At 36.9% G+C, this 62,156-nt stretch overlaps 3 protein-coding genes, 1 long non-coding RNA gene and 1 pseudogene across 6 annotated transcripts in view; 4 read left to right on the top strand and 1 right to left on the bottom strand.

Moving 5' to 3' along the window:
* The window catches only part of LOC140979034 (uncharacterized), a 13,890-nt gene extending 10,320 nt beyond the window's left edge, over positions 1–3,570 (top strand). Inside the window, exons 2-6 of the mRNA XM_073444389.1 lie at positions 301–1,127; positions 1,244–1,566; positions 1,647–1,780; positions 1,871–2,385; positions 2,476–3,570. Of these exons, the coding sequence (XP_073300490.1) occupies positions 301–1,127; positions 1,244–1,566; positions 1,647–1,780; positions 1,871–2,385; positions 2,476–3,570 (2,894 nt within the window). The remainder of the gene's footprint in view (positions 1–300; positions 1,128–1,243; positions 1,567–1,646; positions 1,781–1,870; positions 2,386–2,475) is intronic.
* A 23,869-nt stretch (positions 3,571–27,439) lies between these two features.
* LOC140979008 (putative E3 ubiquitin-protein ligase RF298) lies at positions 27,440–31,838 on the top strand. 2 transcript variants are annotated; one of them, XM_073444357.1, is made up of 3 exons: positions 27,440–27,606; positions 28,209–30,388; positions 31,104–31,838. In XM_073444357.1, exons 2-3 carry the CDS (start codon positions 28,211–28,213, stop codon positions 31,647–31,649), a joined length of 2,724 nt encoding a protein of 907 aa, XP_073300458.1. In that variant the 5' UTR covers positions 27,440–27,606; positions 28,209–28,210; the 3' UTR covers positions 31,650–31,838. The 2 variants fall into 2 exon arrangements, with proteins under 2 accessions (XP_073300458.1, XP_073300459.1); XM_073444358.1 differs by lacking the exon at positions 27,440–27,606 and adding an exon at positions 27,649–28,027.
* A 10,648-nt stretch (positions 31,839–42,486) lies between these two features.
* Positions 42,487–44,004, top strand: LOC140978785 (uncharacterized). The gene is made up of 2 exons (XR_012175621.1): positions 42,487–42,725; positions 42,820–44,004. It is a non-coding gene; the product is annotated as an uncharacterized lncRNA (long non-coding RNA).
* Positions 44,005–45,518: 1,514 nt separating this feature from the next.
* LOC140979007 (pyruvate, phosphate dikinase 2-like) lies at positions 45,519–52,489 on the top strand. Of its 2 annotated transcripts, none has more exons than XM_073444355.1 (21): positions 45,519–45,690; positions 46,093–46,374; positions 47,266–47,322; positions 47,670–47,903; positions 48,147–48,284; positions 48,363–48,525; positions 48,645–48,880; positions 48,952–49,080; positions 49,167–49,346; positions 49,439–49,576; positions 49,709–49,873; positions 49,949–50,110; positions 50,222–50,311; positions 50,429–50,567; positions 50,712–50,889; positions 50,989–51,118; positions 51,265–51,393; positions 51,485–51,622; positions 51,833–51,910; positions 51,995–52,086; positions 52,255–52,489. In XM_073444355.1, the coding sequence occupies exons 2-21, from the start codon at positions 46,135–46,137 to the stop codon at positions 52,295–52,297; spliced, it is 2,859 nt and encodes a 952-aa protein (XP_073300456.1). In that variant the 5' UTR covers positions 45,519–45,690; positions 46,093–46,134; the 3' UTR covers positions 52,298–52,489. The 2 variants fall into 2 exon arrangements, with proteins under 2 accessions (XP_073300456.1, XP_073300457.1); XM_073444356.1 differs by lacking the exon at positions 45,519–45,690 and adding an exon at positions 45,759–45,906.
* Positions 52,490–52,560: 71 nt separating this feature from the next.
* On the bottom strand, positions 52,561–59,524 carry LOC140979010 (phosphomethylpyrimidine synthase, chloroplastic-like; annotated as a pseudogene).
* Positions 59,525–62,156: the final 2,632 nt, after the last annotated feature.

Raw genomic sequence — 62,156 nt, forward strand, 5'->3', positions numbered from 1 at the left:
AATATTTTTATTTTCTTGGAACCATTATTTATTGTGGTTTCTTTTGTTTTGCTTTTAGTTAAACAATATTGCATAAACCAAGAATAAATCCTCGAACATTGACCAAATTTATAATTTGTATACTTCGCTCTTGCATTTGATAATCTATAAATTAATAAATTTAAACTTAAAATAACCTCTCTGTGGATCGATCTCGTACTTACGAAATATATTACTTGCAGACAACCTACACTTGGGTGAATTATAATTTAAGTAGTAGCAGTAAGAACAATTCTCTTAACAAGACCACAAAAGGTTTAGGTGATTTGGGTAATAGGAAGTTCCGAGCTTCTTATGTGAACTTATTCAAGAACAATAGAATGGATAAGGTCAACTATAAATTTGATTATATGGAAACCGGCACAAATAAACTGAAAATTTGCTTGGATGAGATTGATTCTATAGAACAAACGTATGGTATTTGCTTGTTGGGATATGTAATTAGTGGGAAACCATCTACTGCTACTCTGTTTGATTTAATTAAACGGTGGGGAAATGATATCAAGTTTCAAACCCATGATAGTGCATGGATTGTTTTTAATTTCCCGAACATTGAAGCTAAAGAACGAGTTCTGGAAGGAGGCCCCTACATGGTGTTTGGGTTCCATATTTTCCTTAAAGAAATGCCGCGCTGTTTTAGATTTAGGGAGGAAGACATGAACTCTGTGCCATCTTGGGTTCAGATTCATGGACTTTCACCCGATTGTTGGAATTATAGCATTCTTAGCAAATTGGCTTCTAAAGTTGGTAAACTCATTCACATGGATATGCTCACTCATGAAAGGAAGAGAGTCAAATATGCGTGTGTCTTGATTGAGATGGAGGTCTCGAAACAAAGAATTGGTGAATTAGATGTTGAATTACCTTTTGGTGATATCAAAATTAGATTTGAATACGAGCAAGATTTCAAAGTTTGTGAGATATGTCACCATGCAGGCCATAATTTGGCGCATTGCAAACGTAAAGTGATGCATGATGGTGATGTTGATGAAGATATGGTAACAAACTCGAATTATTCAATGGCAAGCGCCGGAGATCCGCTAGTGTATTGTGGAGGAAGAGTAACTCGAGGGGCAGATCAAGACTCGGTATGAACTACAATCATGCACCTCCTCGACATAACCCCACTACTATGAAACATGCTACTAAAATTCCAGTGGTCATCCATGATAATGATAAGAATGCAGACGAAATGGTATAACAGACCGTTGATGCTTCGGGCAGTGGTGGATGTGCTACTACTACTGGCAGTGATTGTGCGAATAAATTGGCAGATAAGGGCAAGCATACAACTCAAACAGCAGCTAATTCGATGAAGGGTATGTGTGATATCAAAGATATTGATGATGAGGGATTCAAGGAAGTTACAAATACAAAGAAGAATAAAAATAAGAAAAAAGGGAAACAATCGGTGAGCAATCAACAACAAGCTAGTAAGCAAAGTGCAGTATTTTTTGAGGATATGGAAGATTCTAACCCATATGATACGGAATATGTTAATGTGGAAGATCAAAATGAGAAAAAGAGGTATTTTGGAAATCAAGAAAAGGGGCGGCAACCCGAAATTGCCTCCGGTTCTCAATGAAAGTTGCTTCTTGGAACATCAGAGGTTTTCACAAACCTCTAAAACAAAAGAGTGTTCAATCTCTTGTGAACACTCATAAGATTGATGTCTTTGGAATTTTGGAATCTAAGATGGATGAAAACGCTTTGCATAATCTTCTTCGAAGCCGTTTTCCAGGTATGTATGTTATCCCCAATTTTGACATTATTAATAAGGGTCGGATTTTTGTTTTGTAGAATCCGAGTAAAGTTGGTGTGAATGTGCTAGGTATCAACGAGCAAGCGATCCATGTTAGCATACAGTGCTTGCTTACTAATAATATGATTTATGCATCTTTTATTTATGGCTTTAATATTATTGTTCAACGGAGATCTTTGTGGGATGACTTGAAATTGATAGGGGCTAATTGCACATTGTCGTGGCTTGTTTTGGGAGACTTTAACAGTGTGCTCTCTCCGGATGAGAAGCGGGGTCTCAATGTTAAGAATTATGAAACTCATGATTTTATTGATTGTGTTGCTACTCTTGATTTGTATGACTTGCAGTTCACCGGTTGTTTCTTCACTTGGAGTAGTCCTAAAGTCTGCAGTAAATTGGATTGTGCACTTGTTAATAATTACTGGTTATCATCGAGTATGGAAGGTTTTGCTGAATTCTTAACCCCGAGGTGCATTTCGGACCATGCTACTTGCGTTGTAACTATGTTTGAACAACGAAAGAGGAAGATGAAACCATTCAAATTTCAGAACATGTGGACTCTCTGTGATGATTTTGAAGAGATTGTTAGGGATAAATGGTTGTTCCATGGGCACGGCACCTCCCAGTTTTGACTTAAACATCTGTTCAATGCCCTTAAGAGACCTCTTTAACAGTTGAACATCAAGAAGTTTAGTAATATTTCTTCTCGTGCTCATGCTGCAAAAGTCAATCTTGATAATTTGCAATTGGACATGCTGACCTATGGGGTAATTGCAGATAATTACGGAGATGTTAAAAGGAACACAGAAATGTTATTAGAAGCGAAGCGGTTGTTCATTGCTCAAAAAACGAAGATCAGGTACTTGCGGGATGGAGATAGGTGTACAAAGTTCTTCAATGATTTGATCAAAAGAAACAACAAGAAAAATGCTATTGTGGCCATTCAAAAGGGTGATGGACTTACAACGATTGATCCGAAAGAAATAGCTCAATGCTTTCTTGATTATTATACGGGGATATTGGGATGCAAAGTGGATAGACTTCATATCGATCATGATATTATTGATGAAGGGCCGTGTATACAGGAGCAGCAGTGGAGTGTCCTCACTGCACCGATAACGGTTGAGGAGATCGAAATGGCACTGCGTGGTATAGATAATGACAAGTCTTCAGGGGCTGATGGGTTTGGTGCTTCTTTCTTAAAAAGTGCTTGGAATACCATTAAAAGCGATGTTTGTGCAGCGGTGATTGAATTTTTCTCATCAAGGCGGTTGCTTAGACAGTGGAAGCATTCGGTGATTGCTTTTGTACCAAAGAAAACAGTGGCTTCGAGTGTTCATGAATATCGTCCTATTTCTTGTTGCACGATGTTTTATAAGCTGATTTCGAAAATCCTTGTTGACAGGTTGAGAGGTTTGTTGGGAGATATAGTCGATGAGGCACAAGCGGCCTTCTTACAAGGCCGTTCCATTGTGGATAACATTCATTTGGCTCATGAACTGATGAGGAAATATGGCAGACTAAGAGGAACACCTAGGTGCATTTTACAAGTGGATATCCACGAGGCCTATGACACGGTCGATTGGGATTTTTTGCATGAGATACTCAATTTCTTGAACTTTCCTCCTCGTTTTATTCAGTGGATTATGGAATGTGTTACTACAACATCCTATTCCATCGCCATTAATGGCCATTATCATGGGAATTTTGATGGGAAAAGAGGCTTAAGAAAGGGAGATCCTGAAACGTCTGGCCTTTTTATTGCTTAAAAAGTACTAGAAAAAAAAAAAAATTTACCCTCAATTTTCGGTCATGTCCATTTACCACATGAAAATATTTTTATAAAATATTTTGCACCACTTTAAAAATAAACTTCAACCACTAAAATTTGAAATACCAAAGGGGAACGTCAAAACATGAAATCGCCAATTGTTTTACCAACCTAAAAAGCAATAAATTTGAAAAATATATTCCATACTAAACCTCTCAAAAATCTCTCTAAAGAATAAATAAATTGTCTTAAATTCTTTAACGTAAATCATGAATCATAAATGCGGAAAAGTAGAAGCGCTGGTCCTCGGGTTGTGTGCGCCTTCAGTGAAGTCCAATCACCCATCAAGACCTCCCTCAACCTCACCTCATCCATCACACCTAGTGAGTCTAAAAACTCAACACACCATAATCTTTATAACAAATAATACGTATAAAATCACATGCAACAGTGAAAATACTTTTACGTAAAACTAACTTTTTCATGACATGCAAACATAAACTTTAACTTTTTCCTTATTCCTCAACATGACATAAACCTTTAATATTATCAAAAACATTTTTTCCTTTTCCTTTTCCTTAGTTGAATTCAGATCGTTAATTGTGACTTTCCTCAAACCTCAAAAGTCGATGGATCCATCTACATGTAACCATAGTACAGGGTGGCGGGGACATCTGCGACACTCTCACCAGTCAACCGAGCCTTGGCCTATCCTTTTTTGAATAGAAATACGATCGTCGGGGTTCCCTCTGGGCCTTTTCCCATAAATGGGTTCCCTCTGGGGCCTTTTCCCCTCACGATATTATCATTTTACCGTTACCTCATACCGTTACCTCATATCCTCATATTCGTAATAATGGAAATACGATCGTCGGGCTCCCACTGGGACCATCACCCTCACGATATCTCCAAAATTATCGAATTAGTCACAATTACTTCACTTCCTTCAACGTTTACATTCTCATCACTTTATAAAAATCATGTATATAATTTTGTTTTTGAAATCAAGCATGCAACATGTCTTTTAAATGTCCTCTTTAAATCATAAAAATCCCATAGACATTTAAAAATAATAATTTAATCATGAAAATTTCATAAATATTTAAAAATAATCATAATATCATAAAAATAGCATTCAGAGCATTGCCATGACGTTTACTAATTTTTAGGTGTTAAAAAGACCGTTTTACCCCTAGATGTAAAATTCCTCGATTTGGAATTTTTCTTAAATTCGTTGACTCTAACATGTCCCAAATAATTATTTAAGCTTACATCAATTTTCTCATATTTTTATTTAGCTTAAATCGAGGACTTCTAAATAAATCTTTAAATGTGACGTATTAATGCGTTTTAATCCCGAATTAAACCAAACCTTAATATAAAACTCCCAAATTAAAAACTTAGACTTTTAATAATTATTTGATATTAAATATAATTTTTCATAATTTTATTAATCTTGAATCTAGGCGTTTCCCGATTCGTTTTTAAACTTAGACGTACTTCTCGGTTTTGACACGTATGGACTCGGAACTTAACCAAAACTTACCAAACTTGGACCAAAGCTTAATAACACATAACTAACCCATATACAACCAAATTCCAGCCCATTAAGTCCATTGAACATGTCTAGGAAGCTAGTGAATTTTTCTGCACAAGAGTCCTAGCCCTAATATGATTCGAACCTAGGCTAGCTTCGCCTCCAGCCCTTAACCACCATGTCCAGCCTCTACCCATCCCTCCTATGCAGCCCACTTAAGTCTAGTGGACCCTCCATAACCGCAGCTAGCAGCAGTGACCCTCAAAGACTCCTAGTCGAAGAGTCCTTTCTCTTAAGGAGTCTATTTTCGTTTTTATTCCTTCTCTATTTTTTTAAGCCTTTAAACATACACCTAGGGACCATTAAACATGTGGAAAAAAATCCCTTCAAGTACCCCTACCATGGCAGCCCCTTTGTGCATCATTACGAGGAGTTTTAAAAGATGAAAACACTAGTTTTGTGCATGTATAGCCATAAAAACGAAAATATAAAAGTTGCATCATGTTTTTCATGCACTCATGTATCAAACAAATAATATGGTGTGAAAGATGAGAAAAAAGGAGATTAAGGCGTGCGGCGATTAAATCCCGAATAAATCCAAAACTCGTTATTTTGATCCCAAATTTTAAAAATAACATTTTTTAGATTTATTCTACCCTTCCAAGTCATGAGCCACCCCCGTGGACCCATGGATTAAATTTTAGTCTAATTAAATTCGAAATTGACATCTTATCAAACACACCGAGCCATCTCTTAATTTACTCGAGCCACGCCCGAGCCACCTTGAGCCAAAACCTAGCCAACCCACCTAGGGACCCTACTGACCAAGCCCAGCCCAAAAACCCGGCCCATGCTCGCTCAAAAACCTGCTGGACAACAGACCAGATTGCATGTATATGTGCGTGAGTGCTTTCTAGCTTATCTAGGACTCCTAGTTGCCTTAGGACCTTCCAGCCCTTAACCACTTGACCCCTCATGACCCTAACCTCCCTGGACCACGCACAGCCCAAGCTCAGACCAACCCACTCCCTAGAACCCAGCAGCGAAGCTGTAAGGTCCAAAATAAAGACGACGTAATCCAACTGCATGCGAATCTAGGAAACATGAAAAATGGCTAATTAACTGATTTTATTTGCTAATTGATTATGTGACATACATGTTTATATGAAAAATATTATTTTATTATCATCATTCATAAAATTGTATTTTTAAGGAATATTCAAATGGCGATCGAGGAACGGAGAAGGTAAAATGTTTTTATTAAATAATTATTTTCAATTATTTAAAATATTGTTGATAATTTTCCATATTTTTGAAAATAAGGGGTTTTGATGTGATTTTATACGCCGAGACGAAATTTTTATCTGTGTCAGTTTTTCAACTAAAATGCAAACTTTTTGGCAACCCGGCTAATAAATTCATAAATTTATTTAAACAAAAACAATTATTATAATTTAATTAAATCCTAATTAAGACTAATGGGCTAATTTTATTGGCTTAATAGGCCTAAGCCTAGTTAGTAGTTTAATTAGTATTTAATATGTTAAAACCCTACACTTTACAAGAAAAACTCACGGCCACACACTCCATACAATATCAAACTCTCCCCACCACCCCTTACACGATACCCACTTACACACCACAAAGTTGAAGGATTTTCGTGAGGTTCAAGAGAATTCAAAGCCAAGGTTCTTGCCCGTTCTTCGTCGTTAACGGTTTTTCTTGCGTTTAAAACGCAAAGGCACGCCATATTTCTTTCCTTCGAACATCTATCACACCATAATATTTATTTGAATATGTTTTGAAAGAAAACAAGGCACACAACTTGAATATTTTCGTACATGCATATTAGATGATTTTTAACACTTGTGTTTAGATTTAAAAACATGATTATTGTGTTTTTAAAGGGGCTGTCATGTATTAAGATGTTAAGGGGTGGTTTTACACGAGATTTGGGTCCTAATAACACGCCAAAAACGTTGGGCAAACTGAAAAAAATAAGCTGGAAACCATCGGGTGTCATGTGGATTGTAGGGGTCGGTTGATTTGCATGGTTCCTTGGGGCTTGGCCAGGACGGGCAGGGGCTCGAGAAGGGTCAGGGGAGAGGGTTTAGTAGAGTCCTAGCATGTGTAGGACTCGAGGAAAATGCTAGAGAAGAGTCCACGGCGGTAGGGACTCCTCCCCATGCGCGAACAGGTGGGTCTCGAGCTGGGGGGCTCTCGGCTCGATATGGGGCTGCGTTGAGTGGTCTATTCGGTACCCTAGGATGGTCCAGGGAGGGTTAGGAAGGTCTGGGTTCAGAGGTGTGTCTTGGTTCAGTGAGGGCCGAGCAGAACGTGAAGAAACCCAAGCACGCTGTTGTCTTCTACTTCAGGTTGTTCGCTACATGGGTTAAGGGCTTGGGCTAGACTGGGCTCAGGTCTGGGCATGGTCCAGGGTTGGTGAGGGTCCGAGGTGATCGATGGTTAAGTGGCTAGAGGAGTCCTAGGGTGGCTAGGAGACTTAAAGAGCAGGCATGCTGGTGCGCAGCTGGAGTTTCTGATTCAGGTGCTACGTGCGCGCAGTCAAGGGCTGGGCTAGGTATGGGCTGGGTTTAGGCGTGGTACAGAGAAGGTTAGGGTCAGGTGGACTCGGTGGTGGCTCAGCTGGAGGTGTCCTAGTTGGCTAGGAGTCCTAAGATAGGCTAGGAGGCACTCACGCCCACATGCAGAAATCGGGGTCAAGTTTAAGGTGGGTTTGAGCAAGTTAGGGGCTTTTTCTTTGGGCTGGGCTTGGTCAGGAGGGTCCCTAGGTGGGTTGGCTAGGTTTTGGCTCAAGGTGGCTAGGGCGTGGCTCGAGTAAATTAGGAGATGGCTCGGTGAGTTCGATAAGGTGTCAAAAACAAAAATAATAAAGCTAAAATTAAATCCAAGGGTCCACGGGGATGTCTCATGAATTAGAAGGGTAGAATAAATCATAAAAAGGTTATGTTCAGAATTTGGGATCAAAATAACGAGTTTTGGATTTATCCGAGATTTAATCGACTCACGAAACGTTAATTAAAGAATTAATTGAAACGCCTAGATTTAAGCTTAATAAAATTATGAAAAATTATATTTAAGCTCAAATAATTTTTAAAAGTCTAATTTTTTAATTTGGGAATTTCTATTAAGGTTTGGGTTAATTCGGGGTTGAAACGCAGTAATACACCTTATTTAAAGAATAAATTAAAAGTCATCGAATTAAGCTAAATAAAAATATGAGAAAATTTATTTAAGCTTAAATAATTATTTGGGACATGTTAGAGTCAATGAAATTAAGAGAATGTCAAAAACGGGAAATTTTACGTCCAGGGGTAAAACAGTCATTTTACACCTAGAAATTTAGTAAACGTCATGGCAGTGCCCTGAATGCTGTTTTATGTGCTAATACGATTATTTTCTATAGTTATGGATGTTTATGTAATTTTATATGTTAAAATTATATTTTAAACATTTATGGGATTTTATAGGTTAAAATGATATTTTAAATGTTTAGGGAATTTTATATGTTTATGATTGAATAAGTCAAAATGTTATTTTAAATGTTTTGAGGTTAAAATGATTATTTTTAAATGTTTATGAAATGTTCATTATTAAATAATGATTTTTAAATGTCAATGGATTTTTTATGATTTAAAGGTTGATATTTAAAAGACATGTTGCATGCTTGGTTTCAAAAACAAAATTATAAGTTATGCATGATTTTTATAAAGTAATGAGAATGTAAACGTTGAAGGAAGTGAAGTAATTGTGACTATAATGATGTTATGTGGAGATATCGTGAGGGTTACGGTCCCAGTGGGAGCCCGATGATCGTATTTCTCGTGACACCATTGAGGATTTGAGGTTATGAGGTTTGAGGTAAGAATGGGAATATTGTGAGGGGAGAAAGCCCCAGAGGGAGCCCATTTATGGGAAAAGGCTCCAGAGAGAGCCCCGACGATCGTATTTCTATTCGATGAGGATAGGCCAGAGCCCAGTTGACCAGCGAGAGTGTTTCTAGTGTCCTCCGCCGCCCAGTACTGTGGTTTCATGAAGATGGATCCATCGACTTTTGAGGTTTGAGTAAAGTCACAATTAACGATCTGAATTCAACAAAGGAAAAGGAAAAAGAAAAATTTTTATGATCATGTTAAAGGTTTTATGTCATGTTGAGGAATAAGGAAAAAGATAAAGTTTATGTTTGCATGTCATGAAAATGTTATTTTTACGTAAAAGTATTTTAACTGTTGCATGTTGTTTTATACGTATTATTTGTTATAATGATTATGGTGTGTTGAGTCTTTAGACTCACTAGGTGTGATGGATGCAGGTGAGGTTGAGGGAGGGCTTGATGGGTGATTGGACTGGACTGAAGGCGCACACAACCCGAGGACCAGCGCTTCTACTTTTCCGCATTTATGATTCATGATTTACGTTAAAGATTTTAAGACAATTTATTTATGCTTTAGAGAGATTTTTGAGAGGTTTAGTATGAACTATACTTTTCAAATTTATTGCTTTTAGGTTGGTAAAACAGACGACGATTTCATTTTATGACTATCTCATTGATTTTTGAAATACTAGTGGTTGAGGTTTTATTTTAGCGGGTAAAATATTTCATGTGTTAAATGTCATGGCCGAAAATTGAGTGTAAAGAAAAAAATAATTTATAGTACTTTTTAAGCAAAAGAAAGGCAGACGTTTCAGTTGGTATCAGAGCAAAGGTCCTGTAAAGGGTTGTGCCACCATCAGTTCCAGGAAGATCAGTCATCAAGCTTCAAGTCGTAAGTTTTACATGCTTTATGTGATTTAATATGTTGTTATCTGCATGACGATATGAATAGTATGTTTACGTTACATGTTTATTAGCTCTTTGAGTACTTATGCCTTGCATGCTTAAATTGCTAAAACGAGTGAGGATATGTCACATGATTAGAGAACTTAGACTTAAATGCATGTTGGTTACGTTCGAATTTGGAAAACGTTCAGATAAAATGCCTCCTAGACGTGCTCCCGTTAATGGAAACCAAGCAGAGAACAGTGTGAATCATCAAGGAAATGCACCACCACCCGGGGATCCTGCTACTCGTGCATTAGAGGGGATGGCTCGTCTCTTCGAGCAACAATTACAGCAGCAGCAGTTACAATAGCAACAGTTTCAGCTGCAGTTACAACAGCTACAGCAGCCACCTAGGCCACAGAATGATATTTATGAACAATTCCGAAGGCTAGGGCCGAAGGAATTTTCTGGCACTTCTGATCCCTTTGCTGCTGAGAGTTGGATTCGTTCACTTGAGGTACACTTTCGCTATCTGGACATGGGAGATGCTGACCGTGTGAGGTGTACTACTTATCTGTTTAGGGATGACGCTTCTTTATGGTGGGAAGGAGCCGAGCATGGTGTAGACCTTGCTACACTCACTTGGGCATAAATCAAGAAAAAATTCTATGGGAAATACTTTACTGCTGATGTCAGAGGACGAATAAAGAGGGAATTTATGACTCTCCGTCAGGGAGAGGTATCTGTTGCTGATTTTGTGAAGAAATTTGAGAGGGGTTGTCACTTTGTAACCCTTATTGCCAGGGATGCGGAATAAAAGCTTAGACATTTCATGGATGGCCTTCGACCTACCATTCGGGATAAAGTTATGATGATGTGTCCTGTGGATCATGCTACAACAGTTACCTACGCATACCAGGCTGAGCAATCCTTGAAGGACATTGACTTTGAGTTACAGCGCAAGAGGCAACTACACCAAAGTAACAATCAGCCGAATAAGAAACCATATACGGGTCCTCCTAGACCTCAAGGGCCTCAAAAGCCCCAGGGTCCAGTCAAGAAGCCAGCACCACCTAAGCCACAAAATCCTGGAGCACCGAAGCCTGCCGAGAGGCAACCATGCAAAGTGTGCAACCGTCTACATCTTGGCAAATGTGAATGGGGATCATTTAAATGTTTCTACTGCAAGGAGGATGGACACAAAACTAACGATTGCCCAAAGAGGAAAGCAGCTACTACGGCACGAGCTTATGTTATGAATGCCGAAGAAGTTGAGGAAGAGGCAGACACTACACTCATCACGGGTAACCTAGTCATTTAACATTTTTTTTATATTGCTTATTTTTGCATGAAATGTTAAATTGGTTATTAGAAGATTTGGAAACAAGATCTAAACTAGTTGAATTTAGGTTGCATGTTCTACCCTAGTTGGATGTAAGTTATGATTTTAGGAACAATGGGAAATGATATTGATTTTGTGCCTTATTTTATGTAAAGGATGACTTAATTCCAAATAAAAAGTTTAGGGTCAAAATTTAAAAGAAGATCATAATAAAGGGGATTTGGGAGAATTTCGAAATTTTGGGATTTAAATTGTAATTTTCAAAAAAAAAAGTCAAGGGACCAAAATGCAATTACCGAATTCTTAAGGGCCATGAATGTAATTTTTGAAATCTTCAAGGGCTAAAATGAAAAAATTCGAGGAAAAAAAATTTGGAGGGCTAAAATGCAATTTTCAAGAAATGTCTAAGTTCAACACGCAATCTACGTATAATTTTGGGAATTAATAATATTAAAATCCTTAAGTTTCAACACGAAAAAGATTTAAAAGACATCTTTCACCGCAGGGAGGATCATCATTCTAGGTGTAGCTACCTATGCATTGCTAGACTCAGGAGCTACACATTCTTTTATATCTTAAACCTTCATCAAAAGACTGAAAATTACTCCTCAAGATATGGGTTTGGGTTTCAAAGTTTCTATCCCATCCGGTGACCAAATGCTCACGTTTAAGATTGTTAAGAATCTGGAGCTTCGTTTATTCAAGGATGTGGTTCGGCAGATCTTATAGTGCTTCCTATGCCCGAATTCGATATTATACTTGGGATGGATTGGCTATCAGCGAATGGAGCTTCGATTGATTTCCGTCAGCGATCGGTATCTATTAGGCCACCTAGTGATAAATATTTTGTCTTCGAGGTGGCAAGAAACAAGCAAATGCCGCACATTATCTCTTGTCTATGTGCGAGGAAGCTTATTAAGCGTGGATGCCAAGCTTATCTAGCATGTGTCACTACTACACATGAATCCATCAGTCAGAAGTTAGAAGATGTTGATATTGTGAGAGATTTTCCTAGCGTCTTTCCCGAGGACGTTTCTGGTATTCCGCCCAATCGTGAAGTGGAATTCTCTATTGATCTAATGCCGGCACATTTCCTATATCAAATGCACCTTATCGTCTAGCACCTGCCGAAATGAAAGAGCTAAAAGATCAAATCCAAGAATTGCTAGACAAGGGTTTCATTCCCCTAGTTATTCTCCATGGGGCGCACCGGTGTTATTTGTGAAAAAAAAGATGGTAGTATGCGTCTTTGCATCGATTACCGAGAGCTTAATAAGGTCACTATCAAAAACAAGTATCCACTGCCAAGAATTGAAGATTTATTTGATCAGTTGCATGGAGCATCGATATTTTCTAAGATTGATCTTCGATCGGGGTACCATCAGTTGAAAGTAAAAGAGTCAGATGTCCACAAGACAGCATTTCGCACGAGATATGGGCACTATGAGTTTATGGTCATGCCATTTGGGTTGACCAATGCGCCAGCGATCTTCATGGATCTCATGAATCGCGTATTTCAGCCGTATCTGGATCAGTTAATTATTGTCTTCATTGACGACATATTGATCTATTCCAAGAGCAGAGAGGAGCATAGCCGTCACTTGAGGATTGCACTGCAGATACTGCAAGACAGGAAGCTATATGCAAAGTTCAGCAAGTGCGAGTTTTGGCTTGATAGAGTGGCGTTCTTAGGCCACATCATTTCTAATGATGGTGTGGAAGTTGACCCGAGTAAAGTTGAGGCAGTGAAGGAGTGGCCAGGACCGAAGAGTGTTACTGAGATTCGCAGTTTCTTGGGACTAGCTGGCTATTATCGCAAGTTTATTCAGGGGTTCTCATCTATAGTGGTACCTATGACCGCTTTGACAAAGAAGAATGCAAAGTTTGTTTGGGAATCCGAGTGTCAAGACAGTTTTGACAAGTTAAAGCAAGCCTTGATTTCAGCACCTGTGTTATCTATGCCATTGGGGCAAGGGCAGTACATTCTGTATACCGACGCTTCTAAACTTGGATTGGGCGCAGTTCTAATGCAAAATGACCGAGTTATAACCTATGCGTCGAGACAGTTGAAGATTCACGAGAAAAACTACCCTACTCATGATCTTGAGCTTGCAGCAGTAGTCTTTGCACTAAAGATTTGGAGACACTACCTCTATGGGGAGAAGTGCAAGATATTCACCGACCATAAAAGTTTGAAATACTTCTTCACCCAAAAGGAGATGAATATGAGACAGCGCAGATGGCTTGAGTTAGTAAAGGATTATGATTGTGACATTAGCTACCATTCGGGAAAAGCTAATGTAGTGGCAGATGCATTGAGTAGAAAAGCAGCAGTTATCACTCATCTATCACTCCAAACACCGTTGCAGTTCGAGATACAGCGGTTTAAGCTTACAGTGTATGCTAGGGGCGAGGCCCCTAATCTTGCCACATTATCAGTACAGTCAACCTTGAGAGATAGAATTCGTGATGGGCAGTCCACTGATGAACAGTTGCAAAAGTGGAGAGCTAGAGATGAAGCCGAGGGTCGGAAATTATATTCAGAGGTGGATGATATAGTTCGTTATCGAGATCGGTTATGGGTTCCTAGTGATGATTCTTTGAGAGATCTTATTATGAAAGAAGCTCGTGACACACCTCATTCCATTCACTCGGGTAGCACGAAAATGTAAAAAGATTTGCAGTTGCTATATTGGTGGCCAAGCATGAAGAGAGACATTCTGAAGTTTGTATACGAGTGTTTGACTTGCCAACAAGTTAAAGCAGAGCATCAAAGACCAGCGGGGAAATTGAAGCCACTCCCTATTACCTAGTGGAAATGGGAAAATGTCACCATGGACTTTGTTGTGGGATTGCCAAAGACAGTTAAGGGATTCAATGCTATATTGGTGATAGTTGATCGTCTTACTAAATCAGCGCATTTTCTACCTATCAAGACAACTTTCACCATGATGCAGTACGCCGACTTGTATATTCGAGAGATAGTTCATCTGCATGGGATTCCTGTATCCATTGTCTCTGACAGAGACCCGAGATTCACGTCATCTTTCTGGAAAAGTCTACATGCAGCGATGGGGACCAAGTTATTATTCAGTACAGCATTTCATCCTCAAACCGATGGACAGTCAGAAAGAGTTATACAGATTTTGGAAGATCTACTTCGAGCATGTGTTATTGATTTCCAAGGCAGTTGGGAACCAAAATTACCTCTAGTGAAGTTCACCTAAAATAATAGCTATCAATCATCAATCGTGATGGCTCCTTTTGAAGCACTTTATGGAAAAAAATGTAGATCTCCTATTCATTGTGACGAAGTTGGTGAAAGAAGAGAGATTGGTCCAGACGTGATTGAAGAGACTACCGAACTTATAGTCAAAATTCGCGATAGAATGAATACGGCGCAAAGCCGACAAAAGAGTTATGCGGACAAACGACGGAAAGACTTAGAGTTTGCAGTGGGAAATCATGTATTTGTGAAAGTAGCACACATGAAGGGTGTTATGCGCTTTGGCAAAATGGGGAAGCTAAGCCCAAGATTTATTGGTCCATTTGAGATTTTGGAGAGGATTGGGACACTAGCTTATATAGTGGCATTGCCACCAACACTTTCAGGAGTTCATAATGTGTTCCATATTTCGATGCTGCGGAAGTACATGTCGAACCCCGCACATGTACTAAATTATGAACCTCTTCAATTAACTCCAAATATGACATAAGAAGAAAGACCCGTTTAGATCTTAGCAAGGCAAGAAAGATGATTGCGAAACAAAGTCATTCCAATGGTCAAGGTCAAGTGGCTGAATCACTCGGAAGAGGAAGCTACTTGGGAAACCGAGAGGGACTTGAAGAGTCTCCATCCTGATCTATTCGTTAAGTTCTAATTTCGAGGACGAAATTTTATTTAAGGGGGAGAGGAATTGTAAGGTCCAAAATAAAGACGACGTAATCCAACTGCATGCGAATCTAGGAAACATGAAAAATGGCTAATTAACTGATTTTATTTGCTAATTGCTTATGTGACATACATGTTTATATGAAAAATATGATTTCATTATCATCATTCATAAAATTTTATTTTTAAGGAATATTAAAGTGGCGATCGAGGAACGGAGAACGTAAAATGTTTTTATTAAATTATTATTTTCAATTATTTAAAATATTTTTGATGGTTTTTCATATTTTTGAAAATAAGGGGTTTTGATGTGATTTTATACGCCGGGACGAAATTTTTATCGGTGTCGGTTTTTCAACTAAAATGCGAACTTTTTGGCAAACCGGTTAATAAATTCACAAATTTATTTAAACAAAAACAATTATTATAATTTAATTAAATCCTAATTAAGACTAATGGGCTAATTTGATTGGCTTAATAGGCCTAAACCTAGTTAGTAATTTAATTAGTATTTACTATGTTAAATCCTTACACTTTACAAGAAAAACTCACGGCCACACTCTCCATACAATATCAAACTCTCCCCACCACCCCTTACACGATACCCACTTACACACCACAAAGTTGAAGGATTTTCGTGAGGTTCAAGGGAATTCAAGCCAAGGTTCTTGCCCGTTCTTCCTCGTCAACGGTTTTTCTTGCGTTTAAAATGCAAAGGCACGCCATATTTCTTTCATTCAAACATCTATCACACCATAATATTTATTTGAATATGTTTTGAAAGAAAACAAGGCACACAACTTGAAGATTTTCGTACATGCATATTAGATGATTTTTAACACTTGTGTTTTGATTTAAAAACATGATTATTGTGTTGTTAAAGGGGATGTCATGTATTAGGATGTTAAGAGGTGGTTTTACACGAGATTTAGGGTCCTAATAACACACCAAAAATGTTGGGCAAACTGAAAAAAATAAGCTGGAAACCATCGGGTATCATGTGGATTGTAGGGGTCGGTTGATTTGCATGGTTCTTTGGGGCTTGGCCAGGACGGGCAGGGGCTCGAGAAGGGTCAAGGGAGAGGGTCTAGTAGAGTCCTAGCACGGCTAGGACTCGAGGAAAATGCTAGGGAAGAGTCCACGGAGGTAGGGACTCCTCCCCATGCGCGAACAGGTGGGTCTCGAGCTGGGGGGCTCTCGGCTCGGTATGGGGTTGAGCTGGGTGGTCTATTCGGAACCCTAGGATGGTCCAGGGAGGGTTAGGAAGGTCTGGGTTCAGAGGTGTGTCTTGGTTCAGTGAGGGCCGAGCAGAACGTGAAGAAGCCCAAGCGCGCTGCTGTCTTCTACTTCAGGTTGTTCGCTACATGGGTTAAGGGCTTGGGCTAGACTGGGCTCAGGTCTGGGCCTGGTCCAGGGTTGGTGAGGGTCCGAGGTGATCGCTGGTTAAGTGGCTAGAGGAGTCCTAGGGTGGCTAGGAGACTTAAAGCGCGGGCATGCTGGTGCGCAGCTGGAGTTTCTGATTCAGGTGCTACGTGCACGCGGTCAGGGTCTGGGCTAGGTTTAGGCATGGTCCAGGGAAGGTTAGGGTCAGGTGGGCTTGGTGGTGGCTCAGCTGGAGGTGTCCTAGTTGGCTAGGAGTCCTAAGATAGGCTAGGAAGCACTCACGCCCACATGCAGAAATTGGGGTCAAGTTTAAGGTGGGTTTGAGCATGTTAGGGGCTTGTTCTTTTGGCTGGGCTTTGTCAATAGGGTCCCTAGGTGGGTTGGCTAGGGTTTGGCTCAAGGTGGCTCGGGCGTGGCTCGAGCAAATTAGGAGATGGCTCGGTGTGTTTGATAAGGTGTCAAAAACGAAAATAATAAAGCTAAAATTAAATCCAAGGGTCCACGGGGTTGTCTAATGAATTGGAAGGGTAGAATAAATCATAAAAAGGTTATGTTCAGAATTTGGGATCAAAATAACGAGTTTTGGATTTATCCGGGATTTAATCGACTCACGAAACGTTAATTAAAGAATTAATTGAAACGCTTAGATTTAAACTTAATAAAATTATGAAAAATTATATTTAAGCTCAAATAATTATTAAAAGTCTAAGTTTTTAATTTGGGAATTTTATATTAAGGTTTGGGTTAATTCGGGGTTGAAACGCAGTAATACACCTTATTTAAAGAATAAATTAAAAGTCATAGAATTAAGCTAAATAAAAATATGAGAAAATTCATGTAAGCTTAAATAATTATTTGGGACATGTTAGAGTCAATGAAATTAAGAGAATGTCAAAAACGGGAAATTTTACGTCCAGAGGTAAAACGGTCATTTTACACCTAGAAATTTAGTAAACGTCATGGCAGTGCCCTGAATGCTGTTTTATGTGCTAATATGATTATTTTCTATAGTTATGGATGTTTATGGAATTTTATATGTTAAAATTATATTTTAAACATTTATGGGATTTTATATGTTAAAATGATATTTAAATGTTTAGGGAATTTTATATGTTTATGATTTAATAAGTCAAAATGTTATTTTAAATGTTTTGAGGTTAAAATATTTATTTTTGAATGTTTATGAAATGTTCATAATTAAATAATGATTTTTTAATGTCCATGGATTTTTTATGATTTAAAGGTTGACATTTAAAAGACATGTTGCATGCTTGGTTTCAAAAACAAAATTATACGTTATGCGTGATTTTTATAAAGTAATGAGAATGAAAACATTGAAGGAAGTGAACTAATTGTGACTATAATGATGTTATGTTGAGATATCGTGAGGGTTACGGTCCCAGTGAGAGCCCGACGATCGTATTTCCCGTGACACCATTGAGGATTTGAGGTTATGAGGTTTGAGGTAAGAATGGGAATATCGAGAGGGGAGAAGGCCCCAGAGGGAGCCCATTTATGGGAAAAGGCCCCAGAGGGAGCCCGACGATCGTATTTCTATTCGATGAGGATAGGTCAGGGCCCAGTTGACCGGTGAGAGTGTTGCTGGTGTCTCCCGCCGCCCAGTACTGCGGTTTCATGAAGATGGATCCATCGACTTTTGAGGTTTGAGGAAAGTCACAATTAAGGATCTGAATTCAACAAAGGAAAAGGAAAAAGAAAAATTTTTATGATCATGTTATATGTCATGTTGAGGAATAAGGAAAAAGTTAAAGTTTATGTTTGCATGTCATGAAAATGTTATTTTTACGTAAAAGTATTTTAACTGTTGCATGTGGTTTTATACGTATTATTTGTTATAATGATTATGGTGTGTTGAGTCTTTAGACTCACTAGGTGTGATGGATGCAGGTGACGTTGAGGGAGCTCTTGATGGGTGATTGGACTGGACTGAAGGCGCACACAACCCGAGGACCCGTGCTTCTACTTTTTCCGCATTTACGTTTATGATTCATGATTTATGTTAAAGATTTTAAGACTATTTATGCTTTTGAGAGATTTTTGAGAGGTTTAGTATGGGCTATACTTTTCAAATTTAATGCTTTTCAGGTTTGGTAAAACAGACGACGATTTCATTTTTATGACTATCTCATTGATTTTTGAAATACTAGTGGTTGAGGTTTTATTTTAGCGGGTAAAATATTTTCATGTGTTAAATGTCATGGCTGAAAATTGAGTGTAAAGGAAAAAATAATTTCTATTACTTTTTAAGCAAAAAAAAAGGCAGACGCTTCAGAAGCCCCTGAACCAGAAGCACAAACCTGCGCAGCTTCCTTGCTCACTCACGGTTTTCTATCTCCTCTCGAGCCAGCAGCCACCCAAGCTGCACCAGCCCCTGCCCAGCCCTTCTAGGACCCTAATGACTCGTCTTGGCCCAGCCCAACGACCCCCCAAGCCGAGCCATCACTCTCTGTCCCTCTGCAATCCCTGCGCTCCTTCCCCTTAAAGCTCACGGGTTGGAGTCCTAGCTTGCTAGGACTCCTTCCCAACCTTGGTGTTTGAGTCTTAGCGTGGCTAGGACTCTACCTTTGACCCAAGCATGTCCCTAGCTTAGCCCGGTCCAGCCAAACCGAGCCATGCAACGAATTCCCCCCTTAACCGATTCACCTTGACCACTAAACACCAAATTCTGTCCAGCTTATGTTAGCTTCAGGATGTGCACGTTTTGGTGGAGTTTTATGATCCTAAAGCTTCGTGTAAACACCCTTAAATATACTCCTAACATGGAAGCCCCTTTACCACATACAAAACATGATTTTTGGATCAAAACCCATGTTTTAAAAACTCATGTTTGAACAAAAACGAAAATAATTTAAAAGTGTCACTTGATCTTCATGCAATTCATAGTTAAATACATAATATGGTGTGATGATGAGTAAAGGAAAGAATATGACGTGCCTTTGCATTTTAAACGCAAGAAAAACCGTTGACGACTAAGAACGGGCAAGAACCATGGCTTTGAATTCCCTTGAACCTCACGAAAATCCTTCAACTTTGTGGTGTGTAAGTGGGTATCGTGTAAGGGGTGGTGAGGAGAGTTTGATATTGTATGGAGTGTGTGGACGTGAGTTTTTGTTGTAAAGTGTAGGGTTTTAACATATTAAATACTAATTAAATTACTAACTAGGCTTAGGCCTATTAAGCCAATCAAATTAGCCCATTAGTCTTAATTAGGATTTAATTAAATTATAAAAATGGTTTTTTTTTTAAATAAATTTTTGAATTTATTAGCTGGGTTGCCAAAAATTTCGTATTTTAGTTGAAAAACCGACACCGATAAAATTTCGTCCCCGCGTATAAAATCACCTCAAAACCCCTTATTTTCAAAAATATGAAAAACCATCAAAAATATTTTAAATAATTGAAAATAATTATTTAATAAAAATATTTTATGTTTTTCAGCCCTCGTTCTCCGTTCCTCGATCGCCACTTGAATATTCCTTAAAATACAATTTTATGCATGATGATAATAAAATCATATTTTACATATAAACATGTATGTCACATAATCAATTAGCAATTAAAATCAGTTAATTAGCCATTTTTCATGTTTCCTAGATTCGCATGCAGTTGGATTACGTCGTCTTAATTTTGGACCTTACAATTCCTCCCTCCTTAAATAAAATTTCGTCATCGAAATTAAAACTTACCGAATAGATTAGGATAGCGACTCTTCAAGTTCCTCTCGGTTTCCCAAGTAGCTTCCTCTTCCGAGTGATTCAGCCACTTGACCTTGACCATTGGAATGACTTTGTTTCGCAATCGTCTTTCTTGCCTTGCTAAGATCTGGACAGGTGTTTCTTCACATGTCATGTTTGGGGTTAATTGAAGAGGTTAATGATTAAGCACATGGGACGGATTCGACATATACTTTCGCAGCATTGAAATGTGGAACACATTGTGAACTCCTGCAAGTGCTGGTGGCAATGCCACTCTATAAGCTAGTGTACCAATCCTCTCCAAAATCTCAAACGGACCTATAAATCTTGGGCTAAGCTTGCCTTTCTTGCCAAAGCGCATAACTCCCTTCATAGGTGCTATTTTCACAAATACATGGTCGCCCGCTGCAAACTCTAAGTCCCTTCGTCTTTTGTCCGCATAACTCTTTTGTCGGCTTTGTGCAGTCTTCATTCTCTCACGAATTTTGACTACAAGCGCGGCAGTCTCTTCAATCACATCTGGACCAACATCTCTTCTTTCCCCAACCTCGTCCCAATGAATAGGTGATCTACATTTCCTCCCATAAAGTGCCTCAAAAGGAGCCATCCCGATTGATGATTGGGAACTATTATTGTAGGTGAACTCCACTAGATGCAACTTTGGTTCCCAACTGCCTTGAAAATCAATAACACATGCTCGAAGTAGATCCTACAAAATCTGTATAACTCTTTCTGACTGTCCATCGGTTTGAGGATGAAATTCTGTACTGAATAATAACTTGGTCCCCATCGCTGCATGTAGACTTTTCCAGAAAGATGACGTGAATCTCGGATCCCTGTCTGAAACAATAGATAATGGAGTCCCGTGCAGACGAACTATCTCTCGAATATACAAGTCGGCGTACTGAATCATGGTGAATGTCGTCTTAATAGTTAGAAAATGCGCTGACTTAGTAAGACGATCAACTATCACCCAAATAGTATTGAATCCCTTAACTGTCTTTGGCAATCCCACAACAAAGTCCATGGTGACATTTTCCCATTTCTACTTGGGAATAGGGAGTGGCTTCAATTTTCTCGCTGGTCTCTGATTTTCTGCTTTAACTTGCTGGCAAGTTAAAAACTCGGATACAAACTTCAGAATGTCTCTCTTCTTGCCTGACCACCAATATAGCAACTGCAAATCTTTGTACATTTTCGTGCTACCCTGGTGAATGGAATAAGGTGTGTCATGAGCTTCTTTCATAATAAGATCTCTCAAAGAATCGTCTCTAGGAACCCATAACCGATCTCGATAACGAACTATACCATCCATCTCTGAATATAATTTCCGACCCTTAGCTTCATCTCTAGCTCTCCACTTTTGCAACTGATCATCAGTTGAATGCCCATCACGAATTCTATCTCTCAAGGTCGACTGTACTGATAATGTGGCAAGATTAGGGGCCTCGACCCTAACATACACTGTAAGCTCAAACCGCTGTATCTCGGACTGCAACGATCTTTGGAGTGATAGATGAGTGATAACTGCTGCTTTTCTACTCAACGCGTCTGCCAATACATTAGCTTTTCCCGGATGGTAGCTAATGTCACAATCATAGTCCTTCACTAACTCAAGCCATATGTGATGTCTCATATTCACTCCTTTTGAATGAAGAAGTATTTCAAACTTTTATGATCTGTGATGTTTCCCGGATGGTACGAAACGGTTTCAAAATTCCTAACTGATCATGATTTTTCAGTTGGATCAGTTGATAAGACCTTGTTCAAATTCTCTAAGAATGATCATATTCTACTTGTTCAAATTTACGTTGATGATATTATATTTGGGTCAACTAACCCCAAATTATGCGAGAATTTTGCTAAGTTGATGTAGGACAAATTCGAAATGAGCATGATGGGTGAATTGACATTTTTCCTTGGACTGCAAGTGAAGCAACTGGAAACTGGTATCTTTATCAGTCAGACCAAATATGCGAAAGAATTGCTTAAGAAATTTGGCATGGAATCATGCTCAGCAGCAAGCACTCACATGAGTTCATCAGTCAAACTAGACAATGATCAAGGGGGAATATAAGTTGAAGCGACATTATACAGAGGTTTAATAGGTTCATTATTGTACCTAACTGCTAGTCGTCCTGATATTGTATTTGCTGTATGCATGTGTGCTCGATTTCAAGCAAATCCTAAGCAATCACATTTCTCAGCCGTCAAAAGGATTTTAAAATACCTTAAGGGCACACAAAATGTTAGGATGTGGTATTCTAAAGACTCATCTTTCAATTTAGTTGGATATTCAGATGCAAATTATGCAGGATGTAAGCTTGATCGAAAAAGTACAAGTGGATTATGTCAGTTTCTAGGAGACAGACTGATCTCTTGGTTCAGCAAGAAGCTCCAGATTCTTAACAATCTTAGACGTGAGCATTTGATCACCGGATGGGATAGAAACTTTGAAACCCAAACCCATATCTTGAGGAATAATTTTCAGTCTTTTGATGAAGGTTTCAGATATAAAAGAATGTGTAGCTCCTGAATCTAGCAATGCATAGATAGCTACACCTAGAATGATGATCCTCCCTGCGGTGAAAGATGTCTTTTAAATCTTTTCGTGTTGAAACTTAAGGATTTTACTATCATTAATTCCCAAAGTTATACGTAGATTGCGTGTTGAACTTAAAAATTTCTTGAAAAATTGCATTTTAGCCCTCCAATTGTTTTTTTCGAAATTTTTCATCTTAGCCCTTGAAGATTTCGAAAATTACATTCATGGCCCTTAAGAATTCGGTAATTTCATTTTGGTCCCTTAAATTTTTTGAAAATTACAATTTAAATCCCAAAATTTCAAAATTCTCCCAAATCCCTTTTATTATGATTTTCTTTAAATTTTGGCCCTAAACTTTTTATTTGGAATTAAGTCATCCTTTACATAAAATAAGGCACAAAATCAATATCATTTTCCATGGTTCCTAAAATCCTAACTTACATCTAACTAGGGTAGAACATGCAACCTAAATTCAACTAGTTTAGATCTTGTTCACAAATCTTCTAATAACCAATTTAACATTTCATGCGAAAATAAACAATATAAAAAATGTTAAATGACTAGGTTACCCGTGATGAGTGTAGTGTCTGCCTCTTCCTCAGCTTCTTCGGCATTCATAACATAAGCTCGTGCCGTAGTAGCTGCTTTCCTCTTTGGGCAATCGTTAGCTTTGTGTCCATCCTCCTTGCAGTAAAAACATTTAAATGATCCCCATTCACATTTGCCAAGATGTAGACGGTTGCACACTTTGCTTGGTTGCCTCTCGGCAGGCTTCGATGCTCCAGGATTTTGTGGCTTAGGTGGTGCTGACCCTGGGGCTTTAGAGGCCCTTGAGGTCTAGGAGGACCCGTATATGGTTTCTTGTTAGGCTAATTATTATTCTGATGTTGTTGCCTCTTACGATGTAACTCAAAGTCAATGTCCTTCAAGGATTGCTCAGCCTGGTATGCATAGGTAACTGCTATAGCATGATCCACAGGGTGCATCATCATAACCTGATCCCGAATGGTAGGTCGAAGGCCATCCATGAAATTTCTAAGCTTTTCTTCCGCATCCCTGACAATAAGGGGTACAAAGTGACAACCCCTATAAAATTTCTTCACAAAATCAGCAACAGATACGTCTCCTTGACGGAGAGTCATAAATTCCCTATTTATCCGTCCTCTTACATCAGCAGTAAAGTATTTCTCATAGAATTTTGTCTTGAATTGAGCCCAAGTGAGTGTAGCAAGGTCTACACCATGCTCGGCTCCTTCCCACCAGAAAGAAGCGTCATCCCTAAACAGATAAGTAGTACACCTCACACGGTCAGCATCTCCCATGTCCAGATAGCGAAAGTGTACCTCAAGTGAACGAATCCACCTCTCAGCAGCAAAGGGATCAGTAATGCCAGAAAATTCCTTCGGCTCTAGCCTTCAGAATTGTTCATAAATATCATGATGTGATACCTTATCGAACACACCGAGCCATCTCCTAATTTACTCGGGCCACGCTCGAGCCACCTTGAGCCAAAACCTAGCCAACCCACCTAGGGACCTTACTGACCAAGCCCAGCCCAAAAACCCGGCCCATGCTTGCTCAAAAACCTGCTGGACAACAGACCAGATTGCATGTGTATGTGCGTGAGTGCTTTTTAGCTTATCAAGGGCTCCTGGTTGCCTTAGGACCCTTCCAGCCCTTAACCACTTGACCCCTCATGACCCTAACCTCCCTGGACCATGCACAGCCCAAGCTCAGACCAACCCACTTTTTAGAACCCAGCAGCGAAGCCCCTGAACCAGAAGCACAAAGCAGGTTTCCTTGCTCACTCACGGTCTTCTATCTCCTCTCGAGCCAGCAGCCACACAAGCTGCACCAGCCCCTGCCCAGCCCTTCTAGGACCCTAATAACTCGTCTTGGCCCAGCCCAACGCCCACCCCCCAAGCCGAGCCATCATTCCATGGCCCTCTGCAATCCCTGCGCTCCTTCCCCTTTAGGACTACTTCCCAGCCCTGGTGTTCGAGTCCTAGCGTGGCTAGGACTCTACCCTTGACCCAAGCACGTCCCTAGCTTAGCCCTGGTCCAGCCAAACCGAGCCATGCAACGAATTCCCCCTTAACCGATTCACCTTGACCACTAAACACCATATTCTGTCCAGCTTGTGTTAGCTTCAGGATGTTCACGTTTTGGTGGAGTTTTATGTTCCTAAAGCTTCGAGTAAACACCCTTAAATATACTCCTAACATGGCAGCCCCTTTACCACATACAAAACATGATTTTTGGATCAAAACCCATGTTATAAAAACTCATGTTTGAACAAAAACGAAAATAATTTAAAAGTGTCACTTGATCTTCATGCAATTCATAGTTAAATACATAATATGGTGTGATGATGAGTAAAGGAAAGAATATGACGTGCCTTTGCGTTTTAAACGCAAGAAAAACCGTTGACGACGAAGAACGGGCAAGAACCTTGGCTTTGAATTCCCTTGAACCACACGAAAATCCTTCAACTTTGTGGTGTGTAAGTGGGTATCGTGTAAGGGGTGGTGGGGAGAGTTTGATATTGTATGGAGTGTGTGGCCGTGAATTTTTGTTGTAAAGTGTAGGGTTTTAACATATTAAATACTAATTAAATTACTAACTAGGCTTTGGCCTATTAAGCCAATCAAATTAGGCCATTAGTCTTAATTAGGATTTAATTAAATATGAAAAACCATCAACAATATTTTAAATAATTGAAAATAATTATTTAATAAAAATATTTTACATTTTACGTTTTTCAGCCCTCGGTCTACGTTCCTCGATCGTCACTTGAATATTCCTTAAAAATACAATTTTATGCATGATGATAATAAAATCATATTTTACATATAAACATGTATGTCACATAATCAATTTGCAATTAAAATCAGTTAATTAGCCATTTTTCATGTTTCCTAGATTCGCATGTAGTTGGATTACGTCATCTTAATTTTGGACCTTACAGATCCATTGTCCCCATTATTATTTTCCTTGTGCCTCGAAGTTTTGTCGCGATCTCTGAAGCGAATGTCTGCATCTCCGGGCTTTGGCTTCCATCCAAAATGTGGTAATCTTCGTATTACTCACCTAGCGTATGCAGATGATCTCTTATTATTGTCACATGGGGATAAGAGGAGTATAATGATGGTAATGCATTGTTTGAGTAAGTTTGGTGACATGGCTGGTTTGAGAATTAATGCTTTGAAATCAAAAATTTTTATGGCTAGCATGGATGACTCTGTGAGACAGGAAGTTATTGAAGCGACTGATTTCGGGGTAGGTGTAATACCATTTAGATATCTTGGTGTACCGCTTGCAGCTAGACGACTTCGAGCCTCTGACTTTAGCGTTCTTGTTGACTCCGTAGCTTCAAAGGTGAGTGCTTGGCCTCGACACACTCTTTCTTATACCGGGAAAGTTGAATTGCTCTGATCGGTTATACAAGGGATTGAGTGTTTCTGGTTGTCTATTCTTCCTATACCGAAGTGTGTGATTGATATTATTAATTCTATTTGCCGCAAGTTTGTTTTGCCCACCAAACACCCTCCGATTGCTTGGCATGAACTGTGCAAACCTTTGACAGATGGGGGTTTTGGTTTAAAAATCTGAAGGCATGGAACCGCGCTTTATTGGCAAAAACGTTGTGGAAAATTCATGCTAGGACAGATTGCCTCTGGATCAAATGGGTGAATCACATTTACAGCTGCTTTGGAGATGTATGGAACTGGCAGTGGTGCAAAGATACATCCCCATTGATTAAACAAATTATTGACATAAGGGAAGAAATGATTCGGGAATATGGATCGATAGGTGCTGCCTCTTCACAGCTAGATTCTTTGTTCGGTACTACCGGCGGAATACGTTGTGCTTATGAATTTTTTGCGAGGGCCAAAGGAAATTGGCCATGGAAACCACTGATATCGAAATCTTGCTTACTCCCCCAAACATCGGTTTGTTCTTTGTTTGATGGCTCACCGGAAGTTGCTGACTAGGGACAGATTGGGTTTTGTTCAAGACAGAAAGTGTGTGCTTTGCAAGTTGGAGGATGAATCTTTTGCTCATCTGTTTTACGAATGTCCTTGCACTAAGATCATTTGGGATAGAATTCGAAGATGGCTAGGTATGAAGAAGTGTATGGGATCTCCTTCGGCAATATTGCGTGTGTTTCGTTCAGTTTACAGGGGCAATTCGAATATAGCAAGACTGAGATTCACGGCTATGGCAGCTACGATGTACCACGTCTGGAGCATGCGCAATCGGGTTATGTTTGATGGAGAAAAACTGCAGGTAGACGATATTGTCCGGAAAATACAGATTCATTCTTATCGATGTTTACCACAAGTTGTTGAAACAATGTGTGTGCTGCCTTAGTCTGCGTTATTGATCGGATTTTGGTGAGATTATGGCCTATTGTTTTTCGATACTCGTGTGTTATGATGCGTTTTCTTCTTAGCCGTATTCTGATTTCCTGGATATGCCCAGCGTACTTGTATCTGTAAACTTTTTACCTTTTTAATGGAATTAGTTTTATTTTAAAAAAAAATTCACACAAGTTAATTGTGTTGCAATAGTATAGTTAAATATGGCATGGTCCCAATTGACAGCGTGCGCAACCAAACCCCAGATAAATAAAAATTAAAGAAAAAAAAAGAGAACAAATTGAAATTTTCAATTCAATGCTGGAATAGCTGAGAGAATATTAAAATCGCTAACCAAGAAAATCGGGAAAAAGAAATACAAACGAATCCAACTATCAATAATCTCTCTGCTTTCATCCGATGCTTTTGGATTTGTTCAACGTATGTTTGCGCGAAAAATCATAAGCTGAATCGGGTATGAATTCGATCGTGTAATTATCCCTAGGATTATCGAAGATTGATTATTATTCCACTCGCTTATGAGATCTTAATTTTTCATCTATAAGACTGAATTTACTATGAATATGTTTTGTGGGCTACTCTCGAATTTGATTTTCATGATCCATCGAAACTTTCTTGAATTTATAAGCTGTTAATTTGCGTTGATTATTGGATGGTTGTTTCTAGATTGTGTTCCTGCTGTTTATTGATGCACGGTTTTTTGATGCAGATTATTTGATTTTTTTTTGGTAGTGAATGAATCAGTGATGTGCTTCGTCAGTATTTTATTTTTATTATTTTTCCTGGAATTTAGCTGTTTTGATATGTTCTTGGTCTTGCTTGAATGCAAAGATGAAGAGTATTGATTGTGGCTTATTGTTAAAACAACTATGGTGGTACCATTTTTTTCCTCTTTCTTTTGGTATTGTTTTTACTTTTATGAGAGTTGGAAATAGAGCATTGAACTAATTCTTATATATCAGCAGCCATTGCGTGGGATTAAGGATAGTGTTGTTTGTGGAATGGAGTGTTTGTTGAATTTGGAAATTGTTGAAAATGTTCTTTTGTGCTTTTTAGATATGGCATTAATGGTTGCAAAAGCTTGTAGCAGTACTTCGGATATGGCTGTCCAAGAAAAAGGAAGTAGAAATAAAAGAAAATTCCGAGCTGATCCTCCGATCACTGATCCAAGTAAAATCATCCCTTTGCCTCTGAATGAGTGCAGCAATTTTGAATTCTCTGCTGAAAAGTTTGAGATCATCCCAAACTTTGGGCACAAGAATGAGTGCGATCTATGCTGTGTCGATCAAGATAGTTCTGTTGCTTTAAAACTGGACCTTGGATTGTCTTGCACTATGGGGACATCAGAGGTGGAGTCGAGCCAGCCTCCAGAGGAAATACATGCATCATCCAACGAGTTTCATGATGCAGATTGGAGCGATCTTACAGAATCCCAGCTGGAAGAACTTGTTTTAAGCAATTTGGACGCAATTTTCAGGAGTTCGATTAGGCAAATAACTGCAAGTGGTTACAGTTCAGAAGTTTCTAACAAGGCTATCTTAAGGTCTGGACTTTGGTACGGGTGTAAAGACATGGTGTCAAATATCGTTGACAATACGCTGGCATTTCTTAGGAGTGGCCAAGATATTGATCCATCAAGGGAACACTATTTTGAGGATTTGCAGCAGATGGAAAAGTATATATTGGCAGAATTGGTTTGCCTTTTAAGGGAGGTTAGACCTTTTTTTAGCATCGGGGATGCAATGTGGTGCTTGTTGGTATGTGATATGAATGTATCTCATGCTTGCGCAATGGATAGTGATCCTTTGTCTAGTTTCCTTCTTGACTCATATTCAAAAGGCAATTCCTCCATTTCTTCTCGACCCCAATTTGGAACAGAGTCCAGAAGTTATGAGTCCAATATAACGGTTCCTTGTACACCAAATGTATCTTCTTCTTATTCTCATAAATCTATTTCTGATACACCCGTTTTAAATTCAATTCAGGATGGTCATAGCATGCAATCTGATGCATCTGGTGTCACAAATCATACTAACTTGATTCCAAAAACTACTTTTGTTCTCAATGGACTGGTACCAGACAACGAGTGTCAAAATTCTTCATCTAATAATAATATCAGACCCTTTAGCGCTTCAGGATTACCCCACCCTACAATTTCAGAGGAAACGTTTGTGGCGAGTAGAAAAGTATCTGGAATAACCAAAAAGGAGAATGTATTGCGTCAGAAATCGACTCACTTGGAGAAACACTACCGTACTTACGGTTCTAAAGTTACATCTAGAAATTCGAAACTTAGTAATTTCAGTAGTCTAGTCCTTGATAGGAAACTTAAGGCTGCAGCTGGTTCTACCGGTATCAATGCTAAGAATGGCTCCTTCAAAGTCAGGAAGGGAATCGAGTTTGATGCGCCTCAAGACAGTGTGAATCAGAATCTTTCAGCGAGCCAAGAATGCACTTCAGTTCCCACGTTTGGTTCAGAAACTATTAATGGCAGCTTTTCATTGCCTAAAGCCAGTATCTCGTCCTCATTTCCTGTCGTGCCGGGCGATACCTCTTCTTCATTACCTACTGCTGATACAGAGCTTTCTCTCTCATTCCCTTTAAAAAGCACTGCAAATCCAAAACCAATCGATCATAACATCAAATCTGCCAAGTCCACTATTGTCAGTGCTTCAAGTGATAAGTCTCTAGGTCATAGGGCCCCGCTGGACCGTAAGGATGAGATGATTATGAAGCTGGTTCCTAGAGTACAGGAATTGCAAATTCAGCTAGAAGAATGGACAGAGTGGGCAAATCAGAAGGTCATGCAAGCTGCTCGTAGACTGAGCAAGGACAAAGCTGAGGTCAAGGCACTTAGGCAAGAGAAGGAAGAAGTAGAGCGGCTCAAGAAAGAAAGGCAAACATTGGAAGAGAACACCACAAAAAAACTATCTGAGATGGAAAATGCTCTTCGCAAGGCTGGTGGGCAGGTGGAACGAGTGAATGCTGCTGTCCGCAGGCTTGAAGTTGAGAATGCTGCATTATGGCGGGAAATGGAAGCTGCGAAATTGCGTGCTGCGGAGTCAGCTGCAAGCTGTGAAGAAGTGTTGAACAGAGAGAAGAAGACGCTGTTGAAATTTCAGACTTGGGAAAAGCAGAAGATAATTTTTCAGGAGGAGCTTTCAGCTGAGAAGCACAAGTTGAAGCAGCTGCAACAGGAACTGCAGCAAGCCAAAGAGATAAAAGATCAAGTTGAGGTATGCTTAGCTCCTAACATAATTTAACTTTTCCCTTCACATTAATCCAAAAATTTTTTCACTGATATGTGCCTAGAATTAATCGACTTCCATCAAAAAATTCCTCAAATGCCTGATGAAGAGGCTTTAGTGTTCAAAGGTTAACAGTTGTATGTGGACACGTTTTTATCACCTCTTATGCATATTTGTCTTCCTATGGTTACCAAATTGTTAGTCTTCATGGAATTTAATTGTTAATGACGGAACGACATAATTGGAGGAGCGTGTTGATCAATATACTTCCACCATTAGGATTAAACTTTTTAATGAGTCAAGTACCACCATGTTGTTCTCATGGTACTTGAAAGATAGCCATGGTCAATCTTGGACCTTTTCTAAGTAAATTTGTGACTGCTTCAAGTAAAATTTTTGGTATATGTTGCCCTCATTATAGTGTTCTTGCATTCAGTTGAACATCGGATACAGCTTCACTTGAGAATATGAACTCAAAGATTTCTTGTTTGGGATCCGTGACCATAGATTAATTTATGAAAGTACAAATAAGATTTAACTAAAGAATGATCTATGTTTCTAATTTAATGTAAAATATGAAGTCTTATATTTTCACAAAACTGTGAAAGCATTGTTTATATTTCTGGAGAACCATATTCTTGCCCTTGTGGCTTATTCTTGGTGATATTTGCACGTTTAGATTGCAAAGTTGTTAAAATGACAGGCAAAACGGGATCTAGAGGAGAAGGCCAACAATGAAGTACTTACACTAGCCAATTCATTTAGAAAAGAAAGAGAGCAAATTGAAGCCACCGCCAAATCCAAAGAGGATGCAATTAAATTAAGAGCAGAAAACAATCTACAGAAGCATAAATATGATATTGAGAACCTTGGAAAAGAAATTGCCCAGCTGAGGTTAAAAACCGATTCATCAAAAATCGCAGCTCTTAGAAGAGGAATAGATGGAAGCTATGCCAGCAAGCTCACCGACCTCAGAAAAACTCAAGCCCATCAAGATCCCATAACCCCTTACATCTCAAATACACTGACATCCACCAATTTTCACGGCTCTAATGGAACAGGAGGAGTAAAACGTGAACGGGAATGTGTGATGTGTTTATCCGAGGAGATGTCTGTCGTTTTCTTGCCATGTGCACATCAAGTTGTATGTACAATGTGCAATGAGCTGCATGAGAAGCAGGGAATGAAGGACTGCCCGTCGTGCAGGAGCCCAATTCAACGACGTGTTAGTGTACACTATCGATCTTAATATGTGAGTCGGATTTCTTTTTTCAGTAATTAAATATGTGGGTTTTGACAATAAATAATGGGTTTGGATGATCTTCTCCAAAGTTTAGGCCATCTATACATATATGGCTTGAGTGAAGTCTGGTTTATTTATACTCTGATTTCCCTTTTCATTAAATATATACCTATTGTGGCTTTTTCCTTATGCTAATTTATCATGCAAACATTAGATCTCAAATCTCTTGGCTTTATACTCAACCAGACTTTATTTGTGTGAATATTCATGCATTTAAGTGGATAATTCAGTGTTTTCTTGAGTTTCAACACAAAATAAAAACAAATTTCACATGTATTTGTTCTTGAAAATTGAAATCATGTCTCACCTCTTTATTTATTTTAATTTACCTTGGAATTATTATATTGCACTTACCATTTTTTCCATCAAAATTAATCTTGTTTTGTAGAGCACAAGAAGCTCAAATAGTTCAAATTTTATTTTAAGAAATCTTGGAAATCGGAAATTAATTGTAACGTATGAAAAACCAACATACGTAAACCACATGCATGCAAAATTATTTTAATTGCTTAATTACTTTATTTAATTGCTAGCATGATATTTATTATATGATTAAAAGTATGATTGCATTATTAAATGATAATATGACATGATTACATGAAATTTAAGGATTTTACCCGAATATTCGATAATAGGCAGGGGAAAGGAGACCGGAGACGACCAAGACAAGAATAATTATTTTTCATTAAATAATGGCAAGGCTTCCTAATATGATTAAAAATGGTTTAATTTTTCTAAAAATGTGGAGTTCGAATTATTTTACGAGTCAAGCTCGATTTTTCTCGGGAAGCCGGTTTTGGACAAACAAGGAGTTTTAAAAAATCAAAAATATTATTTTTGAGAAACTTAATTTATAAAATTTTATTATTTAATTAAATAAGTGTTATTGAGCTCAATTTAATTAATTTAAGTAGGCCCAATTACCCTTAAGCTTGCAAGCCCAAAACCAAAGCCCATTATCATGTTAATTTATTTATAAATATGCTACCTAGGTTTGCAAACCCCATAATTCAGCCCCCTAATCAGCCGAAAAACACACTCACACACACCTAATATTTTCGAGAATTTGGAGGAAAAGAAAGGCTTGTGTTCTTCGTCGTCCGGTCGTCCAACGTCACACCCTCGCCAACAATCGTCTATTCGAGCGTTATAAACGCAAAGACACGTTTCCTAAATCCTTTTAAACATCATACAAATCATAATATGTGTGTTTTAAATTTTAATTGTTTTTGCATGAATAAAATAGGTATTTGATAATTTTTACGGTAGAACGTTTATACGACATTTTTGCGCTTTTATGAAAAACGTATTGAATCCAACGGACACACTGCCAATACATGATAAATTATGAATCATTATTGGTTAAAACATGATAAAATCTAATAAAAAACAGGCTGGAACCGTGGGAACAGAAGCAAAGACAGGAACTGTGGGTTTGGTTGGATTGTACAATTCAAGGAACTCGGTTCTTATGCATGGGGGCAAGTGGCTCGACCAGGTATGGGGGTTGGGTCCTAAGAGTCATGGTTAGGTCCTAGGAAGAGTCCTAGCATGGCTAGGACTCGTGTACCAGGCTGGGGAAGATTCCACGAAAGCTAGGACTCTCCCCAAGATCTTCCGCGAGCAGCTGTTGTGCAGGGGGTGACGGCTCGGTTTGGGGCTGGGCTAGGTGGTCCATCAGGGTCCTAGGGTGATGGGCAGGGGTCGGGCCAGGGGCTGGACTGGCTGGGTGCGCTATGGCTCGAGCCAAAAGTGGAAACCGTGAGGGAAGCTAACGTGCGGCTGCTGTCTTCTGATCCAGGTGGCTCGCGCGTGGGTTCCAGGGTCTGGGTTGGTCTGGATTGGGTCTTGGCGTGGTCCATGGATGGTTAGGGTCAGGTGGGCTCGGTGGTGGCTCGGCTGGAAGTGTCCTAGGTTGGCTAAAAGTCTATAGGCGTGAGTAGCAACCATGAGCAGTTTCGGGTCTTCTGTCCAGGAGTGATTGAGCGAGCTAGGGTCTGGTTCTAGGGGCTGGGCTTGGTCAGTAGGGTGCCTAGGTGGGTTGGCTCGGGTTTGGCTCGAGGTGGCTCGACCATGGCTCGAATAAATAAGGAGTTGGCTCGGGTTGTTCACTTAAGGGTCAAAAACTTAATTTAAAAGATTAAAATTAGAACCATGAGTCCACGGGTGTGGTTCATGGCTCCCAAGGGTAGAATAAATAATAAAAATATTATGTTTAAAATTTGGTATCAAAATAATGAGTTTTGGATTTATCCAAGATTTAATCGCCTCACAAAACGTTAATTAAAGAATTAACTGAAAAACCTAGTTTTAGGCTTTATAAAATTATGAAAAATTATATTTAAGCTTAAATAATTATTTAGAATAAACCCATGTCATTAAAAGTGAGAAAAAGATAAATTCGAGAATTTTTACGTCCACGGGCAAAACGATAATTTTACACTTAAGAAAATACATAAAAGCTTGGCAGCGTCCCGAATGATCATAATGTTTGTTAAATGATATTTTATGATTTAAAATGATGATTTTGATGATAATATGTTATTTTATGATTTATGGTAAATCTGTGTAATTTATACTGTTTAAAATGCTATTTTTGGAAAGTTATGTTATTTTATGATTTTTAAAGAAAAGGAAAAAATATTTTGAGGGATGTGAATTGACAGTGACATATGATATATGATTTGTGGGGGATCCGTTTATGTGAGGATGGTGAACTTACGATTTTGTGTAGATGTCGCGAGGGGAAAAGGCCCCAGAGGGAGCTCATTTACGAGAGAAAGCCCCAGAGGGAGCTCATTTATGGGAAAAAGCCCCAGAGGGATCCCGTCTATGGGAGAAGGCCCCCGAGGGAGCCCCGACGATCGTATTTCCATGGTGGAGCCTAGTGCCCACCCCTATAGGCCATGTGGAGCTGAAGACTGATCAGTCGACCGAAGGATAAAAGCTAGTCACTTTCAAAGATCAAACTTCACCCAAAATAATATATGATTGAAAGCTTTACGATTTTAATGATTTTATGATATATGATTCATGATGATGATTAAAACTATTTTTAAATAATTTTTAAAATGATTTATTTATGCTCAAAGATTATTTTAAAAGATTTTTAAGTGATTTATTTATGCTTAAAGTTATTTTGAAATGATTTTACGATTTTCGATTTATTTATGTTTAAAAGCTATTTTAAATAAAAATATGATTTTTATGCATGTGATTGTATATGTAATATTTGTTATCCATGTTTAGAACGTGCTGAGTCTTTAGACTCACTAGGTTTGTATGATACAGGATTTGATGATTTATGGGAGGTACTGACGATTGAGTGGATCGAGTGCAGCAGTACACACCCGATAGCCTTTATGTTTCCGCACTAGCTAGATAGATTTATGATTTGAAGATTTATGTTAATGATTTTTATTAGAGATGTTTTTATGTTCTGTTTTATTGTTAGTTGATCTTTTTAAAGGTCAATTTAGGAAGTTTTGATCAGTCGATGATTTAAGATTTATTTTTATGCACTTGAGATCTCTTATATTAATTGATTGTGATTGTTAGAAATGTTAAGTTATTTTATTTAGTTAGTATTTTCGATTTTATGATTTATGAATAGAAAAAAAAAGTTGAGGTCGTTTCATTAATTATCACGGGGTTGTCTAGATGATATTTGCAAGAAGATGAGGCACCATGTAATCACAAGTGGTTGCTTTTTATTTGAAAAATGACTACTAAGTGACATACAACCTAATTTAATTTTATTTTTTGGGCAAACTATTAATAACTCCTCATCTTTAAACATATCTTTATCCTCACTCCTTATTTCCCCAAATGTTTGTTTGAGCTCCCTAATCTTATAAAATTTTCAAAAATATCATCAATCTTCATAATTATGTAGCCCAAAGACATGCATCTATACAAGGTTTTCAGTCTATATATCATTTTTCATATTATTGATTTTTTTAATGGTCCATCATGCTTCTGTATAATAAATTGAACAGTTTACCTATTTGCCCGGAGTGCCGTCGGGTTGTATCCACCAGGTTTTATAGACTTCTCCTCATAGTCCAACCACACAGTCACAACAAAATGGTTTCTGACGTAGATTCCTTCAACACCACCTAGCACAACTCTGTTTCGTTTCCTACCTCGGGTTGTATAATAAAGTAGTTCAATTTGAAAATAATACATGAGAGGGGCAGTAAGTATTGATCTTTTTATTCAAACGTACAATTTATTAATGCACAATAAAGAAAACCATTACAAGTTTATTTTGAGAGAAAAATAAAGAGGTTGAATGATGTCTTCATCTTCATTCTGCTTTGGTATTTATAGAAGTCTCAGTGGATTTGAAATCTGGACTTCAAATCTTGTGAATTATGCTGCTAGTTGTGGCCGACAACATCTTATGAGTGGTGGTCTCTTCAACCACTAGTTAGTAGCTTGTCTTTATGGGTGGTTGAGTGATCCAACTTCCACTAATTAGTGGAATCTTCTTTTAGTGGTGGTTCAACCTCCATTAATGAAGTGGTTGGATCACATACCTACTTTATCTTTGTTGGGGAATTTTTAGTTTTTGTACGGTCCATGAGGAAATTGTTTTTATTTTTTTGTGGTTCTTCACCACTTGGTCCTATTTCTGCAAGATTCTTTCAGTCAGATCTTGACCGAAAACCTTTCTCGAATTCTGGCTCCTTCTGGTTCGGGCATTCTGGGCAGATGCTTTCTGATCATCTTATCACATGAGCCATGTTACAGAATTTCCGACGAGTTTCTTAGATCCACGGCAGTTTGTTATTTCACAAAGATTTTTTTATTTTCAAATAAGTCTTCTGAAAAACTTGTTGTTTTTATTGTCATATTGTTTAAAAAAAAAAGGTTCATTCATAGAATTCTGATAAAAACTTAAATGAAAATTTTACTTTGTCTATCTCGATTGGACAGACCCATAGACCACATGCTCTTCTGGTAGAGACGTCATCTTCCGTTAATGAACCAACAAAGGGTGTTTCTTCAGTTGAAGGATCTTTGATAAATTTTTAAATATTTGTATCAATGAAATGCTTCATGTGATCCTTTTTCTTGTTAGTTTTGGTTCTGCACAAAATACAGTTCCAGAATATCTCTTCTGGGCAAATAATCATTGTTTGTCCATGCCTCGTGCACTGCTTCTTGAATCCACTTAAGTAATCATGAAATTTCAAGGAAGCTAGGTGATGTAGTATAAACTAAGGCCAGAGCCCCTAGTTCATACCATGTCTTGACTTCCTTTGGATATGAATTTGGTTTCATTCACACCATTTGATATTTCCTTGCTACATCAACCCGAATGGATTGACTTAAAGACTTGAGATAAGGATCTAGAATCTCAAATTTTTTTGACTGACTCATCTAGAGATTACTTCGACTTAACACTTGTGCTAGGGATATTTGAATCCCCTGTTCCAGGTATATAGTCATGTACTCGAAAATTCTTCATTTGGGAACCAGTGGCTTCTCGATGCCTTGGAGGATAGGCCTTTGTATTACAGACCATAGCTGGGTATAAGCTTGTAAACATCATGCAATTCGATCCGAGACAATTCTTTTATTGGCTTTCTGTAGCCTACCCGCAACTTCTGCATTTAGAGTAAGCTTTTTGAACTCGTTTTGAAACGTTTTAAGGTTTTTCCTCAAGTGTCTCTGTATTTTTATGATAATATCGATATCATTGTTGTACATCTCTTGTTAAGAAATCTATAAAATATTTTCAAGAGATTTAATAATCATAATATCAAAAATATAATTTTGACATAAAGCTTGTCACCTTAAAAATATAGCTTTCTCGGGTTTTGATTGTATTCTATTTTTCAAGAAAGCCTTTACCCATATGTTATCAACCTTTAAGGTAAATTTCTTGCTGGTAAAAATAATGGTCATTTTTAAAAGCTTTTTTACTGCATAAAATTTATTCTCGTTGATATGCCATCTTATGGCTTCTATTTCTTATAATATACCATTGCAATACATGTATAGTTGTTCTTCTTCACTTGTGAGCTTTGTTAAAAGTGCTGCCCACCAATGATCACTAGGACTGTGTATGATACCAGATCATATTTATATTGAGGAATGACCATTTTTGCAAAACTTTTGCAAATCTCCTTTAGTTGGTTAAGTCTCTTCGTGTGTTCTTCTGTTCATATAAATCTTGCATCTTTTTTCAGTAATTGAATAAATATTTTCATGTGTTTTGTTTGGTTTTTAATAAACATCCCTGCAAAATTAACAACTCTTAAGAAACTTTGTAGTTTTTTATTTTCTTTCAATTTGTCTGGAAAATTATGTACTTCTTCCACTATGTGTTTTTGCATAATTATTCCAGACTCGTCGATATGTATTCCGACAGATTCAATCTTTCTTGTAGCAATAACTACTTTTTTTGCAAATAGAACAGTCCTTTTTTTACAAACTTTAGAAAAAATCTCTTAGTGTTTGATTTGTTTTTTCATATTTTTATATGATACTAAAACAACATTAATATAGACAAACATAAATTTGAGATAATCCTCAAATAGATTATCTATTTTTTAAAAAATATATGGGGTGAATTAGTAAATCTTATTGGTAAGACTTCCCAAATATAATGTCCTTGTAGTGTGGAGAAAGCTGTGAATTTCTTGCTTTCTTGATGCAACCGGATTTGATAGAAACCAGAATTACAATCATATTTAGAGAATATTTTAGCGTAATGTTCTCTACTAATTATAAAATACCCATCGAACTACAAGATTTTATTAATTTCTTGATAATTAATAATCAAACTAGGTTTGTTTCTTTTGATCTCACCATGATTTCCTGCTTTATGGTGAAATTCCTGCTTTGATTAGTCCAAAGTTCAGATGTTCCTTGATAATAATCTGCATAGCATTTTGATCAAAAATGTTCATTGAGATAGGCTTGCATATGAAAAATTCATACTTTGTCTTCCTTGATTTTTAGGTTCGATTTAAGTTGATTTTTATCTCACCATCTCAAAAGATCTTCATAGTAATTTCTTTGATCTTTTTATTGACATCTTATAGGTCCTTATTTGCTCTTAATTGGAGCACTTTTTCTCCAAAACATCTAGAATATTTCATTTTTGGGTTCGAAAGTTATCCTTCATAACCACGCTTGTTGTGAAACTGGATTGGCTTTTCTGTAAAATGACTCTTTTAGTTTCTGGACTATGACTTTATGATTTTATGATGTTGTGAACAATAATCTTCTAGTCACATTTTCTTGTGTATATGACTTAAACATATGTAGGAAATTGTTTCCTAACATAATGTCAGCTCATGTATCATGAAAATATATCGGTGGTATTTTTACTTTGTACCAAGATGTTTGTCCAGCACCTCCGATTAATATTTCTGTCATCTTAATCATGTTACATAAGATTAAGATTCGTTTACAGAAATCTCATCCAACAATCCGGGGTAATTCTTCTTCCAATTCTTTTGAAAAAACTTCTCTTTTTAGTATACAGATTTCAGCCACTGATTCAATATAAGCAACAAAATATTCTGCTTTATATTTTTCACATAGCATCCCTACTGGGATGTATATCGAGAATGAGATCGTGGTCATTGGATCTTTCACATTCTATTCCCTGCCATAAATTTCATTACATTCTTAAGTCGTTTCCAAGGTTTGTGTTTCTCAAAAAACTTTAGCTCAAGAATCAATTGATCTGGTTCTTTTCTTGGGATTCTTTTGATGTGAACTTCCAATTCTCCGATATTGATAATTTCTTGGTAAGTTCTTATATCATAGATTGTTCTAAATAGTATATAGTGCTACAAGGAAATTGATTTCTTTGTCTTATAATATCAAATAATATTTCGACTTCCGTCCATCCCTCCGGATATCTAAGTTTTCCTATTGTTGACAACTTTTTTGTTCTCGGTTGGACTTCATGGAGATGTTTTTCCCCTATCTTTGACTTTTTATTATATCTCCTTGAAATGATAATCTTCTTGGTTCCATTTTAAGACTTTGATTCTTTTGTAGAATTGGTTTGTCTTAAATTTGGATATTTGTTTCCTATATTAAAGAAAACTCGATTCTTTCTGGATAAATTGTCTGAGCAGCTTTTTCAAACATTTCTGGTATTTCAATAAACTCATTTCTAATAAACAATGTTGAATGATGTGTATTAGATAGAGCATATGAAATTTGATAGGTAATAGAATATGATCTATTATCCTATTTCATCAGCCTTTTTTTCTTTGAAGTTTTGATGCAAGGTCAAAGCTTGACTGAAATCTCGATCTGCCATGATGTAAGAAATTCTTGGATAAATTACTCCTACGATTTTTCTTGCATAGAGATTCACTGAGATAGTTCTCAGTATTGAGTCTTGAAGGTTATCCATTCTTTTATCGTGTATAGCAATACCAATGAGTGAATCTATTCCTTCTTTAAAAGTATTTTTTTTATCATAATCTAGATTGCTCCGATATAAATCTATGACATGGTTCGTGCTATTTTTATCTTGAATATTTGTAATTCTTTCTTAATTTCTCCAGAAGGAATTAATTGCATCTCTATCCAGTTTCTCATAAGTTCCATTAAGATTGTCATTTCCTTTCTCAAAACCTTATAGATTAGATGATGCTTTCTATTTCTTAGGTCAAGATTTTCTAAGAATTTTTCTACATATCCTACAGAGAATCTTTGATATCTATGTAGGCTAGAATTTTTTCTCATGTTTTTTTGGACCATGTTATGAGATATTGTTGTCTGGCTAAAGAAACCGGACAAATCTTCATGTGTTGATATAAAGTGTTTCTCCTGTGATTCACATAACCGAATTCCAATCATCTATGTGATCTTTTCTGTTTTTGAAGTCTAGTACATCAATGTTAAGCAGAACCACATAAGGATGCATATGTTCCAAAACAGATTTTCCATAGGGTGTTTGGTGCAAAGAAATTTGACTTCTCCTCAACAATATTCCCACTAGGTGTGCTTCTTCACCAACCTGAAAATATGTTTGCGGTCCTTTCATATTGTATTATGAGATCCCATACTTTTCTTTGGTTGTTTATGAGAAGATGGCCAGGTTATTGCGGGTGGTTCACCCAGTTGTGTTCATCTTCATATCTACGACATCAAGATTTGCAAAAGATTCTGCAAGATCTTGGAGATCATCGAAACCAAACTTTTTTAAAGTTGTCATCCGATGAATTTCTTTTCTAAGACATTTTTAATTAGATTGATCATTTTTTTCTTCGTCGGTTAAAGGTTTTGTCATCACCTTAGTCATCCCTCATTGATGTAATAAGGGTTCGGTACCAAAAGATGATGATATCTTTCCTACCGAAGTCATTTTACTAAAACTTGTTTGTTGTTCCAGAGTTTGGATTATTGTTTAAATATCATTTAATGTTATAAGAATTTTTTCTTATTTTTCAAGGAATTTTTTCATTTGATATATAATACAACATATTACCATAATTTTATACCGTCTTTTGGATTTCTATAAGATCTTTAGAGAGCTTAGAGAAATCATGTATTGTTTCCAAGAACTTATTAGACAAAATCATAAATTTACCGTTGGATTCTGATAAGTTCCACATTGCTCCTGATATCTAACATTGGTTAGATCTTCTTGTTTCAAATATTCCAAAATATTATAATAATTCACGCAAATAATTAATTTCGAACCTATGTTCGGATCCGTATTATTTGAGAAAATTCTCCTCCTCAAATATTTAATTACACATTAATAATAATTTTGGATGTTTGAAATAATTTGACATCGCTCTGATACTATTTACGACTCAGGTAAATCAATCAATTAAACTCAACAAATATAAGAACATTTTTATCATTTTTATTATTTTAGGGAGTTTAAACAAAGTTTTTTGAGTGTAAGAAGTTAACATAAATTTATGTTTTGATTTATTTACAATAATTTATAACATTTATCTCTATTTTATTATGGGTTCATACTATATAAATATATATAAAAGACAACAAATATGGAAAAATAGATATCAAATAAAAGGAAAAAAATCAAAGCTTATAATATAGTTTTCACTAAAAATATTAAATAAAATGGAAATATTTCAACTAGAGTAGATAAGATAGGTAGGAGTTGGGCTTACTCTCCTCTCTTCTTATGTGTCTTAAACTAAGCCACGTGTCGATCATTTCTTGGCATAGGGTATATTCTCTGACCAATAAATGGGCCCCATTTTAGCACTTTTAAAAAAAACAATTATTTATAATATTGTCATCGATCCATTTATGTGCATCACTCAAAACTAATGGTCCGATCAATAAACTTGATAGATGAGGATTCAATCTAATCACATAGTTTTTTTTGTTAGTTTTTTTAGCTTTATCTCATTTTTAACCCACCTCATTTGAATTGATCCGATGGATTTGAATCCTACCAGGCTGTATAACGAGCGGCATAATTTTAATGTATTAAATTAAATTTTTTTTAAAAAAATCATAAAAATTTGAAGACCACTTATGTAAGGCCCTGTGATTAATTATCCGGTAATTTGATATAATTAGAATAATTATTGAGTTGTAAATTAAAATAATTATTTATGCCAAATAAATTCAAGAAGTGTGTTAAAAATATGTATTTTAGAATCTCGGAGAATTTAACGATATAAAATACATATAGAGTTTAAATAACACACGAGTTCTTAAAATACGTAAAATTCGGATAAAATAGACTCAATTTATTAAGTGTTGTGGTCAATTATTACACACATATACACAACTTATCTTACGCATAAGAGAGGGAAGAGAGGAAATAGAAATAAAGAAGAAAACCCAATTCCCGCAACCCTTGGAGCAGCTGCGGGAAAGTCGCGATATCTCCTCCGTCCGGCGTCCAAATCTCGAACGGTTTGAGAGGTTTTCTTCCTTACTTCAGTAGCTTCGTTTTGAACCATGAATCGCCACTTTTGATGCTCGTTTCAGTCCCAATCAAACCCTGTTTCAGGATTGTTCCTGTTCGAGTTTCTTGTTCGATTCTAGGTGAGCTATTGTTTGGTTCTTTCTTGGTTCTTTGGAGTATATTGAGCAAGGATTTGAAGCTTAAATCTTACCTTGCTGTTCCTGCATTTTCCAGCTAGTTTTCAGTTCGGTTGTTGGTCGTGAATAGTGTTTTCCGACGTCTTTTCTGGCGAGTAGCAACATTGGACCGCTAGCGACTAGTTTATACTTCGATCTTGGTAATTTTGGATCCAATTCCAGATTTTTCGGTGCATAAGTAGGCTGCCCCGAAGTGTAATTTTACTCGCTTCGATTTAATTTCGCTTTGTCGATTTTAATGCATTATATTGAAGTATATATTGGGTTTATATTGTAGGTTCGATCATTGGAGAGCTTTGAGGTATAAATCGAAGAGTTTGTGAATTAGTATCGAGTTAATCATGTGATTAATTTGGAGAATTACGGTTATTTAGTTGAAATTTCAGAATTGTTGAAATTGATTAGGGAATTAAGTTTTGATAATTAAAAATCAATAAGTTGGATTAATTTAGTTTTATTGGTGAATTGTGAATTATTCGACCTATTTTTTTTATCATTGTTAGGTCGAAGAGATTAAAGTTGAGCTTGTTGTGATTTTAGAGTCGGTTTAGGTATGTTACAGCTCGGTAATTTACGACTGTAAAACATAAATTATGTTTAATTGTCATTCTGTGTTACATGGATCGTGTTTATGATTTGTTGACTGTTGTAATATGTTAAATGCCTTTGTTGTGATATATGTTTATTATTGTGACATATTATTGGCATTTAGCATTGGGCATACTGTTGTGACATTCATGTTGAGCCCTATCGTTCTTGTTAGCCCATTGTTGATATCCGTTGTTATCTGGCACTGTTGTTTATCTCGGGATCATTGTGTGGCTGATAGGCTTATACACATGAGACCGTAGATGTGATTGAACAATCCCGTGGTTAGTGCAGCCTTTTGAGGTGAGCGCTGGGATTGTGTCATCTAGTTTGTTCTGTTGTGCCATCATGTTATAGCATATCAGCTGTATGGAGGCCGAGTCAGGGGTGTTATTCAACACAGCTTGGCATACCTCGCATACTTGGCAGGGCGGTTTAGCTGCATGACGATGTAGCTCCCCTGTGTTGTTGCTCGAGCATTATTCCAGTTGTTATCGTACCGTTTGTTGGCTCCTGTTATCCCGATTATTCGTTGAGCCTTTCATGCATTGCATATTACATTTCATTATATGATTATGCATGATTTATGTTATTGTTGTTATTGTTGAACTGTTTCATACCAGAATCCTAACCTTAGTTGTTTACTGGGGGCTGCTGTGGTTGCTATTGGGCACCATGGTAGATCTCCCGAGTCGTATTGCAGCATCAGGCCGAGGTTCCGCCAATGGAGCTCGGGATTGAGGTTGGATTGCTTGGTTCTGTTCGGTGGAGTCTCCCAGTTAGTCCATATATATGTCTTGAGTTTGTTTCAGTCTTGTATTGTATTTTATTTGGCAGGGAGATGCCCCGTGTATCTGTAGTGATATTTGGTTGTCCTTGTTATGTTCTGAGGCGTCTCTGTGATTTTATTGATCTGGTGAGTATTTGGTAAGTTTTAAATTCTGTTTAGTCCTAGCCAGTGCGGCTATAGGTTGTTGACTTTGGTTTTGTTTTAATGACTCTAGTTGGAGTATATTTTGATATAAAATGTTGCTTGAGTTTTCGGGATGTCCTACTTACGGGGAGGTCATGCCGAAATTTTTCTAGGCCCTGAGATCAGTTTTAAAGTATTTTAAACCTTTTTCCGCTACACCTTTAAATCAAACCATTATTGTTTGATCATTACTTGTCATTAGAGTAAATGGGCCTCACAACTTATATACAACATAGTAATAACTATCTCCATTCTAATTATATAAAATTATTTGTTTTTATCCCATAATTTAAGGATATTATTTGAAAAACAGACTTTGCAAAAACAATTTTTTTTAAAATTTATCCATTTTTTATTCATGCAATAAATGGTAGCATTAATAGAAGCAGTGTTCTAAAAAGCCCGCTTAAGTGCTTAAGCTTGAATCTCGACAAAAACGCCCCGCTTCGATGAAAAACAGAAAAAGCGGTCAAACTTTAATTAAGCGTGTTTAATCACAATTAATCGCATCTGTTTATTTTTAATTTTTTTATTTTGAAGGTATGTCTTTTTATTTTAAAATAATAAATTAGGTTTATAATTTAGATGTATATTTTTTAATTTTAATTATTATTAAGCGTGTCTGACAATGATTTGACAAATATTTAGCAATTTTTAATGTGCTCTAGTTATAAAAACAAATAACGATTGTAATTTTGATATTTTTATGTTTTTATAAATATGAGAATTAATGCATCAGATAATTACAATTAAACTAAAGATAAAAAAACATTTTTCACGCTTAAGCCCATGCTAATCTGGCTTAAGCTTGAAAAGCTTGGAGCTCGACATCCGTGCTTCGGGGCACTTCACGCTTTTTAGAACCTTGAATAGAAGTAAGTATTTTGAACACTCCATATATTTTAGTGGATGGAGTAATAAATTATATATATATTTTTTAAAAAAATGTCAAATCCAAAACCTAAACAATTTTCAATGCCAATATCAATCACCCTGTTTTTTTTGTAAATTTGAAATCTTGAACATTATCCGACTCCTTGTAATGCGTGTCCCACAGTGCGGGAAAACAGACAATGCCCAATTAATGGATCTCAAACAATTGCCAATGTATCTTATCTTTATTACAGAAATAAAATAGGAAAAATTTTAGTCCTTAATTTCTTGGATGTGGGTTATATATCCAAGACAAACCATTTCAAGAAATGACTATTAGCTTCATAGTAAACCACACAATATACTCGATCAGCCGAAGCACCAACCGCCATTTTTTCGGGCTTCGAAAGACCTCTGAGCTTTCTGTACACTTGTGGTCTTTTCATTCCCTTTCGTTAATTTAATCAAAATAAGGTGATTCGTTGCAACAACTTGATCATTTTTCTTCACAAGCTCGAACTTTTTCTTTGAACAAAAATTGCTAGACCTTTCTTGAATGGACGTAGTATATGAGTGTTACCACGGAAACTGCATAAAGAAACACGCAGTGCACACACAAGAACGTGGAATATAATCCAAGGATCAGAACTTCTTTCTAACTTATTTTGTTCACGACCCATTTGGGATTATGTTAGTTTCTTTCCGTTTTTTCGGTTATTCAAATATAAGAATATAAATTAAAGATCTCAAATTGATTACATGCAGTGCTAGCTAATCCAGTTGGTGACTCCCTTTTCCTTTCTTGACATAAAGTTTGATCCGGTGATGCTCTAGAGAAAGAAGTATTTGATTTGAATGCGTGTTGCTGTTTTGCAGGGAGATATAAAGATCAAGAAATATCAATTCACTGTGAAAAAAATGCTGATCAGGTGCACTGCGAATGATGTGCATACAAGAATAACATTGAAGGAGAAATACACGGATCAAATTGATCTTCTCAGGATGCATCCATGTCGTGCTCGAGTTAGCCGGAGGTCGAGCCCAGATCGAGCCACCTGGTTCCATGGTTCAAGAATCAAGCTAACAAAACCTGAGCCGAGGAAAAGGGCACAAGCCGTACTTAGTCTTGTATCAGACCCCACTCCAGCCACCACAAAGGTTAGATTTTTACGAGAGTTTTAAGGGATCAGGAAAAAATAATTAATGTAGCTTAAATTTTGCTAAGTATTTTGCGAGAATAGATTTTTTTTAGTGCTAAAATTTCATATGACAGTTGGAGGGAATAGCCAAAAAAGTCCCTGTATTACATGAAAATTTTCAGTACTTCTGTGTGAAAAATCAAACGGTAAATTATTATTATTTTTTTGTTTTGTTTGGTTTTTTGTTTCGTTAATTTGTTATATGTTAAAAGCTGCGACAAACCAAAGTGTTCTCTTCAAATTTTCTGGGAAAATATGAATTTTTCTTATAAGGTGAATAAAACATGACTGAATTTCACTTTCATCCTGAGTTGAATTAGAAGCATTTGATTATAATTTTTTTTTTGACTTGCGCTGAAACCTTAAAACGGACATACTTAATGTGTTTGTGCTGCAGTTGTCCTGTAGTGGCTTGAACTATCCATCTGGCAGTAGAAATAACACGTGTATCTGTGGTGTTAAATCTTTTTCTTGGCTCTCACCATTGCCCACTTGACACTATAAACGCTGAGCCTCTCTGCTATCACTATTTGAAATTTGCATTTACAGGATTTATTGGTTTTTCTCCGTAAGTGATAAGTGACACCATGAAGGTAGTTCATTTGTAAACTGCTGTTATTCTTCTTATTCTTTTGTTAAAATTTCAGGGTAAGCCATTTTATATGTTGTAACTGCAAAACTGAAAAGTATGCATCAATTGTGTATTCATTATGTTATGCTCTTAATATAAAAATCGTGTTTGGATTTTGGCTAATGTTTGATTTTATTTCTGATATTTGCCTTAGATTTTCGTCTGCTCCTGTGATCCATGTGTATTTGTTGATAAATTTTTGTATTTTTGTTTGCGAAGAGAGTATACACATTTGGCAAGGGAAGGAGTGAGGGGAACAAGGGTATGAAGTCCTTGGTAAGTCGGTAAATCTTGGAATAAGAGTTTATTTTTTCCTGTTGTTATTACGCTTTAAGACCCTTCCTTTATGTATATGCTGTGCTGCAAACGTATTCATAACTGATGGGCTACTTAAAACTTGAAATATCTGGCTAGATATTAAACGTAGCATAAAAAGATGAAGGATTTCGTATCATTTTGCTTTGAAGAAAAATTCCAAATATTGTGTTTGTCACTTAATATTGTGTACCGTCATGTTCTTAGATGGAAATGGTGCATGCCAGATAAGTACTAGGATCAAATTATGCAGCATATTAGAATGTGATTCATTTACCGAAATAAACCCGATTCATAATCTGTACTAGTTAGGAGGAAAAGGTGCAAATCTTGCTGAAATGGCGAGCATTGGTCTATCAGTTCCACCCGGATTCACCATTTCTACAGAGGCGTGTCAAGAATATCAGCAAATAGGCAAGAAGCTGCCACAAGGATTATGGGACGAGATATTAGAAGGTTTAAAAATTGTGGAGGAGGATATGGAAGCTTCACTCGGTGACCCCTCGAAGCCTCTCCTCCTTTCGGTTAGATCTGGTGCAGCGGTGAGTTTTGTTCTTTCATAAACAATTTAATGTGGATCAAAGTTTTTAGCTTACTGTCATCTTAATATGAAGTTTGATATTCAAATGCTTCTGGTTTAATGTAATATAATCATCGAATTCAATCATAGAAAATAGAAAAATTTTGATTGAAAAAGACTATCTTAAATACATCCAAGAGATCAAAAGTTGTGTTTCGACCGCTGATAGGTTTAATGAATCACCGAATCCATTTTTTTAAATTAGATTTCTATGCCTGGCATGATGGACACGGTTCTAAATCTCGGGCTCAATGATGAAGTAGTTACTGGTTTGGGGGCGAAAAGTGGAGAGCGGTTCGCATATGACTCATATAGACGGTTTCTTGATATGTTCGGAAATGTTGTAAGTTTTTTTCTCTCCTCGTTCGGCAGACATTTCTTGTGCAAGTTCAAAATTTATAAATGTTATGGTTTGTTGAAGGTAATGGACATTCCACATTCATTGTTCGAAGAAAAACTAGAAAAGATGAAAAGTAAAAAAGGCATAAAGCTTGATACTGATCTAACAGCCTCTGATTTAAAAGAGCTGGTGGAAGAATATAAAAGTGTCTATCTTGAAGCTAAGGGTGAAAAGTTCCCTTCCGGTATGCTTTCCCTTTTCTTCAAGAACTTATAGTTTATTAAAAAGAATCAAAACTTGTACTATTTTTGTTCCGATCTTTTTCAAGAACTTAAGCTGTGTTTTTCGTTCTATTCGTATCAGATCCAGAAAAGCAACTGGAGTTGGCTATAAAAGCAGTTTTTAATTCATGGGACAGTCCAAGGGCGATAAAATACCGAAGCATTAACCAAATAACTGGTCTGAAAGGAACCGCTGTTAATATTCAATGTATGGTATTTGGAAACATGGGAAACACTTCAGGAACAGGTGTTCTCTTTACAAGAAATCCGAGTACTGGGGAAAACAAGCTCTATGGGGAGTTTCTGATTAATGCTCAGGTCTTGATCACGTGTAGTCATTTCTATTTATGTCGAGAATATACACTTTTGATGGATTTTTTGTTTTATAGGGAGAAGATGTTGTTGCTGGAATTAGAACCCCAGAGGACTTGGATACCATGAAGAATTGTATGCCTGAAGCTTACAAAGAGCTAGTGGAAAACTGTGAAATACTAGAGGGACATTACAAAGATATGATGGTACTGATGACTTATGTATTGTATGAATTTTCGAATTAAATATGTTTTAAGTTTGGCGCAGATAAGGATGTTGTTGTATGCTGCAGGACATTGAATTCACTGTCCAAGAAAATAGGCTATGGATGTTACAATGTAGATCTGGTAAGCGTACAGGTAAAGGTGCTGTAAAGATTGCAGTAGACATGGTAAATGAAGGGCTCGTTGGTTCCCGTACGGCAATAAAAATGGTCGAACCTCAGCATCTTGATCAACTTCTTCATCCACAGGTACAAGAGTGCGTATATAAATATTCTCCAAGAAACTACCCATTGTTTTATAGAACTTCACGCTCTCATTAACATTAGCTATTTTTGTTTAGTTTGAGGATCCGTCTGCTTACAAGAATTCTGTTATAGCCAAAGGTTTGCCTGCATCTCCCGGTGCGGCAGTTGGACAGGTCGTTTTTAGTGCTGAAGATGCTGAAGAATGGCATGCTCAAGGGAAGAGTTGCATCTTGGTACGATTTTCCATCATGTCATCTCTAGCATTTGATATCCCATGCATCGCGATCATTTCTTCCTAAATGTTGCATTCCTTAATTTTGTTTTGATCGTAAAAGTTAAATGTTCTCAATGTTACTTGGTTTAAGGTGAGAACTGAAACAAGTCCAGAGGATGTTGGAGGTATGCATGCAGCTGCTGGGATTTTGACTGCTAGAGGTGGCATGACGTCTCATGCAGCAGTTGTTGCTCGTGGATGGGGGAAATGTTGCGTTTCTGGTTGTTCTGATATACGTGTTAACGACTCCGAGAAGGTTGAGTATTAAATTAAGTAAACAATATCGACAAAGTTTAAGAATTTGTATGTAAATCTCTCATAAAAAATGCAGGTATTTATGGTCGGAGACAAAGTTATTCATGAAGGAGAATGGATCTCTCTTAATGGGTCAACTGGTGAAGTAATCTTGGGTAAACAGCCGCTCTCCCCTCCTGCTCTGACTGGGGATTTGGAAATTTTCATGTCATGGGCAGATGAGATCAGGCGGATCAAGGTGCTTCAAAGATTCTTGAAATAGAACGAGCACCATTTTCTGTATCAAAATCTTGAAATTTCGCAAGTGTTATTACTAATCTTAGGGTGGTGGTGGTGATTGAAATATCAGGTTATGGCGAATGCTGATACGCCTGAAGACGCTTTGACAGCTAGGAGTAATGGAGCACAAGGGATCGGATTGTGCAGGACAGAACACATGGTAAGCATTCCTCTGCTTCAAAACTTGTGCATCTATTGTTTCTTATAACATTATATGTTGTCTATCTAATCATAAATAAAGTGTTTCATGATATCGTTCACGCTTTATTTGTCTCAGTTCTTTGCTTCAGACGAGAGGATCAAGGCAGTGAGAAAGATGATAATGGCAGTAACACTTGAACAGAGGAAGCAAGCCTTAGACTTGCTGTTGCCTTATCAACGAGCTGATTTCGAAGGAATTTTTCGAGCAATGGATGGTAAATCTTTTTTGTTAGAACCAATAGTTTGTATCATATGATGTCACTGTGCGTATATGTAATAAAGTTTACAGTTGGATAATGAAATGAAAAATGTATAAACCATTAAATAAAAAGCTGGCCCTTTTTTCCAACATTTCTCAGGTCTGCCTGTGACAATCAGACTGTTAGATCCTCCACTACATGAATTTTTACCAGAAGGAGACATTGAACAGATTGTTGAGGAACTAACCATCGATACCGGCATGAGCGAAGACGAAGTTTATTCAAGGATAGAAAAATTATCAGAAGTAAATCCCATGCTTGGATTTCGGGGATGCAGGTATTTTACCTTTTCCTCATCCTGTCTGTTGAGTGCTATTATCACGTTCAAATATCTCTTATCTCTATGTTTCTGTATGGAATGAATCAAAATTTTCAGGCTAGGGATATCGTACCCTGAGCTATCCGAAATGCAGGTTCGTGCTATATTTCAGGCTGCCATTTCCATGACCAACCAAGGTGTTACAGTCCTTCCAGAAATAATGGTTCCTCTAATTGGAACACCTCAGGCATGTCATAAACACTGTTTTCATCACATTCTTGATCCTTGGAAACGCTACATAAAAATTCATTGTTCAACAAATTTGCGGTGTATCCAATGGAGCTGAGATGGGAATATAAACGCATCTAAAATCTAGTTATTTATGTTTGGCAGGAATTGAGTCATCAAGTGAGTTTGGTTCGTGGAGTTGCAAATAAAGTCTTTTCCGAGATGGGTGCCTCGGTGAGCTATAAAGTAGGCACCATGATAGAAATTCCTCGAGCTGCTTTAGTCGCGGATGAGGTACAAAACTTACATTTTTGTGCTAATGGAATTATATAAACAGTTACTAAAATCTTCATTAAGTTTAACGTTTCTTGATTTGTGTGTGAAGATTGCAAAAGAAGCAGAGTTCTTCTCCTTCGGGACAAATGACCTTACACAGATGACATTTGGGTATAGCAGAGACGATGTGGGCAAATTTCTTCCTATTTACTTGTCAAAGGGTATTCTACAAAACGACCCGTTTGAGGTTTGTCAATTTCCGTGGCTCTGTCCATCTTTTTTGGGAAAAAAAAACTAGATTGAGGCATGACTGAAAGAGGCAGGGGTTTGGTCATATATGCACTGTTCCAATGAAGGGCTAACACTCAGAGGATTTTAAGGAGTCGAGCCTGAACTTTGAAATATTTTTGGAGATTGTATCATATCAAAATTTGATGATTTTATTTCTTGGCAATAGGTACTTGATCAGAAAGGCGTTGGCCAGCTGATCAAGATAGCAACTGAACGTGGGCGTGCAGCTCGACCGAGCCTAAAAGTACGCTTTTCTCGAATCAATTTGCATAGCAAATACCATTATCTAAGTTTTAGACTCAAATCAAATGACACGGTAAAATGGCAGGTGGGAATATGCGGAGAGCATGGTGGGGAGCCTTCTTCTGTTGCCTTTTTCGTAGAAGCTGGACTTGATTATGTTTCATGCTCTCCTTTCAGGTATCATCCAACTACCTGCCTCTATTAGTCTATTTACATCTCAAGACGAAATCTAAGTCAATTTCTTTTTTAAAAAAACGTAGTACATATGGATTTGATATCTTAAAGGAATCCTTATTTTCTTTCAAAAAACTAAAAAAAAGCTGATTTCTTGTGTAATTTTTTCAGAGTGCCTATTGCAAGGCTAGCTGCAGCACAAGTTGCAGTGTGAAATGTGAAGTCAACTTCAGGAGGGATATATTGACATGTACTCGGAAGGAGTTGTAAATAAATAAAATGTACAAATGTTGGAATTTTTTTCTATACACGTATAAGTACTAAGATCCTCAATATTTACACGAGGATTAAAATTCATGTAAATATAAAATTTCTATTGAAAAAAAAAAACAAGGAATTGATTATGGTGGACTGGTCTCAGTAAAATGTTGACAACTAGAGCATGATAAAGTTAATTTTATAATAATTAATAGAGCAACAACAATAATAATTTTTTAATATTTTATAATAATAATAATACAATGTGGTTATTATTTTGAATTTTAATTAAAAAATATTCTCCCAGAGTTTATCATGAAGTCTTGCTTAGTTCAGTAACTTCAATTTGTATGGCATATTAATCAACATATCAGAAAGATTGAGACATGATCAGGAAATATGAAACTTGCCAGAAATGTGGCAAATATTTCCTGGCATAAACCAGAAGCTGCAAAAGAATTGATTCGATGTCCTGAACCAAAGAATGAACCTCCAGCCCTGCTCAAGCACAAGAAAAAAATATGCACACTCCCTACGCAGGCATTATCCTGTTCAGGTTCGAAGGGACTAGCCTGAACTGTCAGTTTCCTGGCCAAATGGCCATTGCTGAGCAGATAGACACCCACCCCTGGTGCGTTTTTTCATCAATAATCGAGATATTAGAACGGATTAATCATTAAACCAAAGGAAGAAAGGGTTTTTTTTTAATTGCGGACTACTTGTACTAATGAAGACAATATCGAATAAAGATGTTTCTCTTAAGCTGTTCAACAAACTAGTAGCCATTTCATCTACTTACCATCTGTGCTTGAAGACGACGACCCTAACTGTCGTTCAAAATTAGCCACCATGGATCATTGTCAGGGGATTGTAAACCACATCATGGTCTGTTATGCTTTTGGAATAAAATCCTGCAATTAATGAACCGATCAAGAAATGAGTAAGAGGTGTTGATATAGATTAATGGAGATAAAGAGCAAAAATTCAAACTGTTTCTTGCTTTTTACCATTAAATGCTGTTGCATTAGGGCTGTATTTTCCATTGTTTTTAGCAAAATTTCATATAATTTCCCAGTTGTCTTAAGAGAAAGTTCACCTTTAGGTAGTTTTAGACTTAATGTAATCTTCCGGCAAGTAGATTTCTCCTCCAGTTTCACCATGTTGTTCCCCATTGATAGTTTTTTTTTTTGCAGCTAAGAATTCTGCACTCATAGCATCCATTCCTTCCTGAAGTGCTTCCGCTGCTGTCCCGTAACCATGCTCATCAGCAAACTTTCTTACATCCTCAGTTATTTTCATAGAAAAAAACTTAGGTACACACATAGAGCAGAAATGGGCCACTTTAGCGCCATCAGATGGGAGGGTTTCATCATGAAATGACATGGCAGTCATTGGGTCCAGTGACAAAGCAAATTGATCCATCCACCGGAACTCAAACCTTGCCTTGCTAAGTGTGTCATCCCAATTTTGAGCGTGGGGGTGTCCTTTTGCTAAATCAGCTGCATGTGCGGCTATTTTATAGCCTATAACCCCGGCCTTCACATCATCTCGATTAGGTAAACCAAGATGCTCTTTAGGAGTTACATAAAAAAAAAAAAAATTGTTACCTGTACATCCTTTTCCCAAGCCCTTAGAGTTAATTCGCCCTGAGTTAAGAGTTCGGCAAACTGAGCAGTATCGTTAGCATCATAAATTGATCCAGGTCTCAATCCATCACCGATTGACAATGATATATCCTACTTTATTACAAATGTCTAGAATCTCATCCCAATGCGCATACGCAAAGTTCTCTTTGTGATAGATTAGTCACCATTTTGCATGAATGGACCCTCCCCGAGAAACAATTCCGGTCATCCTCTCAGCCGTTAGGGGGATGTACCGAAGTAAAACTCCAGCATGAATCGTAAAGTAATCAACACCTTGTTCGGCTTGTTCAATTAGCGTGTCCCTGAAAATTTCCCAGCTAAGATTCTCAGCGATCCCGCTAACCTTTTTCCAGAGCTTGATAGATGGGAACGGTTCCAACCAGTACAGCAGAGTTGCGTAAGATCCATTCACGAGTTTCATGGATGTGACGTCCAGTTGAAAGATCCATAATGGTATCAGCACCCCACATTGTTGCCTATTAAAGCTTGTGAACCTCTTCTTCAATGGAACTAGTGTTAGAAAAAAAATTGCTAACAACAATAGCGTAGAAACGAACTTGCAGAGATAAAGCAATAACCGAAACAGGTGTGGTGTTTACAGTATGACTATTGAGTAAAAGAAATCAAAACTAAACCGAGGCCTGTAGCATGTACAGTTTCCTTAAAACAGATTCGTCCCCTCCTGTATGTGCTTCGAGGATCGTCTTGGACGTCTGTTTTCCAGGATACAACGGAACAACCAGCAGTGACTTAGCGCGAGACACTACTACGGCGAACTGAAAACGTACCTTTACTTTATCACCGAGATTTAACGGAGGCCAAATGGAAAGCTAACAATATGAAATGCAAGAGAATGCTTGAAGGAGAAAAGATTTTCATGCGTTTGAAATGAGAAAATGAACCCCACTATTTATAAACCCCAACATGCACACCAAGAGTCATGCAAGATTAATTAACTCAATTAATCTTCCCATTAACTCAAGAATATGAAGAGTCAAAACTCTTCAATTAACTCAAGAATGTGGAGAGCCAAAAGACACTCCCACATTCATGGGACATAACTTTTATTCAATCTTTAAATTTACTTTAAATTTCCAACAATCCCCCACATGAATGAAAATTGATACAAATCTTGGTGACAAAGTTCTACAGTTGAATCCTGCATAGGATAGGTAGGTGTTACCCTTTGAACCTTTTCTTATGAAATATATTTGATTTACTAGCTGACCAGTAGACATGTTGTCCTTGAACTGTTCTGCTGTTTATGTAAATTAAGATATACTTCACACAAGACTCTCCCTGATACTATTCAGTTCTCATGATCGTGTTCATTTTGGCCATGAACACACGCCTGGTTCTGCGAGAGAGTCTAGAATTGAGCCCTGCAATTCCTTCGAAGCAGCCCCACTTCTCTCTCACATAGGTGATTCTATATTGCTTCTCATCAGAATCATTAAAAGTCGTAAGCTTATCCTCAACATTCACTGTTTTATAATAGGAATAGACTAGGGATAACCCCCACAGTGATTCTCCAAATTAGTGCAATTAGGTTGTCCCATTGAACCTAGTTATTGGGATCTCTAGTCAGCGTAAGTTGGGTTTTCTTTCACACCAATTTATTCTATAGGCTTGAGCCTCATTCCCATTGACGATTTCGCAACTAACTCTCTGTTTAACCCTTTAGTCAGCGGATCCGCTATATTATCTTTTGACTTTACATAGTCAACAGAGATAACTCCGGTTGAGAGTAGTTGTCTAATGGTATTATGTCTACGACGTATATGCCTAGACTTACCATTATACATCTTAGTTTGTGCCCTTCCAATCGCAGATTGGCTATCACAATGTATGCATATAGCCGGCACTGGTTTTTCCCATCCTGGAACATCTTCTAAAAAGTGACGCAACCACTCAGCCTCTTCAGCACACTTGTCAAGGGCTATAAACTCAGATTCCATCGTGGATCTGGCTATTACAGTTTGTTTAGAAGATTTGCACGTAATTGCTGCACCTCCTAAAGAGAATACAAATCCACTTGTAGATTTTGAGTCTTTCATATCAGATATCCAATTTGCATCGATGTATCCTTCAATAACAGCAGGATATCCGGTATAGTGCAGCTCATGATCACGAGTGTACCTTAAGTATCTTAGCAATCTGATAATTGCTTTCCAGTGTTCAACACCTGGATTACTCGTGAATCTACTTAATTTGCCTACTGCATAGGCTATGTCTGGTCTTGTACAACTCATTAAGTACATCAGACTTCCAATGACTCAAGAGTATTCTAATTGAGACATACTCTCACCTCGATTCTTTGATAGATGCTGACTGGTATCTATTGGGGTTCTAGCCAATGCAGAGTCATCATTATTGAATTTCTCAAGTATTTTGTCAACATAATGTGACTGACTTAGGACTAGCCCTTCTGATGTTCTATGGATTTTAATTCCAAGGATTACATCGGCTAAACCCAAATCTTTCATGTCAAATCTTGAGTTCAATAACTTCTTGGTAGATTTGATCATCTTATCATTACTACCAATGATAAGTATGTCATCTACGTAAAGACATAAAATGACATATCCAATTTCAGTGCTCTTTACATATACACATTTGTCACATTCACTGAATTTAAATCCACTTTCTATCATGGCTTTATCAAATTTTTTGTGACATTGCTTTGGTGCTTGTTTTAAGCCATACATAGACTTCACCAGTTTACAAACCTTATTTTCTTGCCCAGTCGCTGAAAATCCTTCAGGTTGTTCCATAAAAATTTCCTCTTCTAAATCTCCATTTAGAAAAGCTATCTTTACGTCCATTTGGTGTACTTCAAGATTCCGTAAGGCGGCAATCGCAAGTATCACACGAATAGAGGTTATTCTCGATACAGGAGAATATGTGTCAAAGTAATCAAGCCCTTCACGTTGATGGTAACCTTTAATTACCAATCTGGCTTTATACTTATCTATGGTTCCATCTGATTTCATTTTCCTTTTGAAAACCCATTTACAGCCTAGTGGTTTGCTTCCCCGAGGAAGATTTACTAACTCCCACGTATGGTTTTGTAAAATGGATTCCATTTCAGAATTGATAGCCTCTTTCCATAGAGGTCCCTCAGATGAACTCATTGCTTACTTGAAGCTTTGAGGTTCACTTTCCATCATGAAAGTGATGAAATCTGGACCAAAGGATTTCTCAGTCCTAGCTCTCTTGCTACATCTAGGTTCAATGTCTTGATCAAGCTCTTGTTCTTCATCAATTGTCTCATATAATCTTTTGGATGAACCTGGCTCTTCCTTAGATTTGTATGGAAATATGTGTTCAAAAAACGAAGCATTTCTTGATTCCATTATCGTATTCTTGTGAATATCCGATATTTGATATTCATGTACAAGAAAACGATATGCACTACTGTTTTGAGCATATCCAATGAAAATGCAATCAACAGTTTTGGTCCTATCTTTACTTTCTTTGGAGTGGGTACTGCTACTTTGGCAAGATTCCCCCACACTCGCAAGTATTGGTAGGAAGGACTTTTACCTTTCCATAACTCTTGTGGACTTTTATCTTGCTTCTTTCGGGGCACCTTATTTAAAAGGTAATTTGCTGTTAGAACAGCTTCCCCCCACATGTTCTGTGGTAAACCAGAACTTAATAACAACGCATTCATCATTTCTTTTAAGGTACGATTCTTTCCCTCTGCAATACCATTTTACTGAGGAGAATAAGGTGCGGTTCTTTCGTGTTTGATACCGTGTTGAGCACAAAACTCAGCAGATGATGATTCATATTCTCCTCCACGATCACTTCTTAGCACCTTAATTTTCTTGCTAAGTTGGTTTTCAACTTCACTCTTATATTGGACAAATTTGTCAATAGCTTCATCCTTACTTTTGAGGAGATACACATAACAAAATTTTGTGCTATCTTCAGCAAAAGTAATGAAGTATTTATTTCTACCACGAGTTTGTACACCTTTTAAATCACATATATCACTGTGAATTAGATCAAGTGGTTCACTATTTCTTTTTGTTGGAAGGAGAAACTTTCTCCTTTTCGAGCTTTGGCCATGCTCGACAACATTTGCCTTGGCAGCAACTGGAGTAAACAATCGTCTTTTAGAACTCTTGTTGTCTTCCTCAATACGAAGTTGAACAACGAGTTCTTCAATATTCATCTCCTTTCATTTGTGCTTCAAGTAATTTTTGAAATTCTTCCAAGCTGGTGGTAGCTTCTCAACAATAGCAGCCACTTGGAATTATTCGCTCAAAGTCATCCCCTCACCGTGAATCTCGTGAAGAATCACTTGGAGTTCTTGAACTTGACTGATAACCGGCTTTGAATCCACCATTTTAAAGTCCAGAAAGCGGCCAACAAGAAACTTCTTGGCCCCGGAATCTTCGGTTTTGTACTTTCTGTCAAGGGATTCCCACAACTCTTTAGCCGTTTTCTTTTCGCAAAACACGTTGTAGAGCGAATCGGCCAATCTGTTTAGTACATAGTTTCGGCATAAGAAATCAGAATGATTCCATGCCTCCATCGTACTAACAGATTCAACATCTCCCTCACCCTCTTGGAGTTTAGGAGCATCCTGAGAGAGGAATCTAGCCAGGTTCAGCATCGTCAAGTAAAACAGCATCTTCTGCTGCCACCTTTTGAAGTCCACACCAGTGAACTTTTCAAGCTTTCCACCGTGACTGGCTGGGACAGCAACCGCAGCAGCATGTGGGATAACATTAGGGACAACTTGAGCCACAGTAGGGACAACATAACCAGTTTCCCTTTGCACGCTGGTTTCAGTAGCCATATCTGAAACAAACCACGTAATGAGTAATCTGTTTTAAGTTTGTTAGAAAAAAAATTGCTAACAACAATAGCGTAGAAACGAACTTGCAGAGATAAAGCAATAACTGAAACAAGTGTGGTGTTTACAGTATGACTATTGAGTAAAAGAAAGCAAAACTAAACCGAGGCCTGTAGCATGTACAGTTTCCTTAAAACAGATTCGTCCCCTCCTGTATGTGCTTCGAGGATCGTCTTGGACGTATGTTTCCCAGGATACAACGGAACAACCAGCAGTGACTTAGCACGAGACACTACTACGGCGAACTGAAAACGTACCTTTACTTTATCACCGAGATTTAACGGAGGCCAAATGGAAAGCTAACAATATGAAATGCAAGAGAATGCTTGAAGGAGAAAAGATTTTCATGTGTTTGAAATGAAGAAATGAACCCTACTATTTATAAGCCTCAAAATGCACACCAAGAGTCATGCAAGATTAATTAACTCAATTAATCTTTCCATTAACTCAAGAATGTGGAGAGCCAAAAGACACTCCCACTTTCATGAGACATAATTTTTATTCAATCTTTAAATTTACTTTAAATTTCCAACACTTAGAACAGCAGAGTTTCCAAGATTGCACGGCCACGAGCAACCTCTAATCTCACATATTCTGGGTTGAGCTTTTCACGAGCGGCACAGTATGTCATCTCCTCAGTAATGATACCTTGCTTGGCATATTACATCTGAGTAAACCTTGGTCCTCCCGATTTCTCTCTAAGCAAATTACCAGATTGATCATGTCTGAAAAATAAGTACTGCTACATTTTATTTTTTTAAGATTATTTTATCAATTAAATTACAAAAATAAATTAAAATTATATTATAATAAATAATAAGTATCATACTTTTTTATAAAATTATTTAATAAATACATATTAAACTAAAATATATTTATTAATATATAATAAAATTATTTTTTTCTCTATCAATATATATTTACAAGTTACAATGCTTGAATCAATTGTATAAACTTTCGAATGTTGAAATTATACAAATTAAGATAATGATTTAGATTCACATGCCGACGTGTTAGTACTCTAGCCGTCATGTGTGGGATTTGCCTAGGAGATTTGTTTTTTTCAATGATTTATAACTTTCTTGTTAAATATTTTTTCCAATTCTTAACGGAACAATAACAGATTTTGAAAAAATAAAATAGTGATTAAGGTTGTTTCGATAATCTGACGATAATACCATCAAGTTGTAGCGACATTTATTTATTGTACTATATTTTATTAGTGAGTAGGGCTCACGAATCTTTATCTGTGAGACGGGTCAACCTAATCGATATTCACAATAAAAAGTAATACTCTTAGCATAAAAAGTAACACTTTTTCATGGATGACCCAAATAAGATATCCGACTCACAAAATATGACCTGTGAGATCGTCTCACACAAGTTTTTGCCTTTATTAGTATATTAAAATTGTTTAGTTGTATATAATATTTATTTATTGAGTTGTCATTTTATTAATACTAGTTACTATGCACACGCGATGCGTGTGTGTACAATCTTTTTTATTACTATCGATGGACTAAAGTGAAATTTGACAAATTATGGAGGGACTAAATTGATATTTGAATTGTTGAAATAAAAATAAATATAAAAATAAAAGTGTGTGTTGAAATTAAAACAAAACAAAAAACAAAAGTGTAATATTAATATCTAAGGGTAAAATTGAAAAAAAAAGTTGGTGTCCTCTCTAGGTAGTTATTATGATGTCCTCACACTTAATATAATAGTATAGATATAACATTATTATATCGATAAAGAAAAATAATATAATTTTATTTTAGATGTTTAAAATAATTATATTTTAGTATATAATTTATTTGTTGATATAATTTTGTATTAATTAATATTTTCATAAATACTTATTTATCATAATATAATAATTTTTTTCAAAATAAATATACTCTTGAAATATATATATATTATATATATATTGAAAATAAAAATGTGTATTTTAATAAAAATAATTGGCCTTAAAAATAATTTAAGTCAATGGTAAAATTAATTTTTTTTAATTGGATCATGTACCAACTAACGATTTACAATATTAATGTACCAAGTTGTCTATATGTTAATAGCTCGTATACCAAAATATCTTTTATTCTTAAATTATTTATATCCTAAAAATGGAGGATATCATTTATTTTTTTATATCTTAGAAGAGATAATTCATAAATATTCCCAATTTTATATGAACTAATTATAGACAAAAACTTGTGTGAGACGGTCTCACGGGTCGTATTTGTGAGACGGATCTCTTATTTGGGTCATACATGAAAAAGTATTACTTTTTATGCTAAGAGTATTACTTTTTATTGTGAATATGGGTAGAGTTGACCGTCTCACAAATTAAGATCTGTGAGACGATCTTACATGAGACTCACTCCTAATTATATATTTCAAGTATAAGACTGTGACATGATTTCGTTCTGGTAGTTAGTTGAGAGTTAAAAGTTGACGGTCGACTTACATGAGGACCACACGACTTAATTTTTTTTTACCTTTAACATCTATAATTTCTAATTTCATAGTGTATCCCTAAGCTCTAAAAGACAGTGTTCTGCATCCGAAATCTCTCTCTGAATTCGATCAAGACATAAAAGATAGTCTAATACATAACAAACCTATTGTTAAAACCCCAATTCAAGTTATCACTAATAGAATTCAGAAAGATATTTAACAGAAAAAGTGATATTTTAGGTCTTAACAAATGTAAAGCGATATGAAATTAGGGGTTACGGGTACTGATCATTCAATTTGGCGGCAAATCATGAAATAACACGATCCTCACGTATGTGTCGTCAACGTTCAACAAATCAATATGACAAAATTAAGACACGATCTAAAACTTAAGAAAATATAATTAGCAAGTGGATAACTAGGATAGACAAAATTGAGAGTAAAAAAAGAAGCTATTGTTGAAAATTAATATTTAAAATGTGTGTATTGAATATTTGAATGTTGAAAATTAGGTAAAATTAGGTGTTGAATATTGAAATTTGTGTGTGATTATGAAGGTAATGATGTAATTTATTTTTGGATTATTTATAAAAATTTTCTATAAATAGATCTCTCATTTGTGAAGAAAATCACAATTGAGTTGAGAGAAAAATATTATAAAGTGTGTAGTGTGATAATTTTGAGAGTTTGAGATTTTTACTTTTTACCGTAAATTTTTACTTTTTCACAACATGTTATCAGCACGAAGCTCTAAAAGTCCTCCATATTTTTCCAAGCTCCAAAACAGAAGAAAAAGGTAACAAAAGTAATAATATTTATTTTATTGTTTATTTATTTATTGT

Source organism: Primulina huaijiensis, chromosome 6 (assembly GCF_012295235.1).
Source record: "Primulina huaijiensis isolate GDHJ02 chromosome 6, ASM1229523v2, whole genome shotgun sequence".
Taxonomy (NCBI): Eukaryota; Viridiplantae; Streptophyta; class Magnoliopsida; order Lamiales; family Gesneriaceae; genus Primulina; species Primulina huaijiensis.

Coding starts and splice junctions, on each gene's coding strand:
- LOC140979008 (XM_073444357.1), top strand. CDS start 28,211: ATGGCATTAATGGTTGCAAAAGCTTGTAGCAGTACTTCGGATATGGCT. Junction 30,389..31,103: donor AGATAAAAGATCAAGTTGAG/GTATGCTTAGCT, acceptor TTAAAATGACAG/GCAAAACGGGATCTAGAGGA.
- LOC140979007 (XM_073444355.1), top strand. CDS start 46,135: ATGCTGATCAGGTGCACTGCGAATGATGTGCATACAAGAATAACATTG. Junction 46,375..47,265: donor CCACTCCAGCCACCACAAAG/GTTAGATTTTTA, acceptor TTGTTTGCGAAG/AGAGTATACACATTTGGCAA. Junction 48,526..48,644: donor GGGTGAAAAGTTCCCTTCCG/GTATGCTTTCCC, acceptor TATTCGTATCAG/ATCCAGAAAAGCAACTGGAG.